The 72089-nt window shown below is 42.3% G+C and overlaps 1 protein-coding gene across 1 annotated transcript; it reads left to right on the top strand.

Moving 5' to 3' along the window:
- Nucleotides 1–26325: 26325 nt before the first annotated feature.
- Nucleotides 26326–55219, top strand: znf618 (zinc finger protein 618; the record flags this gene model as incomplete). Its single annotated transcript, XM_080846917.1, has 14 exons — nt 26326–26480; nt 29483–29580; nt 36494–36761; nt 40568–40645; nt 41327–41371; nt 41961–42050; nt 42634–42705; nt 43082–43171; nt 43382–43471; nt 46463–46540; nt 48049–48093; nt 48975–49052; nt 50666–50776; nt 53550–55219. The coding sequence occupies exons 3-14, from the start codon at nt 36533–36535 to the stop codon at nt 55217–55219; spliced, it is 2676 nt and encodes an 891-aa protein (XP_080703043.1). The 5' UTR covers nt 26326–26480; nt 29483–29580; nt 36494–36532.
- Nucleotides 55220–72089: the final 16870 nt, after the last annotated feature.

Genomic DNA, 72089 nt, shown 5'->3' with positions numbered 1-72089 from the left:
ACGTGTCGCTGGCGCGCTTCGAACGATAAGTCAACGTTAGACGAGTGTGTTGAGCGTGTGCCTAATGTATGAATAACGGAAGAATAGCATTTTGCTGGCGTGTGGGTTTTATGGTCAAACGGGTATAAAACGCTGGAAAATCACAAAGGATTCGGTTGTTCAGAACAGTGAACATCATGCCGCCAAGACGAAAAAAAGGTGTGAGGGGGGCAGGATAAAAAACTCAAACCATCAAGTCTGAAGTCATCAGAGCGAACTAAAGCTCAGATCACTTGGGTGGAGCGAGACTCCAAACTATTCCCAAAGGAGTCGTGAAATTCATTCCTACTTCATTCATACTCCCCATTATTCGTCTTTCCTTATACATTAATACATTCGTTCAAGCCTGTATTTATCGTTGATTATCACTGGTTAATAATTGCAATGAGGCTAACTATAATGCCATTAAAGTAGTCCGCCCCTGCTAATAATGCACACAACATCTGCTAGCAACATTCTATAAACTAAAAAGTTTGGAACCTTTCTACTGTCTTTTTCCACGTCCGAAAAGGTTAATACTAATACAACACAATTTGTAATGATCCATGATCCATTTTGTAATGATCCATGATTTAGTCTAGCACTGTTGTCTTCGTCGGGGTCTTCTATGTTATATGCTTGCTATAGCCCAGAAGTCCCATGAAGTAGATGTACTGAACTTGAAAATAGCTGAGCGCATCGAGGGAACTCGCCCGCAGAGAAGAAGACCCAGACGAAGACGACAGTGCTGGACTAAATCATGGATCATTACGAAATGGATCATGGATCATTACTAAATGTGTTTTTTTGTTTTTGTATTTATGTTTTTGGACGTGGAAAAAGACACTAGAAAGGTTACAAACTGTATATATATAGTAGAATGTTGCTAGCAGATGTTGTGTGCATAGGAGGGTAGCATAAGATATATAATAATATACCCTCCCTTGTCATTCTGGATCCTCCATAGTGGGTGTTCTCTACGGTAGCCCAGAATAAACTGTACCCTGCAAGCATCGGCTTTTAAATACCCGCATGCATGTACGTTCGGGAAACGCTCAAATCACGCTCATTAGGCGCCATTTGTTCGTTTGACGTTAGTTTTTGGACCTGCGTTTTCCGACGATCACCGACGATTACTGACGATTACAGCGTTCACCAGCGTCCACGCAACGCTCTTCTGGCGCTATACCAGCGACCATGGACGTTTACCAATGTTTCCTCTAAAATCATAGAACGTTGACCAGAACGTTATGGTGTGACAGGGGCTTTAAGGGGAAACCTGGCCTCTATTTTTGAGAACACTTAAACTGCAAAACGCCTATAGCCTACAATGGAACCCTATGGAGCAAGCAGGCATGCCAAAGTAAACCACTTGTTTAAGCCACTGACGTAAATGTCGTAAATGTTATTATGAAGGTCTGACAAGAAAAGGGTCAGTACAGCTGTCCCTGTGTCTTCTTCCGGTTTCTGAAGTAGAACCCAGAGTGCCTGCAGTCGATTACGGAAGGAAGGCGCTCTTCTTTGAGTGACCACTCCAGCACCATACGGGAGGCCAATCGGCTACAGGCATTGAATGCGGTGCTGCGTCAGAGACCAGAATAATATACAGGTAAAACACTTTTAACAGTAATTTTCAACAGTTTCTTTACAGTTATTGGGGTACACAGACGTGGGTGTATCTCTGTAGGGATCCTTTACATGTTATCCATGTAAATTCCATGTTATTCTATGTGTTTGTCAATAGTAAAAATGTTGACCCAAAAGATCTAAAAATACGGCCCAGGTGGAGAAATACCAAAGCTTTCCTTTTAGCCTTGGTCTTCTGTTTCCTTTTGAAGCTGTGATATTGGAGACATTGGCAAACAGAGAACATAAATGGTATAAACTTCAAAAAAGTCTTTAGCAATAGTCGCATGAGTACAGACAAAATAAAATAATGCTACCTATCTGTTTTTAAATATCTTTATTGTTGCATTGTATTCCATTCCAAAAGGCCCTAGTTTAGCCTCAATTCAGCCGGGACCAAACTGAGGCCGTTTCTGGGAACAGCCCCAGCCCTGCCTGAGATACGGAAATGAAAAAGTCTGAGGTATTACCCCATAGTGTAAATTATCACTGTCAAACAGTGCATTGTTAAATAGTTACCCAGTCTTACCCCTAGGTCAGGTAATTTGCAGTTTTCCATCTCCACTCAATATGTCACTGTGATTTTGACAGTTTATCAAATATATTATGCACTATATCTTAACATAAAGCTGAAGCCAAAGACAAACTGCTTTGACACGTCATAGAAATTAGGCAAGAAGATGAAGGCGACTGACGTGCATGTGTTGTGTTTTCAACTGAAATGAGATTTCCTGCTTTCCCTGGTCAGGTCACTGTGCCCTTCATCTCTGCCTGGTGTTGTTTCTCGGAGTCCGTCTCACCGTGATGCTGCACCAGTGTGTCTGCCCTGCCGCTCAGCCATTTGTTCTTCAGGTGTGTAGGGATGACACACACACACACAGAGACACAAACACACACACACACATTCACCAACACACACACACACACAGACACACACACACACACATAGACACACATGCACTAACACACAGTCTGACAGCTTTCCTAGAGATGTAGGTCAGACGCTGGAGAAAATGGAGCTCTCGTAGTCAACTATTCGCCTTGGGGCTCCGCAAACACAGAGGGGAAAAGGAGAGGAGGACAAAGGCGGGACGACCTTGAGTGCCATCTCCCAGCAACAGATCTTTTTAAAACTATGTGGAACAGGCAGAAAAGAGGCTGGCTTATTAGCACCATGAGATTGACACTACACTTTTGCGGAAGGGATTACTGTTCAAGCTGAGCCCCGGAGAAATCTTTTGTTTGTAAACAATTCTTCCCATGCTTTTTAAAAACATTTTGGGCCCTATCTTGCCGATCAGAAACGCAAGTAGGACGGCGCCAAGCGCAAGTAGCTGTGTGGGCGGCTCTATGGCGCAGTTGCTATTTTAACGGCGGAAAAAACACACTTGCGTCCAGCGCAAGTGTCAAAAGGGTTGGTCCAAAGGAGGTTACTCAGCCATAGGTGTGGTTTGGGCGTAATATGCAATAAACCAATCGGAGCGTCATTTCATATTCCCTTTAAGAGCGAGAAGCGCATAGTCCAGTGGTCCCCAATTATTTTTCCCCAAGGGCCAAATTATGTAAAGCAAGTGAGGCTGAGGGCCAACAACCCCCCCCCCAAAAAAATAACAGTTTTTATTAGTGCTGTCAAACGATAAAAATATTTAATCACGATTAATCGCAAATTAATTAATCGCAAATTTTATTTTAATGCTCTTATCATGGAAAAGTGGATTGGCTTGCTTTATGCAATGTTTTATTTTATTGAAAAACAACATTGCCAAACAGGGGTGTACAAAATAAAATTATAAAGTGCACATTTCAGACTCTGCTGAAAAGCTGCCCGTTGACATTTTCAGACAACAGTGAAGCTTGCTTCTTTTGCACAACTTTTAAAAGGTAAACTTTCTATTCAGAAGCTTTTTATCAAACATTTTGCCGTATCGCGCTCACCATCACTCAAACCGTAACGTTAGCCTACTACACAGTTTGCGAGGCCAAAAAGAACGTTAATCTTAAAAAAAAAAAAAAAAAAAAAAAAAATCTAAAATCATTTTTTTTTTTTTTTTTTTTTTTACGACGTCGCGGGCCAAAAATGTGCCGTACCCGGGCCGGATCTGGCCCACGGGCCGCCATTTGGGGACCACTGGCATAGTCCATAGCGGCTTGTTATTTTGATGGCGGAATTACCTGGTGGAAGACCGGAGAAGTTCACAGCCGAGGAGACCGACGTGAGATTTACACCAATTTTTTTGGCAAGCCATATATAAGGAAAGGAAAGGAAAATAAAGTATTTACCACTTGAGGAAATCATTGTGAAATCCATATCCAAGATATTTTAAAAATAAGCATACATGTAGCCTACACATTGACCCAAATGATTCAGGTTAATTGAAGCTGCGTGACATTTGATTTATTGTATGGCTTTGTAAAAAGCCGGGAGATAGATATATATGGGGATGCGAGAAACCCTCCAAAAGTAAGCAAAGTCAAGCAAGCATGTCAAGATATTGCCGTGATTGTTTCTGCAACGGGGCACCCGAAAACGTTGCCGAAAACGCTATAATGACGTCCGGAGACGTGGGACATCCAAGCTGGAAGGTAACACACGTTCTCGTGCCTTCACGGGAGGTGGATCTGCCTCGACCCAGGATCTGACGGCAGCAGAGGACATCGCCACGTCTACCCTCACGCCTGAAAGCGTGCAGGGATTTGGGGGCATGGAAATCGGCACCCAAGCCAGTGCACCAGCTGACCAAACCCAAGGTACATAAATAAAGTCCACATACACAGAGATGAGTTTACAAGATTTATAATAATACTGGCATTAAATAAATGCAACAAAGCCATACAATAAATCAAATGTCACGCAGCTTCAATTAACCTGAATCATTTGGGTCAATTGTGTACGCTAGATGTATGCCTAGTTTTTAAATGTCTTGGATACGGATATCAAAATGATTTCCTCATGTGGTAAATACTTTATTTTCCTTGTAATTATATATGGCTTGCCAAACAATTGGTGTAAATCTCTCGTGAAGACGACAGAAGTAAAGTGTAGCCTACAGGTCCTATACTGTACGGGCAAGCACATGCGCCCTTAAATGGCGTTCTGAATACGCGTTACAGACTTTAGACATTGCGCCTCACATTAGACCAGCTTTTTTTTGGTCAATGGCGCACGGCGCACGGCGTTGTTTTGAAACAGCAAAATACCACTTGCGCCAGAGAAACGCCTTCTCTGTTCCGCCCCCGCCCATGTCGACGCAAGTTCATTTCGAAGCGCGCCTCTGGAGGGAAAATCGCGCTGTGCGCCGGGTGCAAGATAGGAATGATACATGCGTCGGTGACAATGTCAATTGCGCTGGGTGCAAGATAGGGCCCTTTGTCTTAATACGTCTGTCACTATTCACTATTCACTATGCAATGCTTATTCAGTACAATACATGTGATCAGCACAAATATGAAAGAAAAAATTATAACAGCAGCTTAATGCAGTTTATGGCACTCCTTCTGCAGTGCTGGCTTGCTCAGGTCCTACCACATCATTCCCTGAGAGTAAAGTAGATCCCCTAGTTCGCTACCTGAATGTTCCAGATGATGGAGACGGGAGAGAGGAGCATCTGCCATAGAGGAGAAATAAGGAGAGAGAAATTAAATGTTGTTTCGCAATGGTGTTGTTGATCCTGCATTTCATCTGAAACTGTCAATACAAAGGCATGAATGAGAAACAGATACGATATGTCATTTCACAAGGCAACGTTGTGAAACAACCGTGAAACTGTAAAACATGTCTGCATATCACAGCCCTTGCAGGTAAGGAAAATGTCCCGATTTTTTTTTTTTAAAACAAAAACTTAAAAAAAAAACATAAAAAAATATGTCATTTACAAAATGTGTTACTGTAAGCAGCATTCAAAATAAATGTGTAATATTATACAAATGGCAATGCTGTAATTGTTGGCTAAATCTGTTTAAGGTGTATGTGTTAGTCATACAGCAAACTGGATGACGGTCCACATTCAGGGTGTACTCTCATCATTTCATTTGCCATCAGAAGAAGAGGACAAGCAGACCATTGCACAGTGTTAGGGCTCCCTCTGCTTGCTGTGTGCAGCATTACAATGCTATCTACTGCATGGAAACAATTACCCAACACTACCTTGGGCCACATGCGCATGTTATTAAATTAGCAAAATGATTTTGCCAAGTTATTAAATTAGATTTTTTTTAATGCACGTGTGGCTCATTGCTCTGCTCATTACCAGTTGCCCATCAGTGAAATTAGGGCCCACTAGGGTTGGATTAAAGGTAATTGTACCTATTTTAAGGTACAATGAGCAAACCACTTGCTAATGATCTATGATAACTTATCATGATGAAATACTATAAAATGTTCAGTAATTACTTCTATTTGTTTATTTGTTTTATTTATTAGATGGCAACTCTGGCGAGATGTCTGAAGGGTCTGAAGATGCAAGACAGTAGTGGCGATGGAGAACAGCAAAACCATCCACATCCCTGGCCCTACCTCAAAGAATTGTTCGAAATCGTCGGGAGATAAAAGGTATCATGGAGAATGCGGTGCAAACTTTTCGAACCCAAGAACCAGGTAGGAATTGCTACTGGCTAACAGCTAGTAGCATGCTAACATTAAATAGGTGGCTCAGACACCGTGCAAATCCTCAGACATATTTTTCAGTTACAATAATGTGGTTTTTACATTATACAGTGTAACTCGGTAGCTTTCTAAAAATCAAAGCAAAACAAATTAAGGGAACAAGTAGAACAAGGCCATTACAGCTGTCTACAGTGCACTAAAAATACCCATGTATGTGTAACAGGTTTAAAGTATAACTAATATGTGTGCAATCTTTCATTTAATATTTTGTGTAATATAAGTTTTATTTCACCAAAATCTTGTTTTCTTTTATGATAGCTATGATTGCATTATTATTTCTTGAGTAAGTGCGCCCTCTACTGGCTGCTTTGGTTGCTATAGGCTGTAGTTACGTGCCAGGCTCAGTCTATGTTTTGCCATGCAACAAAAGGTACGTGTTCATAGTGTGGTCATATTAATATAATGTTAGTTAGTAATATATGTGTTTTAGCGTACATGTTGGTGCACACGGTGGTTCATGAGTATGTATTGTGATAAGAATATAGGGTTGGTAAGTTTGTTTTGGGATTTGGGGATATATTTGCTGGTTTAAGATATATTTTTACATATAGCTAACCTCGTGTGTTACCTATTTAATTGTATGCTAGTTTTCGTTTTTATGTCGTTTTGTAGTGTAGTGTATATGTTTCAGTTGTCCTTTTCTTTTGTCTGTCTATGTTTTGCCATGCAACAAAAGGCATTCTACAAACTGGAAGTTGCAATAAAGCTACTGGAAAGAACTTCAGCGTCCTGTTAGATATTGTGCACCAGAACACAACGCAGTAGTCAGCGAGGTTAGACCACGCCGGCTACATATGTACCTGCCCCTTTTGATTTTTAAAGCTGAACTATATCTATATTCTTTCACTTTGAATTGAAAAGCTATAAACCACTACATACAGTATATTTACTAACCCTCATTACAGATGATTAGCATTACATAATTGGTTTGTTATTGAATTGAAGGTGTTTCATGAAATAAATATGACATTTTGAGTTTTTTATTTGTTTTTCTAACAGGTTAACTCAAGCTTGTATTTCTGGCAGAATATGCAATATTAACCTAGTTGCAAATGCCCTTGATGAGAGACAAATGTGCAAATGGGGTGGAGGTCTACTTGAATTCCAATAAAGTTTGAGAAAAACATGCTCTTCGAGTTGGTTGTCTTTGACAGCATTATTATATTTTTGTATGACATTTTTTACCATGTCTAGGGCTCCATGTAGCACTAAACTCCAGTATCAATACTTCTACTTGAGTAACGAATGTGTTTACTTTTGTAACCACTGTTAAAAGTAATTGTTTCAATAGTGTTGTCAACATAACACTTGTAAGTGGTTAAAACATTTTTTTCTATCATGTATTTTGATATTCACCCACTTTCAGTTAGAAAGTAGCTCATGCATGGAATGTGGATGGATTTTGACAGTTTAACAAGGTTTTGTCAGTTTGGTGAAAAGATCGTTGGTTCAGTTGACTGGTTATAACATCACTACCAACTATACCATCTTCAATCAACTTCCAGTGAATTCCAGGAGTATTAAATGTAAGTACAAAATACTTTTTCTCTTGTGCTTGTGAATTGATGGGGAATAGACAGAGGGAGATTCTAAATCTTCCAAACATTTCCAAGAGGATGTAAGTGACATCAGGTTAAGTTTATGTATGGGTTGGGTTTAAGTTATGTCAAGTAACAAACCTTTTCTTACTTTTTTTTCAACACAATTGCTCATTAAACTGTAATGTTGACATCACCACCCTTGTGATTTTCTTTTTAGTTACTGTGATGGTGGGATACTCTTGCACAATAGAACTGAGTAGAGGAGATTTATATGTCACATGTCAGTCCGGGGTATTATTCTTGTTTATTGATGTGTGTATACATGTGTTGTATTATTATTGTGTCTGGTGATATAAGCACATGTGTTGTATTATTATTGTGTCTGGTGATAACAAATGGACAAGGGGGAACTGTGTTGTGGCTACTCTGGACTAATGAACTGATTGACTAATAGCCACGCAGTTTGTGATTTAATAGCGAGCGCCTGTGTATCGTGGAAGCATGAAATGAACAAACTTTAATGGTGGTGTAGCTTGCTGTGTGTGTGAGCCATCTGTGTAGTGACTTTCTTTAAAGGGTGAATTCACATGTGCATTATAATACCAGTGTTGTGCCTAGCTGGAAATGGTGTTGAGGGCTTTATTTAAAATGTGATCCCCTGTTTGCATGCATTATATTCTTAGTGGCCTCAATGCAAACAAGGTTGTACTCCTCCCCCTTGGTGGTGCCTGTCTGTGGCTGTAGCTACCCTCCTTATCCTGTGTCTGATTGGGGTGGGCTATGTGGCAATTAGGCTGGGTCTAAACCACGTGTTGCTTTTTGCCCAGTGACTGCTGTAACCAAGTGTGTGTGTGGCTGCCGGCCCTCTATAATAAACTTGTTCAAACTTTAGTCATGTCTGGTGTTGTGTGTGTCAGAGGGGTCTGAACCAGAGTAACATCTAGGTCGCAGTGACGACATATATCTGGATTCAGAATGGACAGCCAGTACAAAGAATCTGAAGTGTGTATCATACACCATGAAACATCAAAAGAAGATGATGGAATCTTTGGTCTTAAAGACTATGAATCCTGGAAAACTTTTGCTAAAGACCTTGGAGAAGAAGAAGTCCCAAGAATCCACTATCACAGAAAATGCCGGAGCCTCTTCACAATGAAAAGAGAATTAGAGACTCTGAAAAGTAAAGCCACAGAAAACATTACAGATGAAGCTTGAGAGAATAGCTTACCAAAAAGACCAAGTAGGACATCTTCAGATGGAGCAAGAGTATATCATCCAATCTGCATTTTGTGTAATAAAGAGAAGTTTGTAAAGGGCTCCAAGTCAAGGGAAAAACTCACACAAGCTGTAACATTAAATGCTGACCAAACACTAAGAGAATGTGCCACCCAAAAAAAGAGATGAAAAGATTCTAGCAGTAACAAACAGAGATGTAGTTGCTGCAGAGGCCCACTAGTATCGTTCATGCTATAAGGAATACACAAGAATCAAGAAAAGGAGCCCAAGAACCAAGATAACGATGCAGCAACAGATGGTGATGAAGAGTCAGTGGCGGATCTTCCATTAGGCAAACCTAGGCAACTGCCTAGGGCCCCAACCAAATCTGTCTTTATTAGAGGCCCCCAAATATGACCCCCCCAGCCATTACTTATGTAAAGTAAAAAAAAAACACACATTTCTAGTAGAAAAAAATAACAAAAATATCAACATAACGCCGAAGTAATGCCTAAATAATAATTTTCCAGCACACATGCCCCCCTCCATTGTGCATTGGACTAGTCCAGAATATGATGACGTAGTAACGCGCGCAGCGCGAAATAACGTTACTTCAAACCAAAGCAGAGGGATCTGTATGCGACTCGGTGAAAATGACCCTGCACATTGGCCAGAAAAGTTTACAGACTCCGAGTGTTGTTCAATTGTACAGAAAGGACCAGTGCAATTACGAGGAGATTTCCCCCAGAACAAACAGGGCAGACGCTTTACAAGCACGCACTACTATTTGAACATGAAAAATGGCGAAAAAATCCAGAGGTCCTGGCTTGTGTACAGTAAGACGAAAGACCGCGCTGTTTGTTTCTGTTGTCGGCTGTTTGGCGATTGCAATAAGCAGCGGTTCTGCACTGACGGCACGAACGACTGGAAAACTGTATCAGCCTTCCTAAAAGAACACGGCAGAGAATGGAAATTCTAATCTCTCTCTCTCTCTCTCTCTCACTTTCTCTCTCTCTCTCTCTCTCTCGTTTGATCTGAGTAATAAACATGTAATTTTGGCAAAGGCTGGAGAAATCTGAAACTGATTTTACTGTGGAGAGTTGAGTGGCAGTACACTATGGGTTTATTGTGATTCTAAGAGTATTGGGATGGTTATTTGTTTTGTGTACGTGTTTCAAAAATGAGGGCCCCATGTCTATATTTTGCCTAGGGCCCCAAAATGGCTAGATCCGCCCCTGTGAAGAGTATAAAAGGATTGAAAGGGAAGCCTATAAAGACCTTTTTGTGTATATCAGAACTGATATCATACCCAACAAAACAGTTGTACAGGTCACTTCTTTTGTTCACAAAGCTCACATCATTGATGCTATCTGGTGGAGTTACAAGCCTGCGGGATTCAACAAAGAACATTCGAAGGACGCTTAAAAATGAGCTGGGAAATTCTGTCGATATATTTCCAGATGACAAAGCCAAATTGCTGATGGTTCCTCAAACTGTTTCTAGAAGGGATGTTGTCTTGGAAAATCAGAATCTGCTGAGGGAACTCAACGTTTGGAGGGCCAAGTCAACCAATGTCAACAAGATCATAGATCAGACATCTTCACATATCAGATCAATCATTAAACAGGAGATGACAGTGACCCCCTGGCCATTCCATCCATCTGATGTGAAAGATAGTGGTTATATCACCTTACCAGATCAACTAGAGCGGCTTCTCTTTGGACTGCTAACTGGAAATCCTGACACCAAATCTCAAACACAGACGATCACTGCTTTGGTTCAATCATCTAGTCAGGACATAATATACGCTGTCACAGGTGGTCAACATAAAACACCAAAGCACATTCTACTCACGTATGCTGTAAAAACACTGAGCTCATACAAACACTGAACAAGATGGGAACAGATGGACGACTACTTCTCCATGCCGCCCATGCCGCAAGAGAGGGATACAAATCTATAGTTATCTGTTCAGAAGACACAGATGTCTTTATCATGTCTTTAGCATTCTGTGACAAGATTGAGGCCCCATTGTTCCTGAAGTGTGGCACAAGAATACGTACAAGGCTGGTAGCTATCAGGAAGGTTGCAGCCGCTGTTGGCATGAACACTTGTAGGGCTCTCATTGGGTTGCACGCTTACACAGGATGTGACACTGTAAGGGATTTTGCAGGCAAAGGAAAGACAAGGGCACTTACACGCCTGATGAACAACAAAGAAACACAAGACACATTCTTGAAGTTGGGCCAGGAATGGGACCTCTCACCAGAACTGAGCAACAAACTGGAAGCATTTACATGTGTCCTCTATGCCCCAAAAGTATCAACCACCATGATCAACAAGCTCAGGTACCACATTTTCTGTGCAAAGAAAGGTGAAATCGAGAGTCATCGCTTGAGTCAAGGATAGCTTGAGGCAACACACACTGCGAGCTAACTATCAGGCTGGTATTTGGAGAAGATGTTTAGAAAAGGACCCACAAGTGCCAAGCCCTGTTGGCAGAAGATGGAAGATGGAGACAGAGGAGGAAGGTGAACAGTTGGTGCTGCACTGGATGGAAGGCCAGCCAGCACCTGAAGCTGTGCTGGATCTACTCGCCTGCAACTGCACAAAAAAGTGTTCACTCCCACGATGTATGTGTCTTGCAAATGGCCTCAGGTGCACAGACATGTGTAAACTGACAGACTGTGAAAACCAGGCGACCTGTGTAGAAAGTTCAGATGAAGACAAGGACAACATGGAAAATGGTGATGATTAGATAATTAAAAAAATGGATATCAACATACAAACCAGTCTTTGATTAAATATATTCACTTCACAACCTGTTTCTTTATTGACTTTTACAACGAATAGGGCCCCATCCTATTTGTCCATTCTATTGGCTCCATTCTATTTTGAAGACTTGTGCTGGCTGCACAAGTGTAATTTAAGGCTCTCACAAATGATAGTATGGGTATATTATACATTTTCTGAATCATCAGAGTGCCTTGAGTATTGAAGTTGTTGAGTTTTGTGTCCCTGATGTTCCTTCATGCCCCAGAGATAAAAGAAAGCATACAGTTTAGGCGGAAATTGTGATAAAATGTGTGTTATTTCTGGTTTAAAGACGTCATGTGACCTCTGTGTTTGTCGGACAGATTCAGTCCTGGGCTTAAATGAAAGCCTAAAAGGTCCCCTTTCCAATGATACAAAGCACCATATTATAGAATATTGACAATATCCCTATCATGAGCCTAGACCAGATATACACCAGATCTCAAAAACGGAATTTATCTTAGGGGGTTAGTAACTTCATGAGCTGAAAAAAAGTGATTTTGCTACCACCCCTGCACAGCTATCGTGATTTTTCTAGTTCTAGCGGTGTATAACTTGCCAAAAAACACTATGAGACTTTGTCACCTGTAGCCAGGCTGGCCTTGCGGCGGTGGAAAAACAAGGAGGCAGTGTCTCACGGATGTAGGAAAAATAATATTATATTTTAATGACCACTGGCAGCAGGCCAACAAGCCAGAATGGAGAAAAATGTAAGAAAAACAAAACAAAGAAAAAAACAAACTCCAAGCAATAATGCTCAACAGTTAACTGAATTTCACTAAAAAGGCAATGAAACTTCAAATAACCAATAATTAACAAAACTGTTTTTCTATCGTTCTTCAATCTGGGTTCAATCACTTGGATGTGTTCTCAGTTACCCTCCTCTACCGCATCTGAGGCAATCCTGCTCTGCCACGGTATTTGACTCTCCTGGCCTAACCCATTACCTTACTCTTAAATCAATTATCTATCAAACAATACCTATTACAAACAACTTCAACTAAGCACACTCACCATATTAATTAACAGGTTTACACACTAACAATAATCGTATACAATCCCCTGGCACGTTATATAAATCATCTTCAAACATACACCACAAACACCCCTCTCATCCCACCAACTTGGCATATCCATCTTTGACGCCCCACACTCCCAAAGTTCAAAAGTCCCTCCTGACTTGCCGTCGGGTCTTTCCTTAGTCCGGAAGCAGGAAGTCACCAGTCAGGCCACGGTACGTGCTTCGCAAGTGTTTCGCTCTACTTGCAACCTGTTGCATGGATGGCTCTAAAGTTATGGTATGTTTCAGTGTTTGTGTGTTAGGTGCAGTCCGGTGATGTATGATTGTTATGTACTGTTCGTGTGCAAATAAAAGTTGTGTCTGTACTCCGTGCTGTTGACTCCGTTTGTAATGTCATGCATCTTGCTAGCGGTAACGGGCAGCCGCACCGTTACACTTCCCCCCTCCCCTACAGACGATGGTTGTCGTCCCAGAGAAGAACAGGGTTCCTTGTGCCTTCACACTCCTTCCCCCTCCTCCTCCGGGATGCGGGAAAGAAAATCTGCCACCCTGTTTGAAGCCCCAGGGCGGTATGTAACCGTGAAGCTGTATGGCTGGAGGGACAGGTACCATCTGGTGATACGGGAGTTGGTGTCCCGCATCTTCTCCAGCCACTGTAGAGCTCGGTGGTCGGTCTCCAACTGGAACGATCTCCCCAGGAGGTAGTAGCGCAGAGAGTCGAGGGCCCACTTGATCGCTAGACACTCTAGCTCCACAGCCGAATACCTCCTCTCTCTCGGGAACAGCTTCCGGCTGCGAGTTCCTCACAGGCACCCAAAGCCAATTGGCTGCCTGAGAGTTACCCTTATTCCAAAGCAGCCTGGAAGTCAACCTGTCTCAACATCGAGTGCCTCACAGGCACCCAAAGCCAATTGGCTGCCTGAGAGTTACCCAGTGTTAATAAGCAGCCTGGAATTCAACCAGTCTCAATGTCATTTGAAAGATAACCACTAACCATTAACAATCACTAAAATACATATCTACAGTAATTAATTACTTAAATACATATCTACAGTAATTAATCTTACTTTATAGGCTTACTGTTACCTAATGTTTTAACCAGATTTAGCTAGCTAGCAGGTTGAAATAACATTACCCCAGCTAAAATTAGATTTAGCTAGCTAGCAGGTTGAAATTTAATTACCACAGCTAAGATTAGCATAATCTATCTTTATGTTAACATATTGCATGGTAAAGATAAAATTAGCCGGCCAATTTTATACAGTGATTAATCTACATTATTATACGGCTCTTCAGAATGTTCCAAAAAGTACCGTTGATTTGAATGGGCCATCCCTACGTCATAGGTCACATTAATTCCTGCTAACAGACCGCTGCGAAAGATAATCACCGCTGTCATTGGCAACGGGTTTTGTACTTCTAATTCACATCTTTCATATCATTCCGCCAGAAGTCCAGTCCTTTTAACGCAACAGTAGACAGTAATTTGAAGTCAGCAAGTAATGGGTTGCTATGCAACACCTGAAACTTCAAAGTTCTATTTACTTGAAGAACTATTTATTTCTAAACGGGACTCATGAAACGGCAACTAAATCATTAAAAAGAGGTATGTTGGAGGAATGTCTTCTATCGTTTTTGGCAAGTAACGCTGCGCGTCGGGGTGTTGTTCGCCCCGTCGGGAATTATTTTTGTAGAATGACCTCCGGACAATACATTATCCCTTACGTAATAAATCTTACTTTGTAGGCTTACTGTTACTGTTTTAACCAGATTTAGCTAGCTAGCAGGTTGAAATGACATTACCACAGCTAAGATTAGCACAATCTATCTTTAAATATGGTTAACATATTGCATGCTAAACATAACATTAGCTGGCCCATCTTACATGTACAGCCCTAAAGCAAACACAATTAGCCATTTCATGTTTAAAATAGAAATATATTAGCTACATACCTTTGTAAAGTTGGAGCTTTCACTTGTTGCTGAGAGGTGGAATGAAGTTGGAGCTGGAATGATGAGAGCACTATACAGAAAGTTTGAATTTGGGCTCCAAGTGTTTGGATTGGACCAGAGGTTTGGGGGCGGAACCAGAGGTTTGGAGGTGGAAGCACATTGATTGGATAAGAGTTTTGGGGGCGGAACCACCTTCCAGGCAGCCGCTGCCTGGCAGTCGAAGTTGAGGGCTCAAAACACCATTAATTCCCTGGATTCTGAGCCATGTGCAATGAGCACTGAAGTATGAAACCTCTACAGGCATTTGGGTTTCCATCAAACCTCTCAGGTTTCACCAGGGAACAATCTCGCTGAGGTGCAGGCTGAGGTGGAGGTGGTGGGCGAGCAGACAACTCCTGGATGGTAGTAGTCATCTGGTTTAGTTGGTCACTTTGTTGGCCTAGTAACTGACCCTGAGCGGTGATGGCTTCACGAAATCCTTCTGCCTCGGTTGCATCCATGCTTTGGTGTGTAATTCTGTCACAAACTGGAGACTTGAAACAAGAATTAGGATGCAAACGCTCAAGGCGTGTTTTACTTAAATAAATCAAAGTGCCAATATGGGCAAACAAGGCAAAGTTCACAGGACTGGAGAACACAGCATGTCTTACTGTTCACAAACAATTACACACAAAGACAAAGGAAAAGTCCAAGGCTTACATAGGAGCTTAATTAATACATTGGCTACAGGTGAGAACTAAACTAATTAACACAATGGCTAAAGGGGAGAACTAAACCTAATGAACACATTGCCTACAGGTGAACCAAACATCGAGGAAAGGAAACATCGAGGAAACCAAACATCGAGGAAAATCTAAGTAGTGAGGGAAATATTAAACACAGGAGAGGATGAACGGGCTGGAGTAGCATATGGAACAAGAGCAGGAACAGAAACAGAGGAGCGTGCAGCTAAGGTTGTGACAAGTGTTGGCGCTTACAGATTGCTCATCAAATAAGAGACCTCTAGTTGTGAAAACTGGAAACACAGACTATCCGCAACTTAATAGGAATTGCCATGCACTGTCCCTGTGCAGTAATCACATTAATGGTAGAGCTTCCCTTCTTGCATTATTTTAACAAAATATGAAAACCTTTCTGTCAGTATGCATACTTATGGGAAGAAACATGTGGTGAAAATTACTTATTTTCTTCAAGTGAAAAATAAGCTCTTAGTTTTCTACTTATTTTTCAGTTCATATTTTACATTGTTGACAGTCAAAGTTTGCTGCTATTTTGGTGACAGCAGAAATATTTCTAACAAAAACCAAACCAAAAACAAACAAATGAACAAATAAAAATGTGGTGTTCTATGAATTTATGACTGTTTTGTGAAATGCATCAACACATTAAAATGACACTGTGCTGTTATCTTGATTTAACTGTGTAGGCATTTCGACTGACAGTTCACAGTGACGTGATGAGGCTGGCACAGGGATCTGAAGTGATTATTACTGCTGTGTGTGTGTGTGTGTGTGTGTGTGTGTGTGTGTGTGTGTGTGTGTGTGTGTGTGTGTGTGTGTGTGTGTATGTGTGACTCTGGTCCTCTCAGTCCATTTGCCTAGACGTGGGGAGGCATTCGTGGACTGCCCGACATAACAGACATACCTGAGCGTGTGTGGGTTTTTTCCCTTTTCATTTGAATGGATGTGAGATATGCATCTACAGAATTAGCACATTGGCAGGAGAGCTACATATGCATCAGCGGCTGCTGTAGCTGCTTTCGCTCAGATATTCTATATTACTGTAAACATTTGTGCCTGCCTTAATGAAATGTCTGGCTTTTTCTCATTTTGTCATCTGACAGCCACTTTCTCTCTCTCTCTCTCTTTCTCTCTGTGTTTGCATGTATGTGTGTGTGTGTGTGTGTGTGTGTGTGTGTGTGTGTGTGTGTGTGTGTGTGTGAGAGTGTGTGTGTGTGTGTGTGTGTTTGTGTTTGTGTGCGTTTGTTTGTGTGTGTTTGTGTGTATGTGTGCGTGTGTTTCTGTGTATTGTGTGTACATAGTTAAGGATTAATATTCTCTGTAAAACAAAACATTTTCCCAGAATTCTCTCTCTCCTTCATATTTAAATGAAACCACCACACACTTTTGTCCCCATGAAAAGCCTCTACCACAATGCTTACAGTCTCCTGGATAGATATTTCTCTGAATTCAATAGTAATCACACGTATCTATATGGGCTTTGGCAAGCTATACAGCCCAGCAATTCTGAAATGCCTTACAGAAACATTTGCATAAGCATGAAAAGACACTATAGAGTTTAATTAAAATTACTTAATTCATTATTATAAAGTACAATAAAGTAAGAAAAACATACTTTTAAGATGAAAAGTATAAAAGAATTGACTGGGTGTGTAGAAAAGGTCAACAGATTTTCCTCATTGCCATTTGGCTGTCAGTTAAATTAGGGCCCACTACTGTGTTTGGATTTAATTCAAGGCATACGGAGCAAACCACTTGCTAATGATCTATGAGAACTCATCTATAAGGCTGCCATATCATGATGAAATACTATAAAACTTTCAATATTTACTTTTTATTTTCATTTTCATCAATTAGTTTTTTTGCTCATAGAGAAATATATCCAGAAAACAATGTAGTTCATTATCAAATTCATTATGAGTTTGAAATCATGACTACTATAAAGTTTCTGGCCTAGTTCTCATGGAAACTGTAATTCTGTAACAATGATTCACAGACATGCTGCCTGTTCCAACCCAAAAGCACTGTCATGAACTGTCAACAGTTCTTGGATTGCCAATCATCTTTATCATCATGAGTACTAGATAAATAATATAATAATGTGAAGATTAGAAGATGACTTCTTCTTTCCACTCACACCAACGCAAGTTCTGAGCCTAAAAAATGCCTATTTGTATATGTAAGTCTATTATATTATGTACAGACTGTATAAACTACATCCCTACTCACTATGAGGCTAACTGCACTAGCATTGAAGGGGTCAAACTGGGGTCATACTGTTCACAAGCCTTCATCCCAACAATAGCACCATTTCATCAGTGAGGAAAAGCCGTAAGTGAGTCATAATCTCTGCTACTTATGATGTAGGAAGAATAAGATGGGTGTTTTAGATGTAAAATGGGTTCCTCAGTGTATATCCGAAGAGGAACCTTTAATGTTACGGAACCTGATGTAAGGACCTCTTCAGCTTTCTTGCTGTCTCCTTCATGTTCTCCAGTTTTAGAGATCTCACTTAGCCTTAGGTACAGTCAACAATTCTGGCGAAGGTTGTTTTATTCATTTATTTATTTATATTTGAGCTCAATAGCCAATTAAAAGATGCCTCTCCCTTCTGTGCTCCTGAAGCAATGTGTTGATTGGCTGGAATAGTGTATGGCTCAGTCCAATCAGTTCAATCAACTTTGTTTTGTGCCTCTGTGTACAACAAGTTTTTTTAAGCACACACACAGAATCCTAAAGATTTCCAGAGTCATATTCTATATCTTTGTAGCTAAAGGGCTTACTATTCTTTTTCAAAAAGAGAAATTCAAGTTCACCTTTGAGGTAATACTGATGGATTTTTCAAATAAGGTGAGCCCTCTTGGCCAACCATCACAAACTCTGCGACACAGACTTGATGTACACTACGATGTGTGGGTTATTGGAGTTGTACAGGCACAGCCACCCGCCATGATTCCTCCTCTCAGTCTGGCTGACAGTCGACTGACTATTCAGTCTCAGAAGTCCTTGGGCAGCAAAGGAGATAAGGACAAAGGGGTTGAAAACCCAAGCCTGACTGTCAAGCAAAAGCACCCACCACAGGGATAGGAAGCTAAGCAGCTAGGTAGAATGGGTATGGGCTGAGGGGTTTTGCCCACTCTCCCTTATACAGATGGTTGTGCACTCTTCTACATACTTCTGCCCATCAATAATAACAAATAAATCCTTAAGCACACACAGAATGGACATCTAGAGGGCAATTTGCCGAATGTGATAAGAAGTGTATTGGACTAGAATATTGGAATGCGCATTTAAAAGTGCATCACTGTGCCTCGACTGAAGCCTTGTGTGTCACTAGACAAGACTGTGAACGTCTGTAAATGTTTTCCCTGCTTACAAAACTCAAAAGAGAGGAATAGATGTGGTGTACAGGGAAAACTCAGTAAGAGGAGAAGGTTTTTTTGTTTTTACCTCTATGTTTTTACCCATAACAAAGAGTCAAGCCAGGCACAGGGCTAGGCATAAGCAGAGGTCTAATAATAGCAATGGCCATAATCTGCAAGGTCAGACTGTCCTAGCTGAATTTTAAAGACCAAATTATAGTATAGCAATACCACTTAGTCAGGTATAATATATGAATGGTATGTAATTAAACACTACAGACAGAATGCAGGATGAAACATAAGCTCTAAGAAAGGCAACTGCAAATTACAGATGAATAATTTTCCTTTTTGATGGCAATGTCTGAACAGTGACGGATCTGATGAACAATCTGATGACAATAGCGTGCATCTGTACACTACGTGCACTATTATCAATATATTGCACTACAACACCACCCCCCAGCATCTGTCCCTCCAGCAGTCAAACAGCTTAGTTTGGCCATAACTGACCGTACTGAGCAGTAATTTTCCTTCTGTGAGGTCCGTTTTGTTACATCCTTGTATGAAATGTGCTGTACAAATAAAGTTTGAGTTGATTTGATGTAGTGCACTACGACTAATCACATGTAATGCACCACTACTAATCACATGTATTACACAGCTCTTCTGAATGCTGTAGAATGCTCCATTCACTTGAATGGGGCTTCCCAACGTTCTGTAGTCAATTATTTTTCCACATTTGACCGTTGCTATGCATAATTGACCGCTGTCAAGGGAAGTGGCCTTTTTGCCTCGGATTCACGTCTTTCGTAGCACTCCACAAGTAGTCCTGTAACTTATCAACCCAGCTCAATGGAGTTTCAGCTGACAGTTGAGCAGCTGTTTTTGAAGATCAACGTCTTTGGCGAACTATTTGTCTGCTTTTAACACTACGAATGGTAACAAATAAATTGTAAAAAGACATACTGTGTTAAGTTATTTTTTCGTTTTGGCAAGTAGCCGTGTAATACCATAATAATAATGTATTGAACGCCGGTCAATATCAGGAAAATAAGCCCCTTCAGGGTGAAGCACCCTGTCGGGGCTTATTTTCCCGATAATGTCCGGCGTTCTATTCATTATCCCTAATGCACCACTACAAATCACATGTTGTGCACCACTACAAATCGCATGTAATGCACCATTATCACATTTAATGTACCACTACAAATCACATGTACTGCACCACTACAAATCACATGTACTGCACCACTACAAATCACATGTACTGCACCACTACTAATCACATGTAGGCCTACTGCACTACTACAATACTAATCACATGTATTACACTACGAAACCACTACTAATCACATGTAGGCCTACTGCACTACTACAATACTAATCACATGTATTACACTACGAAACCACTACTAATCACATGTAGTACACCACTACTTATCACATGTAGTGCACCACTACTAATCACATGTACTGCACCACTACTAATCACATGAAGTGCACTACAACACCACTACTAATCACATGTACTGCACCACTACTAATCACTTGTATTACACTACGAAACCACTACTAATCACATGTAGTGCACCACTACTAATTACATGAAGTGCACTACAACACCACTTCTACCACATGTAATGCACCACTACTAATCACATGTAGTGCACAACTACATTAGTATGAATGGATTATTTTCATTGTCACACGATTTCACCGTACATGTGATTTACAACCCTTTCATGAAAAATAAAGCATTTTGTTTGCTAGTGGTATTAGTGATGCCAAACTAACCCTTCATGCCTTTACTGAGCATGACAGTTCTGCCTCTCAAAGGAAGCAAGGGACAGCTTTTCAGCTTTCAGCAGCAGAGGAAGACCCCAAGGCTATCATTCTTTTAAAAAAAGAAATAAAGTTATAAGGGGTCACAACGTGCAAATGCTTGTGGGTGTGCAATATACAAGGGCCAGATGTTTTTTATAATATGGGCCAACTAATAGTGGTCCTTCCTCTGTATCTTTCAACCACTGGTCAAAATAATCATTTCCCAGAAGAAATTAATTTCAGCACATGGAGCTTCAATCCAAGAAGGAGCATCTTCCTGACATTCATGGTTGTTCGAATGCAACTATGATGTGTGGATACATCACTGCAATCACAAATGGTAGCTCCTCAAGCCCTGTTTTGGTCCTGTTAAGTTATAAAAAGAGTCAGGATGCTGGATGTGTAGATCTGAAGTGTGTGCTGAGAAATATGTTTTAAAGGCCCCTACTCCTCCTATAATTTTGGGTATGTGTGGCAATGGCTGCCCTGGCCAATCAGAATTAGTTTCACTTTTGGCTTTTGGTCTAACATCAGTTAGTCTAGGTGTCACCGCTCCTGCTTCACACACTGAACTGCTCCATGTTTACAAATTTAAAACACTACATAACACCCCTTGGTGACTAATAGATAGACGAAACAGTTTCTTTATTTTATTTGTAAGATGCACACTATCAATACACTATACAGCGATGAGCACAATGTATTTACTATGCAGCAAAGCTAACAATTATACTTATTTTAACCATCATGTGCATTCCACCCTATGCTAAGAAATACCCATTACATAGCTTATTGCCTCACTAGGGCACTCCTAGATGAGCTCACAGACAATGATTACATAGCCACTGGGGCGCTCCCAGCTGGTCAAATTTTCATAAATCAGGGATACGAAAGCACAAATTGTGTGATTGATAAAACACTTGGTGAGGTATACAATCAGACAGTGAAACTAAAGTAGCAGTGGTATAATCAGAACAGTGTGGACTGTAGGTACACTTAAACAAGGCACCCTAAGTCTAGGGCGGACCTCAGGCTCCCAGAGATATGATTTGATTCTTTTGGCCAGAGGCTTAAAACCTTCCCTATGGTGCACTTGCATGTGAGGGCTAATCCTCTATTTCCCCTAAGTTATCTACTATTGGATTGCATTGATCAACATACAATGTAGTTCAAAATCAAACAATGCAAATAGGTTTAGTCAATGTAATGCTAAATTAAACAGTGCAAATATAGGTTTAATACAAAAATCACAGTGTTCAAAGGCAGTGTTTTAGTAATAAAGTTGGAAAGGACCCCATATATCTTCTCTACCCGTGATGAATCACACCATCAGAATGATACATCATTGTCAACACACAACGGTGTAAGGCACGCATATGTGGGTAGGCAGCAAGTATGTAGCAAACAGTAGGTGACACATAACAATCTTCTGATGTTGCCTATGTCTTCAACATTTTCCACCACCGACCAAGGGAACTGCTTCCTCCTCATGGCTATGGGTTACTTCACCAAGTGGCCAGAGGCATACGCGTTCCCCGATCAGAGTGCTGCCGCTATACTGCTGACTGCTTTGTCAGCGAGATCTTCTGCTGTATCGGTGTACCTGAGGAGCTGCACAGCGACCAGGGGTGGAACTTCAAAGCTGCTGGGTTTGGTGAGGTCTGTTGGCGGTTGGATATCAAAAAGACTCTGAGTATTCCATTGCACCCCCTTAGTGACAGTTTGGTGCAGCGGTTTCACCGCGCTCTGGCAACCTATAGCTCGCCATTCTCACCAGCTGCTGGCAAAGTGGCTGGAATCTATATCTGTCCCTGTTCATATGGGAATACTGGACAGCAGGTCATGTGTCAACAAAGTGCAGCTGGCAGCCCTTTTGTTTGAATGTTAACTCCAGACCCTGGTGGACTTAGTGCTCAGCCCTCCTCCACAACCGAGGTACAGGACGAGCCCAGGATGGATAACTATGGTAACCTGCAAGAGCTGCAGCAGGAGGTGCAGGAGCTGGCCAGTCGCACTGACAGAGGCGCGGGCTCACCAGAATTCAGCCTGTGACACCTATCGCCAGCCGGGGAGAGGAATTCACGCCAAGTCTTTGAGACACTGTACGGGTGTTTTGTTTTGAATGTAAAAAGGGGATTTCTCCTTAATTGACAAGCCAGCGGGTCAGGCCAGGTACTGTGTTACTCAGACCGTCTGATGTGATGTATTGACACGTCACATCAGACGGAGAAGACCGGTGGTGCTCCACAGAAACCAGCTGGCACCCAACCCGGAGACCCTAAAGGAGCAGTGAGACTGTGGCTACTCCGCCAAACCCTGTTTCCCCACAGCAAACAGCAGCGATCGCCTGTGGGGTGTCCGACACGTCAGAGACAACTCCTAAAGCACCTCAAAGACTTTGTGTAGAATGTCATTTTGACAGCATGATGGGGGCTGTGTAGTGTGTGATTGGGAATGTACAGTGCCACTTGAAAGTATGTGAACCCCTTGAGCACTTAAGAGTTTTCTGTTGTTTTACCATGATTTCATTTCACTGCTTGACTTTACCAATGCAGCTGGGGGTTCACTTACTTTTGAAAATACACTAATTCCATGTTTCATGTAGTTTTTTGGCTACTTAAACAATTCCCTCTAAACAAGTACATGAAAATGATAAACATAAACCTGACATTTCATCTATGGAAAATTGGTGATCAAAAAAATGAAAAATCATGGTAAAACAACAGAAAACTCTGAAGTGCTCAAGGGGTTCACATACTTTCAAGTGGCACTGTATGTTCCGGGTAATTACCTGATTGTGATTTTTCTGATTTCTGATTTGCTGATTGTTCCATAATTCTTTGTGTTTTCTGTCAATGTTCATTTTGTGATTAATGTTTGAATTTGTTCACCCTTTTTTGGTTCATGTCTGTTAGCGCTTATTCAATGCAATGTGTGCAGTTTCCTTTCTGTGTTAATGGCTTTGCCTACCCTAACACTTTAAGTTGTGTTTGCATATAAGACACCTGCCATCCAGTCCTTTTTGTTTGAATATGCCTAATAAATGATCATACCAAACATACCCCTTACTCTTGAGTCTTGACATCATCGCTGCTATGTTGTGGCCTATAGAGGGTGGCAGTTATAATGATCGCTCACTTTTTGACACGAAAATCGTATCCATCACTGCCCTGCTAATCATGCAAGGGCAGGTTCACAGTCAAGCATTAGCTGGTGTTATGGTGTTCGCAGGACCATGCAGAGTTATGCTGGAAGAGAAACAATTCTTGATGTTTAGGCATAAAGGCACAGTCCATGATTCTAAACCCAAACACTTTTTGGCAGAGTCTTTGAATTTCTCCTCACAATCCTCTAGATGTCTGGTGAACCTATGCATTTAAGTCATAAAAATCCCAGCCAGATAACACGGTATTTCAGGGGCACTGGAGAGAGGACTGTGAAGAAGTAGGCTGGTTCTGTTATCCTTAATCCAAGGTTCGGTTGCAGAGAGTCAGGAAACTCAGGAAAGATGTATAGCTTATAATACTTTATTCCAACGCATCACACAATCAACTCGCAAGTCGCGGTAAACGAGAGAATTCTTTCGATGTCATTACGGAGGGTTGTGACCCTTATAGTGCAAAATTAACATGTAAACAATACCTTTTAATGAAAGGTGTGTCCATAAATGAAAGTAGGAAGTTACCTTATTTGGTCTTACTCAATTAAGTCTAAGTTAATTAAGTGTCTGTCTGGGGTCCTGGCAACCATTGATCTCCTGCTGTCTTTCCTTCCTGACCCTGGACAATAGCTATTTGATGTCTCAGGGTCCAAATGGTTGGGGAACAGGCCTGACGCCCGTCTGTGAGGCCTTAGATGCATATTGACAGAATGGACCTTGCTGTGATTGCATATGACTAAAATCCATGTATTTAACTGAATCTAACAACCGTTAATTAAATTGGCTGTTGAAGTCGAATACCTTTAGCAAAACCGAAACTGAAACATTGACACCATTTTTAATTTCAGGTTTAGGATTTTGGCAAACATCTTCTGTCCAAAGAAATGTACAAAATCCAAAATCACATTCAGAATTCAGAATCGTATGTTTGAACACTCAGAATGCAATATAGAACGCTACAATACAGCATACCGAATAGAGTAGGCTGTAGTAGGCTATGCTGCTCTATCCACCTCACAGCCAACTGTTGAGTGAGCTGTGCTGGGCTTCCACCAGCTTTGACTAGCACCGCCCAGAAAAGGCTGTGTAACACATGGGCCTGCGATATACTTTCATCTAACAGAGACAAGTGTTTTGAACATGTAAGTGGTGGTTTGGCCTATCTTAGAAAAAGTGCATGGCCTTACTAGTCTCCCTGCATAACTGAACATAAAAAAGCCACAAACAAATCAACAAACCACACCACATTTTCTTTTAGATACAAGGATATATGTGTTTGTTAACATGTTTCGATAACAGGTGGGTTTGAACCACATTTCATTAGTTTTTACCTACACCTTCTTCTGCCCATAGAGTGAATTTTAATGTAATTAAATCTCAAATCCAAATGTGATCCAAGTCTTTCATAACTAATCCATTCAGCAAGGGAGTTCTGTGTGCCTGCAGTTACAATTAGTTTATTACTTTGGTTGAGTGTTGTTTTTTCTTTGCACTTTTACAAACTCAGGTCATGGCAGTATGCCTATAAGCTACTGTATCTTTATGTTGTAGAAGGAATTTTAATGTACAAAACATTGCATGAACTTCTAAATTTGTATTTCTATTCTGGAGAATATTAATAAATAAATAAATCGGAATTTGTTGGCCAACTGTCTCCACTAGAGAGTTCCACTGGATATAATTTGAGTAATGACTGAAACAGAAGGAGAAGGTTTTGGAAAATGAATATTCTTTAACAAAGAGCACTGATAATATCCCAAATGCATATCCTACTGTAACCCAAATCACAGATATATGTCTGTGTCACAGACCTAGGCCTACCTATGCTTAAGTTGGGGCCTCTACCATCCCATGAATTCGCGAAAAGCTGGAATTTATGTCAAAACTGTAAGTTGAAAAGTGTCGTTCAACTAATAAATCAACAGCTTTACATACTGTTATGATGGTCAGCCAACTTATTTCCACAAATGTGGTTATTTCTTTTCGTGACTCAATTACAGTCTAACCTATATGGATGGAAACAAGACAGGGTGAAGTCTATTCTGGCTTGCATGTTTTTTTTCCCTGACAGAATTGCTAAATATGTTTTTTTTTTTTTTTGCCTGGAGCCAACCAATGACCAGAGCACCAAATGAACACTATTTCCTGGGAAACTTTCCGGTCGTGCCTGTGTGCCTCCGCGGAGCAGATTCCGTGTATTATTTGATGCATTGTAGCTAGCTAGTCAGGCGCTGCGAACTGGGAACCTGCCCTTGCATGATGGCGGATGAGCATTTTTTACAGGACACACCGCCACATACACCCTGCGAGAAGGGAAACGGTGCCCGGAGAGGCGTGTTTTGTGTATCCTGCTTGAAGTGAAGCACCCGGAGACGTTCCGGAAGAACACAAGGTTGCAGGCAAATTCATTGAGAGAATTTTGAAATCCAAATGCTCCTTCACTGCCGACAGCGCCGTCACCCCGAGGTTTGAGGAGGAGGTTTCGAGGGATCCAGCGACACAACCCGAATGAGCCGCATCATTTTGGGAGGGAACGACACACGGTACTTACTTGGGATTGACTGATTTTTAGAAATCTCCAATTTAGAAATTTCCTCTGGCCACTCACTCACGTAATCAGTCGAAAGGGTTGTTTCTGTTCGGTAAGCTTGCACCAAGCTAACATTAATTCAGCCTGTTTCGTTGGTAACGAGGGAAATGTTTAAACCTGTGTTGAAAGCTAATCTGTTGAATTTTTATAAGAGTATTGTAGTTAAAGTTTCAATAGGCATTTGCAGTTTGTTTGGCACGTCACCGAGTGCTCTGTGTATTCCCAGATGCTGTCTTGTACTGCCTTTGAAATGAAGTTGAATGTTCAGAGAAATGTTCGGGACGGAAAAAAAACATGAAGGGTAGGGACGAATCTGAAAACGCAAAACCCACACGCAGCCATGTTTGAAGAATTTTTACAGAATTTCTGACTAATTCGGCATTTGAGGCAGCAAGGTGTTCGTCCGTGGTATTTTAGCCCTGATATATTTGTTTACTTGTTAAGAGTGCTGGTACAGTTTGAACATTTCTGCTCGACACGTCTATATTTTTTTGGACAAATTGTGTACAGAATGTCTCCTAGTTTGTTTTAGTTTAGAGCTTGGCGCCACCTGTCGGCGGATTTTTTTCGAAATTAAGAAATTACAATTAATTTGATTGTCGAATTGAAATGAAATGTAGAATCTCGTCTGTAATGATTTTGAAATAAGCCAGTTTGCTTTAGGGTCTCAATGTTGAAGATTCCATCATCAGTTGAAATCTTCACCAAGCTATATGGGTGTTTTTTCTTTTCTTTTTTTTTTTTTGCTGAAGGAGGTAAAACAAATAACTGCATTAAGAATGTGCTTTGTTTGTTTTTAAATTAATTTAGTTTTATTCATGTCAGGCTTTAAAGTACACAATGCATTTAATGACCATATTTCTGATGTGATGTGCATGTCATCCTGATGATTTGAATATGATGTGTTTAATATCCTGTTCTCTTTGGAGCTATTGATTTTTTCCCCCCACCCTCTCATCTACCCGATGAAATGATCATAGCTTGCTGCATTCTACACACCAGTCATCATGTTTCTGAAAAGCTGGTGGAATCTGTTTGGTTACCTCATTCTAGATTTCATTTAGGCTCCTCATTATTGGGAAATTTACAAAAAGAAGGACACTCCTATACAGTTTAGGCTCATGCACAGGATGTGGGCTTGTTACCAAACTCTTCTAAATGTCCTTAGAAAAACAGTACAATGAGTGTCTGCTTTATTTTCTTCCCCTTGTGTTTTATGTGTGTTTTGAGAAAAAGAAGACAATGTGCAGATGCAGTCCTACGTTTTATAAAATGACATGCTGGCAAACCTCTTTTGTGCTGAATCTCAAAACAAAAAATTAACTGACCAAACTCAATATGCCTACCAACAACAGCCCTACCAATATGCGGTGAAGGGCCTTTTTGTCGGCATCAGCAGTTTTTATGATGGGGGCGGGGGGGGGGGGGGGGGGGCGTGTAACAATCCTAGGCGATTTCACCGTTGTTTACATTAGTCTTTCAGTCACACAAAACAATTTCCCGTTGGGGGAGGCTGCATTTTTATTTTCAGTCAGCAATCCAATCTGGCAAAGCCTGTTGTCATTTCTGTGGTGACCTTTTCCATCTGCTCGAATTTCAAAGGTTGGCTTCAAATTTTCTCTGCCGCAGTCGAATATGAATTTGAACTTTGACCTCCCCTGGTTCAGATTTCTGCTGGCAAACTTGCTGCAGATATTGGGAAATTAAATCAAAGCTGGAATGATTTTTATATAGGCAGAGATGTAGAGGCAAGAGATTGTGAAAAACGTAGAAATACTGGGTGTAGACATAATATGTGGTGAAGATTGTGCTGTGTGATGTATTTTTCTTTTTTTTTAAGGACATATTTATATTGCCTGCAAGTGTTTATTTCTGCAGCTTGGCATTTTGAAAGTTGTCATGAAAGATGAAGGTGTATTGCCAGATATCGTTTATAGACGTGTGCAACCTTTTCGTGCAAGAAGAAAGAAGAGAAGTTTATGCTGTTCCTTTTATGCTGTTCCTTTTAGCATTAAGTTGCCATCATTTTGTTTTCCTTCCTAGTAAATGATTCACTGGAATTGCCTGCTATCGGAGAGAAACCATTTAGGTTAAAATCGTTTCTGTTGAAACGAGGAAGGCAGGAAGACTCCTGTTTTAATAAACACTGCGCTGAATTTAGACGACTCCTGATGTTTTATTTTTGCCCACAGTAACATACAAAATTGCCTGTGTGCCTGTTTTTTTTTTTTTTTAAAAATTACACATTAATGTAAATTTATGACCTGCTGTGGAAAATGTTTCCGCCTTAAAGGAGAAAACACAAAATGGTTGAGTCTGTGAAAAAGTGTGGAATTCAGTATGCTCCGCTTTGGAAATAGATGCCTGACTGTGTGTGGCATTCTCGGCTGTTCCAGAAGAATAGTCATTGTTTGTAACATGGTTGCAAAATTAGGCCCCAGTTGTGAATTACCCCATACTGGGGAAGAAATAGAGTTGTGTAATTTGTATAGTTTATTTGAGTGGCGATCAGTTCCTTTTGTGTAATCGCCACAGTAGAAAAGGATACTGTGAAATTGGCACCAATTTGAATCATTATGTTAAAGGCTTGACATTGACTGAATGGTGTAGGCCCAAGCTAAAAGAAACAGATTCTGAAGTTGTAGGACTGTTCCCTAGGGAAACATGTTGAAGTAAGAGAGTAGCTAAAAATACTGCCTTCATGTTCTTCAGCAGCTTTTTTTTACTTTTGATATTGACCATGGATATTTGTTTTTAAGCCCAAGGACACCATTTACATAGAATACACCATGTTTAGGCATACCCCGCCCCCCCTTACACCTTCTCCGTAAATTCTTGAAACTTTCCACGAGTGTACATTTCAGCTGTAATCTTCCAACGCTCCCAGCCGTGTTTTAGTGTAGCATGAGGTTAAATGGCTAATTTTATCCCCATCAAACTGTCTCCCTCTCTTAGATCTTGCTCTCCGACTCCAGATCCACGGGAAAGGCGGTGGAGGCAGACTGAGCGTAGCTCTGACCAGACTCTTTCCCTCAGGCTCGGACAACGGAGAGGTAGGCCTCCTCGCCTCCCACTCACGCAACACTGAAAAGGAAGCCTCCAGTCAGGCCTAAATTTCATTTCCTGTTTTATTAACCGGGAAAGAGAAGGAGGAGGAGGGAAAGAGGGGGGCAAGACAGCATGACGTCATTCCAGCTACCTAATGTCTGTTGTGTTTTAATAAGAAACCATAACACTCTTATCTCAGGCCTCTTTAAAATGTGCTTCTTCTTGAGACACCTCCTCTCGCTGTGTGTGTGTGTGTGTGTGTGTTTGTGTTTGTGTGCAACCTTTTTACCAACTTTTTGCCAACTTTCCTCCCTTCTGCCACAGTCTCTTTCACAGAAGATTTCTTTCTTTTTTTTTCTTTTTAGTTTCCCCCCCTTTCTTTTTTTTCTTTCTTGACCCCCCTCCACCACCACTAGTCCTCCTGCGTATCTTATTCCCTTCTCTCTTTCTCTGAGACTCTCTGTCCGTGGTGGATGGTTGATTTTTTTTGCTCATAATTTTCAGATCTGATGATATGGCGTCAATCCTGTATTATGAAGGATATGAGTATGCTGGCCCTGAGCATGTTTTCGCTGCTGTGTGTGTGTTTGTGTTTGTGTGTTTGTGTGTGTGTGTGTGTGTGTGTGTGTGTGTGTGTGTGTGTGTGTGTGTGTGTGTGTGTGTGTGTGTGTGTGTAATGTGTTGGACTGACTGTAGAAATATGCCTTTGTGGTCTGTCTTTTTTCTTTCTTTCTCTTTCTTTCTTTCTCTGGTGATATAAAATTACACCTTTGTTGGTTTCATGAATTTATTTATGAACCGAAAGAATTGCTGCTGAAAACAGATGCTGAAACCCCCCGCCCAGTCTCTAAAAGTTAAGGCTTTCTAAAAATGAAAACGTGCAGGTTAAGGTATTATTTATGAATAGTGTGTGTATGTGTGTTTGCATGCACATGTGTGGCTATGCACATGTGTGTATGTGCATGCATAAATGTGTGTGTGTGTGTGTGTTTGTGGAGGCATTGTTAGGCAGAGAAGTCGCCCTTTAGTTTAATGGATCTATGCATCACAATAGGGCAGGTCTAGCCTGCTTCCACTGCATAGCAATTTTGATTTTCATCAAAAATTTAATCTGGCAGTGTTCGAGGGCTTAGCGGTCGACCGGATGCTGCCCTGAATTTCTAATTTTAGGCTGCTCTTTCAGGATTTATTTTTGTATAATTCAAGTCTGCGTTTCGTTTCAATATCTCTACCCCCCCCCCCCCCACTTTATTAAAATTTAATTCACATTTGCATATAAATTGAAAAAGGTTTTATGGAGATTGCAGTGCCTTTGGATTGGAATTTTTAAGACATGATATTTTTTTTCTGTTTTCAAACCACTCCGGATAATGGAAGAAAAAAAAGAGAAAAATAGGATTTTTTTTTCTGGGATGTATATTTATTTGTATTATTGCCACCGACAATTTTCTAAAGCAATCATTGGGATGTAGAAAAAAAAATTATGTTGAGGCTATTATTGAAAATGAGATGCTGTAATCACCTTAAGCCTTGTGGTATGTTATAATGATGGTGCCCCATTTAGTATAGAAATGTTTGCAAGTCATTACCCGTACTTGCATTTTATGTACACTGTATAGAATATGCAGATTTAGCACGTACACACATTCACGTCATGTCATGTTTCCAGCTACAATGCCTTTGCATTAGGAATATAAAGAAGTATGTGTTTGCTATATAAATCAAGCTAGAAAGTATTTAAAGGCTTTAGCCTTTGTGTTTTATTTTAGATGCAAGAAATACAGCACCTTAAGAGCAGAAAGAATTTTAGCTATGAGAAAACTCTGTTCAACAAAGAAAAATTGAGCTATTCTCGTCTTTGATGTGAAGAGCTAAACAGTGATGAGGTGGACCCTTTTTGGAGGGTTCTCTCAAGGAAGGGATCAAATATCTTCGCCTAATTGGGAGTCAGTAGGAAACATTTGCCTCCAAACAACCTACCAAAAATGTACCGTGTCTGCACGTGCAAAGTTCAGTGTGATTTACCTCTCCAAGGACAATTAGCCGTATTATTTAGTCTCTTGAGACTCCAAAAAGAAGCCCATTATCAGTATTTCACTCAGGGTAGCAACAATGCCCTGCTCTTCTTATGGCCGTCTGAGTAAATGTGTTCCTCCCCCTTCTCATTATTGGAAAAGGTGTTGGGTCCTTGATTTAACGTTTTTATATTGGACCAGAATGAAGCGTAAGCGGTGGGTTCAGTATACCGTTTGGCCGTTGATTGATTTCTTTCATCTCTTTTGAAATTGTAGACGGAGAGAGGAGGCAGAGATCAATAGCCCTTGGCAATTCTGTTTTTTTTTTTTTTTTTAATATAAATATATTTATAATCATCCAACCTGTGCAGTCAGTCAAAATTGTTATAAAACGGATATGTCCAGTTCTGAAATATGATTGGTTGAGCCATATTTATTTTATTATGTCTGTTAAATTCATATGTGATAAACTCACACATAAATTGGATTTAATGCAGCAAGAACTGCTGGCTTTTGCAGTTGTGTTGCTAGGCAACTGAAAGCTACACCACATGAGTTTGTTTGTTGGTTACCTTTATTGATAAGTATGAATGAATATATTGTTTGAACATCGGCCTATTTTGTCAGATTGCTTTGATAATATTTATATTTTTATATATAAAAAATCGATGCCATGCCCTTCGGTAAGATTATCATAGGAAGGGTTTTGAAAACATTTTACTTGTAAAACTTCCAGGAACGTCCAGTAAATCTAGTTTAGTGCTTACTCAGCACTGCATACCGAATGTTGTATTACCATAATATGGTGTTGCCTGGCATGTTCAAACCTTAGCCTCAATGCAGTTGAATGGACATTTTGATGCCACAGTCAGTACTATTAGAGTACAGAGGCCATCTTGTTTTAATGTCATGAGTAAGTGTGGCTTTTCACCTAAATATTGGTCACATATTTTTCCGAAACCAGCAAGATCCCTGTGAAAGCAGATGGGCATCTCTAAATATCCTGTAGAAATCTGTGATGAAATATACAGCAAAGTACAGTGAATTTGGTTATAATGTCAATTGGACTTTTAAAAAAAAATGCACATTTCTTTAGATGTCAAAAGTACGTATTTAAGTCCTAACCTTAGACTTATAACAGTAACCTTAACCCCTTAAAGGACGTAGAGGCCTACTGCAGTTGTTAGTCAGATAGCCGAATTAGACGGCTAAAAAAGTGCAGCACTATTATATGCATCAAATTACAAACATAAATATCCAGTATGTGACTTCTGTCAGGATCCATTTCTGCTTTGTGGTCAGAAGTTTGTTGTTGCTCGCTGTGACGTTGCCTTATATTCATCAACCGAATGCAATGCTTGTAGCTAAGGCTGCCTCATACACTACGGCCTAAATAAAACAAGCCCGCAGCTTAGTGGTCGCTTCATTGCCCTTGTTTGGAAAGGGAGCCTTTTTGTGTGTAGATCTTGAAAAAAAAAAACGTTTTTTTAAATAATTAGTCCGTAGAAGCTGGAATAAATGCCTGTGCTGGATGATCCACAAATACATTCAACACTTTACGTACAAAATGTACGAATGACATTGCACGACAAGTTTAAAGTATATGTTTACAAATCAACATCTATTTCTACAAATCCTAGTACGGTTAGTCTCATGAGAACTTAATAAGTCAAAAGTAAGGAGTTCTGTCTGTCTGTTGTGGATCATGGTAGGTGCATTTACAGATAACTGAGAAATGTTTCTTTCCATAAAAAAAAAACATTCACATGTGCACACACCCAAACATAGCCTTACTGTTTTTCAATGGAAAGAAAAATGTTAAAGGATTTATGTGAGCTACAGGTTTGACATTGTGAAGTTCTACATTGGTAATGTAAATAATGAGTTGTAGTTTGTTTGGTTTGCCCAGACTTCACAAGATTACAACATGTTGCATTGCTGAGAAACTTAAGTGGTCTGTTTTGTGCAAGTAAACGTTAATGAACACACACACACACACTCTCACACACTTGCACTCAATCTTTATTTGTTGTGTAATTTGCAGCACTATGAAAATGCATTTGACCTTGTGTCCTTCTCATATTGAGTTAATTTGAGAGGGCTGTAATCAATGTTCCCTCTAAGCTGCGCGCGCGCGCGACAGCGCAGGCCAGCCGAAGAGGTCGCGCAATAGATTTTTCAGACAGTGCACATTTTTCAGACGGCACAAACGATTTTTTTTTTTAAGGATTAAAAATCTGAGCATCAAAGCGGATGTAGGCTAGGTAATAAACATTTAACATACTGACATATCTGACAACCAAGCCGGATGTGCGTTAGAATGTTTACATACAACATTTCCTTTAGCTCTCTTGCCGGGCTCTGCTCCAGCAGTTATAGGCTACCATGGCGAAAAGAAAGGCAGAGCAGGTGCCCCAGAAAAAGGTCTGCCTAACGTTTAAAACATGAGCGGCTAGATGAAATAGTCCAAACTGACTCAGGTAGGATAAAACTTTCAGACATATTTACATATGCTCGGAGGCAAACGCGAAAAGAGTTTGCTCGTGGGAAAACATGCAGTGAACAAAAGTGACATTATTCTGTTTGTCCTTAAAGTTTGTGAGCACTTGGATGCCCGCTTCCCTGAGCTGAGTTAAAAAGTTTGTTAAGCGAGAAGGCAGCAATCAGTTGAGCGAGTACAAAACGGATGGCACCCAGGCTAGAGCTGAGTGGGCTTCCTTTGAGCCGGACACGTTGGATCGTGCAGTTAGTAAATTTGATCATGGGCTGAATGACGTGACCAATCTTGCGAAAAGGTTCGACGCAGTCCCGGGACGCATTTGTCGAATTCAAGTTCACGGTTATTGAAAAAAGGTGGTCGCTGAAAGGTGAGCATTTTCCAGATCTGGTACAACTTCTTGACATTTGTGGCACATTCCAAGCATCTAGCGCCGACTGTGAACGCGGTTTCAGTCTAATGAATGCCACGAAGACAAAATCGTGAGCCGAGAAGATTTGAGGTAGAAATTTCCAATATTTTCAATAAGACCTATTAGGCCCTATTCAAAGTGATCTGGATAACTGCAACAACATTTTGACATATGTTTAGTCAGAAAGGTGTGTCTTCCATAGGCCTGCAGACAAGATGAGCCACACAGCCAGATAGGCCTAGCTCCCTCAATGTAATTCAAATGACATGTTTTGTAGCTTAGTTTGTTGCAAACCACTCCAGTTATTAAATTATTTATAAAGGCTACCTTTAGGAAAAAATACACCATAATCACTATATTTATTGTAAAGCACTGCATTAGCATTTTTCTTTCAATGAAGTTCTACTTAAATGTTGTACCTGCTGAGAAATTACTAAACACCCTGGATACTTTTATTTTGTGTGTGTGTGTATATATATATATATATACATATATATATATATATATATATATATCATTATCATTCATAACCAGTGAACCAGTCATAACCTCCCTAAACCTTATTTATTTTCAACCAAAGATCCTTTAAGTTCAACTAAACTGAGAGCTGAGAGCAAAACCAAATTAAGCTGATTTAAACCAAACTGATTCTGAGTGACCCTGTGCCCAAACCTTTCTGTCTGGTGTCCTACGTGGGCCTCGTACTCTCCCATACCATACCTGTTCAACATGGGCCTCATACTCTTCCATACCATACCTGTTCAACATGGGCCTCATACTCTCCCATACCATACCTGTTCAACATGGGCCTCATACTCTTCCATACCATACCTGTTCAACATGGGCCTCATACTCTCCCATACCATACCTGTTCAACATGGGCCTCATACTCTCCCATACCATACCTGTTCAACATGGGCCTCATACTCTCCCATGCCATGACTGTTCAACATGGGCACAAAGCTATATGTTTCTGTAACTTTATTGTAGATGTATTTGAAACCCTGCAGTTTTTGTGCAAATTGTTATTTTGCCTTTTTTTGTACAAATTGTTATTGCATTTCAACCACTGTGATGCAGATTTCTTTTTTTCACTAAACACTCTACGCTCACATTCACACCTCTCTCTCTCTCACACACACACACACACACACACACACACACACACACACACACTGCCAGAGACATGCATATTTTTTTTTTTTAAACCACACAACTCCCCAGCCCTCCCAGTGTTCCCCGTACCCATGATATCAACATCCTCAGATTCATTAGGCGAAACCCTTAGTGTAGCATCAAGAGGATAAATGTGTGATAAAGGATTTTATCGATCACTATTTACCAGGGATCTTTGCCAAAGCTCAAAAGTCCTACCCTTGATAGTCTTTTTCCATGCCAAAGAGGGAATTTGTCCCTTTGCTTAATTCAACTCAATCGTGTTTTTTTTTTTTTTTTTTTAGGGCTATGTCGTACTTTGGCTCCTCATAAAAAAGCACTAACACTAGACTACACTAAAAGCACTACCTTTAGTGTGCTTTCCCAAATTTAAAAGATTTGAATTCAGAGAATCATTTGTGGCAATGTGAGATCTTGTCTGAATTTGCTTTATGTCCAGCCAAGTCGCTCTATTTATACCAAACTTTATTTCTTACTAATGAACAAGCCATCTCTCGCTCTGCCTCTCTGCCCCTTTAGGAATAGGAATGTTCATTACATGTAGGAATGTATTTGCAAGGTCAAAGAAGAGGGCGTGCTGGGTTAATTGATCCTTAATTGGTTAATCCAATTATTTATTTTTCTATGTGGGTGGGGTTGTTTTTTAATTTTTTCTTTCTGTTTTGGTTATTAGTATGTCTGGTTTTTATTATTTGAGTGTTTTTTTTTCTTTTTTACTGTTAATAAAGTCAAGTCTCTCTCTTTCTCCCTTCCTCCATCTCTATCTTTCTGTCTCTCTCTTTCTACCTCCCTTTTTCGTGCTCACACTCTCTCTGTAGCTGGACCAGTAGCAGCTCTGGCTGAACGTGTCCAGGGCCATGAGTGCTCAGGAGGTTCCCAACCCTGGGCTGGACCAGGGGGAGGCCATAAGCACCCAGGACACCCCCATCCCTTCCCCCTCCCCGTCTGCCGTCAAGACCGAGCCTGGCACCACCGAGCCTGGCACCACCTCAGTAGCGCCTGCCAGCAACGGCAAAGTCAGCGAGGGCAACACACCGGCCGAGATATGTGTGGTCATCGGAGGGTCGCGGAGCTCTCAGGCTCAGGGTATGGCCGTGGACTCTGTGCTATGTGCTGTGTCACCTGGGCTATCTGCTCATTATAGACTGCACACATTAAAGGTGCAATCCTTGATTATTATCCATTACATTTTTTGTCGAATTCTCCTCAAGTTCCTCTTGCCGTCTGTCCAGTGTGTACGAGTATGTATTCTTACATTTGTCTAAGATTCTATACAGAGCACAGATACAGATACTTAATAATTCGACTTTCGTCAGCGTTCTATCAGTTTCTTCTACCCAACTGTTTCTGGTATGCGATTTAGATAGGACAGCAAAAAATGATAGAACACCACCCCACTGCAGCCTTAAAGTTTACGTAATGCTGCCATGAGGTTGTATCAGTTTGTGGAGAATTTCTATGAGTGCGAGTATACAAGCACAGTAGCCGTGATTCCACTATCGCGTGAGCCAGGGCTAGGCTAGCTAGGCTAATGGCCTGGGGCCTTAAACCACGACAACAAAAAACATTTTGTTGTACTACTTTTGGGCCTCTATCCCTGCAGAATTGGCCCATAACATGATGCCTTGGTGTAAACATCACCCATTTCAGTCAAGTGGGAAGTTAAAGTTGAGGTTTTTCATGCAATAAAGTCTGGATGCCAGGCACCAACGACCTACAGCAGGATAAGTTAGAAGAAGGTATATAATCGAAACTGGAGTGCCCATTTCGCTTTGTGGAATGTACAGTTAACACTCAAATAAAGCATATTTCATCATGTGTAAACAGACCAATCAGATTTCTTTATTCATTAAAACTGTCACATACCTGAATAGTTTAGCAATCCACATCCAAGATGTGGCTCTACTATAAGCCAGCTATTCGCATAGTTCACATTAGGCAGTAAGGTAGTCTCAATTGATTCAATGATTGCATAAGTGAAGTTAACGTTAGCCTGTGTTAAAAGTACACAATCGTTCATTGCAATGAATAAGCTTCAACAAACATGTAGTAATTTGATGTTATTGAGACATCCATACATAATGTGTTGAGTTGAGTCATCTGAGTTGTGTACTTAAATATGTTGAGATTAGATTCATAAATCATTACACACTCTCGCACTATTTCTATAGCGTATAGCTGTTTTATGTTTGGAACACGGGGCGAGTGTACTTTTAATTTGTTCATTTCTAACCATAAGTTATAAATGGTAGTAGTCTGGTAGTTGTGCAATTCGAAATTTGTCTGCATTTATGTTAATGCATGTTCAACGAGATTAACAATTAATTGATCATTAGAAAATAGAAATAGGAAACACAAACACAAGGTTATTCATAACATGGCTTGGACACAAGTGACTTGTGTAGGCTAACAAATAATTGTTCTTTGCAATAAATTAGTATAATATATGCGTACCCTGTGTTAGATTTTGGTGAATGTTTTCATTCCAAGTCATATCAGAAAACCCCCACTCTGTTTGAATAACACCAGGGGTCTGGAGCCAGAGCCTTCAGACTTAGTTCTTGGCTTTTGTATGTTTTGGAGCCAGATCCATTAAACTTGACTTGTTGGCTTTAAGGTTCAGCCACGACAAGATGGTTGGAGCCAGACATATTAGCATATGACCCCAGAAACACCCACCCACCTTCTTATATGTTTGCCATTGTTATTACCTTAAATAACCTACGTATTTCTGTAAGATTATTGAAGGAGTCAAAAAATTCAAACCAGTTATTCCCGTGACCCGTTATTGGAAAGCCCGAGTTAATATCAAACATATAAAACTGAATCTTTTGCTAAGCTGCCTTCCCAAGTGCCTTAATGCTTCCAAGCGAACTTGAACCAACGTTGGCGTTTCATCAAGGATTCGCCAAGAACAGCAGACTCTTAGGCCTAGTAGTCATGCAACTCGAAATGTCTTAACTTTTATGCCCATCAACCGAGTCAGAAAGGACACATCAAAATCACATCTTGGTTGTTCAGCCTCATCATATTGGGAAGTTTTGACTGTCGTGATGATCTAAATTACGAGTAAATGGCATTCCTCAAGAGAAACACAAAGCCGTGTTAACAATTCCACTTTGGTCTATATTAATGAGATTGCTCAAGCCAGACCTCTTAATGAGCAAAAACTCTTCAAAATCTTATACAATTTCCTCATCATGACACTTAAACAGAGACCTGGAACCCTGTCTTTGGGTGTCTTGTGTATCTGTGTGTGTGTTTTTCAATACTGGTGAATTCTGTGGTATCCAGGGTAGATGGCAGAAGTTAAAATGAACCGCTAGCCTTAAGATGGTTGCTCATAACAAATGTAATGTAACACATAACAATTCTTGGAAACGGCAGTTTGCTCCTACACATGAATTTATAAAAGATGCATATTTTGCTTTTCCTGGAAACTAAAGTGCATACAGTGTCATATAATGAGTGTGTGGTAGCTCAGTGCAGAATATACTCGTTGAGAGTGTTATAGTTTGGTTTGTTTTTTGGTACACGTTTTTCTGGGAGAGGAGAGATGCAAACAGATGTGTTGTAAAATGCCTGAAATAAAAGATTTTTGAATTCACAGGAATGTAAAAAAAAACCTTTGCACAGGTGATTAATCTCTAGGACTCTGGAGGGGCATTGGTTCCTACCCTCTGGACTGTGTGCAGTGTGCTGCCAGAGTTTCAGGACTGCAGAAAGATGAACTACTGACGTTGAAATGCAGGCAGATAAAACCACCATATGTTCAATCTTTTGGCTGATTTCTATGACCTGAGTATCTACCCGTGAAGCCCAGAATTCGCTCACTAGCTGTACTGAAGGGACATGTAAAGAAAGTAGTAGAAAGTTTTTGTTTTTGTTTTCTTTTTCTTTCTCTTCTCCTTCGGTTGTTGGATCACTTCACTGGACATGGCAGTCTGAACCCTGGCTACCCGGCCACAGATTCACGACTCCCAGTATGAGAGCTGGCAGCCTGTCTCTGAAACAGCATGTTAGCTCATGCAGGGGAAATGCTAAATGCTAAACTCCAGCAGCTCTTTGGCATGTCTGCTGTGGTTGCCTGGGTAAATCACTAGACCAGTTGACCTCAGTGAGCTCCCCCTAAAGGGACTATCTGCAGAATTTGCTTTTAAAATGACGTCATCATAGCAATATAAAAGAAGCACCCTTTAGGCACCCTAACAGTAAAGACAAAATACCCTCACAGACTTCCCCTTTTGTTTTGTTTTACACAGAATTGTATAAAGTTACAAGCACAACAGTGGCTAATGGCATTCTCAGCAGATCTGAATCCTGTAATTGCTGATCGTGATGACTGTTTCCCCATTCAGGGAATTTAGCATTCCTCACAAGTCAGCGATTAGTGGGTGATGTAGTGGCTGCAGTGCACATTGCAGCACAAAAAAACTGCAATACTTTGATAAATTTGCTGTGCTAGTCAATGAGTTTACTTTGAGTCCATTCATTTAACATTTAACCACACTTTCTTCAATATCACAGCTGAAAAAGTAGTGGAATATTATTGAGGAAAATTGTATTTTAATTTAAAAATGGTAAATCGATTAGTTAGTCATCAAGAAATGATGGCAGTCTATTCGGAGGTGATGGGGAGAAAAACGGAAAAAACTGTCAACCAGCAGGCTTGTTTCACAGTCGGTTACCATGGTAACTGAACCAAAGTTTGAGTTTCCTTTCTGTGGAATGAAAAATCCAGTTTCCCAAAGATCCCAGAGTTTTAAGTAAACCGGCTTTTTGGAATACCCCCCCTCTCCCCCCCCCCCCCCCTCCGCTCTATTAGATAAACTGGACTTTGAATAGGTGAGCTGTACAATTATTTTACTGTACATATGTGTTATTCTCTGCAGGTTCTTATGTGTGTGGGATCTGTGGGAAGAAGTACAAGTACTACAACTGCTTTCAGACTCATGTTCGTGCGCACAGAGGTGAGAAGCATACACTGCCACACAGTACCACAGCTGTCACACAGCATCCATCACAGGCATGTTCACCTTTCACAGGGAAGAACAGATGTGCACGTTCAACGCAAGATGGGCCCTGTAACATGGTATGATGTGAACTAGCTCTGTTAAACCAGACAGCAACGACGATGTTATTCTTCAGCAGCACACGTAACTTTTTTAACTATATTCAGCCTCGTACATCAGTCAGTTCTCAATGGTCAAGCGCACCCTAGTGGCCTGACATTCCACTCCAGGCCCAGGTGCTGAACACAGGTAAAGGTGAGCTAGAAGAAAAAAACGGAACCATTCTGATCAAGGATGCATCATCAACTGAGAGCATTGTAGAAAACACAACGGCAGTGAACCGTAGCAGCAGGATGCCGGATTGCATTCATTGCCTACAAGCGTACAGTGTTGTTATGGTTCGCACTGGTGAAAAAACTACTTTCTTTGTCTTTTTTTTTTTTTTAACAATTTATTTTTGGTCGAAATGCTCCGAATGTCTCCAAAATTGGTGGGCAAACCAGAACTCAACCCATTTACTGTCGGTAGAAAAGAGGTAACAGTGATCAAGTGCCTGTTATAAGCCAGTATACTGTAATGTTGTTGTTGTTGCCATCCATCATGCAGGTTATGAAGTAAAATACATTTCTCTCCCTGCAGAGTCTGAAGGTGCCTCTGGAGAAGCCGCATCCCCACCTGCAAACAGTAAGTATGTGAGCGCTGAGGATCTGTGGTCCATATTTCACCATCTAATTACAGACAGTATACTCTAGTTAGTCAGCGAGACGCAGTGTGAGGATTGAGCATCTCTGGATATTATCACTGAAACACCATGAAGGACAGAATCAGGCCTTCATATTTACCTACTTCATTCCTTTGTTTAGGGTTGGTCCTTCACCTAATATAGGCATACATTTATTATTTGTCTGTAGTGTAGCGTCACTAGGAAAACAACTTCAAACGTGTCATTAAAATTGCTCATTTAGGTCCATTTAAAAAAAAAAAATGTAAAGAGGTAAAATCTTCAGCAGTTTTAGCTAGGAATTTAAAAAACGTCAAAACGGTTTTGTAATATCTGCCTATGCCAGCAGCTCCATTTTGTTTCACAGATCTGGGCTCACGGTGTGAGAGGCAGATTTTTGTATATTTCAAAAAATTTCAAAATACACCTGTGAGTGATGGATACTGTAATAGCTGACACCGGTTTTACATTTTCCCTGGAAATTGGTCCTGTGTGTGTTTCTGGTGGTTTAATATGTTGTCGATACGTAATTACCTTGTTCTTTGAACGCAGACTCCTTCCGCTACACGTGTGACGTCTGTGGGAAAAAATACAAGTACTACAGCTGCTTTCAGGAACACCGTGACCTGCATGCCGTAGATGGTATGGACCACTTCCCCCTGCGCTTGGAAAACACACACCAATTTGTGTCCTGAGATGTCATGGTGAACCTGACCTGAGCCCCCTGCTTCTCCTAGCTCTCTTGTCTCTAATGGAGGGGAAATCAGTCTACCAGTCAATTACAAAACTATTTGAAATATGGTTGTGTTGTTTTCAGTAATAACTCATGCTTTCATGTTTTCCTTTAAAGCCAATGACATTTATATTTGGAAAAGAATCACTCAAAATTAGATTTCAAATAAGGTTGTTGGCTTTAGTTTTTTTGGGGGGTGGGGTTGATGTGTTTATTTTGAACAGTAGTAGTTACACTAGACACAATTACACACATCTCTGACATCCGTCTCTTTGCTTTAGAGGACAACACTGTTATTCCAAAATCCAACAATCTTCAGTGCCTTTGACTAATAATACACCTTGTGCTTTATATGATGAAAACTTGTGTAATGCAGTGTTAATGCTGAATTCTTTGTCTCGCGTTTGGCTGTCTGAACAGAATAATTGCAGGAGTCTTGCAGCATGTCTTTTGTGACTTCTTCTTTTGTTGTGCCTTTGTGAATTTCATCAGACCCGTATGACCACGTCATACCAGTGGAAGAGCCAAAGGAAGAAGTGGAGGGCTACCAGAAGATCGGACCGAGTAAGAGAAGACTTTAGAGACATAAACTCTTGGGCTGTTGCAGTATTGAGAGCAGGGCTTGCAGTACAGACCAGACATGGTAGCCAGGAAAGGGACATTAGAATTGTGAACTTTTTACATCCTCTGTCGTCAGAGATTTGGAAAGCTAGATTCGCACACCGAGCGGATCAGGACTTTTTCGTTCACTTTCTCGTGGACAGACATTGCCGTTATGACACCTCACATAATTTGAGCATGGTGACCACCACTCAGTTCTCTGTGCTGGACACTCAATCATAATGATATAGTCTTTAAAGAATCAACTGAGCCAGAATAGGTGCAATGGTTTCTCATCAGCTTTATACTCTAAAGTCATCTTCTTCACTCTCTCCTGCAGAAACTGGGAGCTACACCTGTGAGTTTTGTGGAAAACAGTACAAGTACTTCAACCCCTACCAGGAACATGTCGCCCTGCACACTCCCCTAAGTAGGTTGTCCACTCCAGTGCCGATGAGAAAATTGCCTCTTCTGATTGGTGGATGTGAATCTCTGTTCTCTCTGATTGGTCGATGTGAATCTCTGATTGGTTGATATGAATCTCTATTCTCTCTTTGATTGATTGGTGTGAATGCTCCATCTCTCTGATTGGTTTGTGTGAATCCCTTTGGCAAATGTGCTTTGTTTCTCTTTTACACAGGTCATTCATTTGACCTGCAGTCGACTCGTGCCCAACAGAAGAAGAATGTCAACAAATACACCTCAAACAAGTCTGATCGTGGACCTTTAGGTAAGACATAGGTATATACATAAGTGAATACTCTAAAGGTGTATACATAAGTCTATACTCTACAGATGTATACTCTCAAGGTGTATGACGTTTGTACTCTGAATGTGTATATATGGGAGTATATTCTACAGGTGTATACGTAGGTGTGTACTCTAGAGGTGTGTACGTAGGAGTGTACTCTACAGGTATACGGTATACATACAGTCATAGACGAAAATGTTGTCACCCCTGCACTTCTGTCAGATAATGCACCACTACTCCCAGAAAAGTGTTGCAATTACAAATGTTTTTGTATTCACATGTTTATTTACTTAGTTTGCATCGGAATAACACAAAAAATCTGACAAATAATGCCAAATCTGACTTTATTACACATAAAACTCAAAAATGGGCCGGACAAAATTATTGGCACCCTTAAGAAATAATTGTATTTGAAGCATGTAATGCTCCTTTAATCTTTATTTAAACTCACCTGTGGCGAGCCACAGATGCTGGTAATATAGAAATCACATTTGCAACCAGTTAAAATGGAGCAAAGTTGACTCAACCTTTGTGTTGTGTGTCTGTGTATACCGCGCTGAGCATGGGGAAAAGAAAGAAGAGCAAAGAATTGTCTGAGGACTTGAGAACCAAAATTGTAGAAAAGCATGGACAATCTCAAGGCTACAAGTCCATCTCCAGAGATCTTAATGTTCCTGTGTCCACTGTGCGCCATGTCATCAACAAGTTTACAGCCCATGGCATTGTCGATAACCTCCCTGGATGTGGAAGGAAGAGAAAAATTGATGACAGAATGCAACAAAAGATTGTTTGAATGGTGGATAAATAACCTAGAACAACTTCCAAATAAATTCAAGCTACCCTGCAGACAAAGGGTACAACGGTGTCAGCTTGCACTATCCGTCGCCATTTGAATGAAATGGGATGCTATGGTAGGAGACCCAGATGTCCCCACTGCTGACACAGAGACGTAAAAAAGCTTTTTTGGGGAAGCCAAAATCATTCTGGGAGAATGTCCTGTAGATAGATGAGACCAAAGTAGAGCTTTTTTGGTAAAGCAGTTTACAGACAACAGATGAGGCCTTCAAAGAAAAGAACACGGTCCCTACAGGCTAATATGGTGGAGCTGGTATATTGGGGTTGCTTTGCTGGAACCCAATGCCTTGACTGTGTGCATAGCATCAGGAAATCTGAGGACTACCAAATCATTTTTGGGCGCAATGTAGGGCCCAGTGTCAGAAAGCTGGGTCTCCGTCAGAGGACATGGGTCTTCCAGCAGGACAATGACCCATAGCACACTTCAAAAAGTACCCAGAAATGGTTAAGAAAAAGCACTGGAGAGTTCTGAAGTGTCCGAGATGAGTCCAGATCTTAATCCCATAGCACAACTGGGGCATGATCTCAAATCAGTAGTTGGGAGAGGGCACCCTTCAAATGTGAGAGACCTGGAGCAGTTGGCAAAAGAAGAGTGGTCCGAAATTCCAGTAGAGAGGTGTAAGACACCTCATTAATGGTTACAGGAAGCAATTGATTTCAGATATTTGTATTTCTTTATTTTTAAGGGTGTTCTACTTATTATAAAGTTGAGGGTGCCAATAATTTTGTCCGGCCCTTTTTTGAGTTTTAGGTGGAATAAAGTCAGATTTGGCATTATTTCTCAGATTTTTTGTGTTTTTCCAATGCAAACTAAGTAAATAAACATGTGAATACAAAAACATTTGTGCAGGGGTGCCAACATTTTCGTCCATGACTGTAGGTGTGTAAGCTACAGGTGTATAGTGCAAATAGGTGTATACATAAGTGAATACTCTACAGATGTATACTCCTAAAGGTGTATGACATAGGTGTGTACTCTGTAGGTGTATATATGGGAGTATATTCTACAGGTGTGAACGTAGTTGTGTCCTTTACAGGTGTACAATATACAGGTGTGTACGCTACAGGTGTATAGTGCAAATAGTTTCAGAAGTTTTCTGGGCCTATTGAGGAAATGTACATGCGGGCAATGCATTGGATTTGTTCTATACATTTTTAATAGAACATTTAGCCCAAAAAAACACATTGCCGATATGGTCCATAATGCCCAACAGACACACAGACTGCCCAACAGACACACAGACTGCCCATCAGACACACAGACACATACGTACCCTGGTACTCTGACCTTAGGTAGAATCCATATGTTTATTTTATGTGAATATTCTGGTCTCAGCTGACCATACACTAATTAACTTCACCTTCTCAGTTTCTAAGAGAGAAGCCTCAGTCTTATCAGTGAGCTCCTGAAATAATGAAAATGATGTGAAGTTTTTAGATGTGGCTAGGACTGGACTTTTGCATCAGCCTCCATTGTTCACATCTGGTTGGTAGATGAATGACATGATGACAATCCCATTAATTATCAAGCTTGTTAACAAAGAATGGCAAGCATAAATAGACGTCTTCACATTACTGGGTGCATTATTATAAAAAAACGGCATCTATCTTCTCTTAAAATGTTGAAATTAGTTTTTTTGAGGGAGGTGATTTAGACCCAGAGTCCCCTACTTTTGTAATGTGCAATGGTGACTCATTAGCCCCCTAACAGATAGGAAATATAACTGAAACCAAAGACTTCTATCCATGTGTTTTGCATTTGCAAAAGAAAAATTGCAAGAAAATTCATTGAATTGATGTTCCACTTGTTGGGTGTGTGTGTGCGTGCGTGTGTGCATGCACGTGTGCACGCGCTGAAATGCCTGATTTTGTGATCTATTTTCGAAAGTGGCACAGACTTTAAGTAGGTCAAGGCGGCTGCTTGTCTGTGTCATGGCCAACTCTCATCAAAAGACCACCTCACATTCCGCAGTCATGTTGGTAACCCTTCAGTGATGCTAATATGGTTTCCTACCCAGTAATGTATGCTGTTCTAAGTGTCTGCTCTCCCTGCCTCTTCCTTGGCAAGGAGAGTCCAATCACCTCACCTCATTTCTTGCTCAATCTCTGTTCCAGAAAGTTCCTTCGTTCTGAAAATGGAGGGAAAAATGAACCCGTCCGCAGTGGATGGCAATAACTCCCACAACTCAAGCGGTGAGTTTTTATTTTTGCTGTATGGTTTGCACAGTGATGCTTGACGATTTATATGAAAGGTCACTCTCTCCATTTTTGTCATATAGTTTAAATATGGAGTGTGTTTTACTCGTCCTCTTTTGATAGCATTTCCAGCCCTCTCCTGATTTCATGAAGTCCTCTCAAATTAGTTTGAAGCTGCTAATGATACTTTATGAATCCCGAGGGAAATGTAGGTCATCCAGTAGCTTATACACTTACACAACTCACAGACATACATACATCACTCACATACACATAGGGAGAACATGTTCACAAGGAGTTAATGAACATTTCTCCATGTGATAGATGATCTGTGGTCGATGATGTTTCACATTCTAAAATTGTTCTTGAAAGTGAGCATTACACTTCAGCTTTCAGTGGATATTCTGAATAATGTAATTAACGTAAGTGTGTCAGAAAAGTTATTTGTGTCTATTTCTCACCCTGTTGTCTCAGTTGAATGACCCACAATTACCCAACCCTCAGAAATGCGCCAACTTTTTTTAACTTTACCATTGGTGCTCGCTTTTTTCCTTTCCAACCAAGGTTGACCAAATTATTCAGGTTATTTATTTCTGCATAGGTTTCAAAACCCACTTTGTGTCCTTTTTACACTCCTATGTCTCCTTGGGTGGAACATGTAAGGTCTTGGGTCAAGCACTTATTCCTCCAGATGTTTCTAAAGAAAAGAACAGCTCTGTGGACAGTCAGTGCAAACAAATTGGGAGCTAAGAATAGGCCCTGGTGCCTCTTATTTTCATAATGTGATTACATAGGAGAATTATCAGAGTTAGACCTCACCAAGGCCTCTTGGTCTTTCCGGCAGATCGCCAGCTATTCTCAGACAACTTCTGAAGACAAACCAGAGGCTGTTCCGTGTAGGAGATGACGTCACTGATTTTGGTCATATCAGGGCCAAGTGTGTCCTAGAATCAGCGGTCACCAGAGGTGATCTTCTGCCTGTGCTGGTAAATGAAAGGCCTCGGGTTGGGCTGTAAAATCCTCCCTGCGTAGTGATTCAGAAGCGGCCGCACTGGCACAGTTAGGTCCCTCCGATGTGCGAATTGCAGTGCTGTGAGCATGGACGGATTATGAAACCATGAGCCCCTGGGCCTGGACATGTAAAAGGCCCCCTTCCCATCGTGCGCAGGGCCGGAACAATTGTGCGCTCGCAAGACATTACTTAAATGTAATTACTTTTTTTTTCAACAGCACAATAACTAAATTCACCTGTACCTCAACAGGATTTACAGCGCACATACACATTTTCTAACACAGCGCAGGTACACTCAATGAAAGCCAACAGCAAATTAACAAAATATACCTCTTTCAACCACAAATAAGAGATACCGGTAGGCCCGTTCGGTTATCCAGCCCTGGCAGAGAGGTGCTGTGGATCAAGTTTCCTGCTGAATAAATCAAGCTTACATGTCGGTCTGTTAGAGTAAGAGGGCACTCTGAAGCAGAATGATGCTCTCCCCTCACAGGTCCCGGCAGTCCACTGATGACCGGGCCCTTCAGCGGCACTCAGAGTGAGTAGGAGCCTTCCTCCTCCACACACACACACACACCCACACACACCAACCACACACACAACACACACACACACACACACACACACACACACACACACACACACACACACACACCAACCACACACACACCAACCACACTAACACACCAACCACACACACACCAACCACACACAACAAACACACAACAAACACACACACACACACACACATACACGCACAATTTTTTCATTCCCTTACTTTTGATTTTTTTTTGCTCTTTTTTTTGCTGTTTTATTTCATTTGATAATTTATGTTGTTTTTTTTGTATTATTATTTCTGAACACGTCTTCATTTGTCCTTCCTGTCTCGATAGCCTGATACACTGCATCGTGACGTAAATAAAAGGTGTGTGTGTGTGTGGTTGGGGGTGTTAAGTCAGGAAGAGTGGGGGGGTGGTTTGGGAGTAATATGTGGAGAGTCACAAGAACAGACAAAGCTATTAAGACGACCTCAGAGACTCCTTAACGCGTACAAAAGCCGGACAGTCGGCCGTAGCAATCCGTGTTCTCGATTAGGCATTGGCAATGGGCAAGAGGAAGCCAGCCGTAAAGCGACTACATGGCTCTGTGAGCGATTGCATTTCCCTTTTGTTTCCTCTGAGAGGCCTGAGCCTTTTTTCTTAAAGCTTGGGTGGATGGGAAACGAGTAGCCCGTCCACAGTTAGTCAACGCAGTAAGTCAGAGGCACAGACCTACATTTATAAATTGTTTCACGGCGCAGAGCAAGAGGAAGCAGACCAGCCTCTTAGACTGCTGCTTCTACTGCGTAGGAGTTTGTGTGTGTGTGTGTGTTTGTCGCTGTGTTCTGAGCGAGAACGTGGCCCTTTTGTTCTTGTTTAGAGCCGTACACATGCGGAGCCTGTGGCATCCAGTTCCAGTTCTACAACAACCTGATGGAACACATGCAGTCCCACGCCGGTGAGTGAGCTGTGCAAAGATGATTATACAGAGCTAATACAGAACACGTACACACACACACACACACACACACACACACACACACACACACACACACACACTTACATACTGATAGACTAATACAGTGCACACATACCCATACATGCATGCACACACACATGTCTCACAGACACACACACACTAACTCGCTCACACACAGCAGTCCCACGCCGGTGAGTGAGCTGTGCAAAGATGATCATACAGAGCTAATACAGAACACGTACACATACACACACAGAGACACTTACATGCTGATGGACTAATACAGTGCACACATACCCATACATGCATGCACACACACATGTCTCACAGACACACACACACTCACTCACTCACACACAGCAGTCCCACGCCGGTGAGTGAATGGTGCAGAGACGCTGAGACAAAAGTTGTCCTAAGTCAGCCATACTAAGGTAGCCTGGATACCAGACCGAACTTAGCCCTGCCCACAACATTTGAGGTCTGGAAGTTCGGTCTGGCACTGCTCCGTTGGGGTAAAATTATCACAAGGTAGGATTCTGCCGGAACAATCAAATTTTCAGGGCGGGCTTTATACGATGATGGACAGATGATAACCGTAACATAATCAACTACGCCACCAACGCTTGGGTTGAATTAGTTTTCAACAAACATGGCTGCCACTGGAGAGCTAAAATGTGGGGATTCAAGTCTGTTTTATGAGACATTGACAGCACATTAATTTTGAAAAAATAAATAGAGAAACGCGATCAAGGCATTTGTCGATCGATAATGTGTTTTTGCCGTCCTTCACCGGGATCCGGTAAAAGTTTAATGTATCAGCTGGCCCGTCGTGATACTACGTTGCTCTGATTGGTTCGAGGTATATCCAATTGAGCGAAGGGGCATTTTTACCCTGGTCCAGTTGAAAAAACGCCCCATAATCACAGCCCCATGGAGCAGTATCAGACTCATATTCTGACTAGAATTATGAGTATGACATCGTCAGGCTAATACTAAGGCATAACTCTGCTAGTGTTCAGGTAGGTGTGAGGAGTCCTTCTGTAGAGGCTAGATACTAAGACATGTTCGTGTTAATTGCCACAGGCAGTGTTAGGTGAAACGATGAAGGGTGAAGTAAAGGTGTGTGGGTGTGTGAGAAGTCAGAGAACATGCTTTGTTGTAACCTGAGAGCTATACTCTGTAGCTTGCTTAAAGGCACACTCTTGACTCATTACACAAAGTCACCTTCGGTTAAACCCTGTAAGGATGACTCTGCAAACTGAATAATCCACAAGCATCTAGGAGAACTCTTTTCCTAGATCATTCCCTGAATTGGTATTTTCCAGGGCTCTCTGGAATTATGTAACAATGAGCACCAGATATTTTAATCACTGCCCTTCACCTTGATTGGTGGTCATCATGTACATTTTCTGCATCTTATAAGTTATACTAACAGCTTTATGTTTTCATAAGATTTGTCTTTTTTTTTAATCATTTCTGTTAAGTTTAAGTTTTTTGCATTTTGTTAGTTCTTGTCATTCATTTACACATGTGCTGTGTATGTGTCTGTTTATTTCTCATGTATGTGTGTACATTCTCTTGTCTCTACGCAGCGGACAATGAGAACAACACTAAAGCTGAATCTCCCAAGAGCTCTGCCCCAGTGGCTCAGGACCAGCTGTGGAAGCCTCCTCAGCCCGCACAAAGGAACCACACAGCCCATCGTGAGTGTACCCCCCCACGCGCGCGCACACACACACACACACACACACACACACACACACACACACACACACACACACACACACACACACACACACACACACACACACACACACACACACACACACACACACACACACACACACACACACACACACACACACACACATCACTCTTCAGTGCTCTGTATTTATAGTGGTTATTCGTCAGCTATCATGAGCGTACAGTCATGGCTGGCTATTAGCGAAACACTCAGACACTTTTTAGATTCTTGTGTTTCTGCTGATTGTCAGCGCTAGCTAGCATTGTTGTTCAGATTGTGCTGCCCGTCAGCTGAACGCACACAATCCGTTTTTAGAGCTGCATTTCTGTTGGTGATTAGTCAGCACTAGCCATAGGGGCCATTTGAGCAGCCCATCACCCGAAGGCACACAACCAGTTAGTAGATATCTGAACACTCACAATAAAACACATGAAGCACAATCACTGTGTAATGATAGGTTAGGTCATATGGTGGCATTGACTGAAAAGGTTGAGCTTCAGTGATACCTGTTACCTGATTGGTTGAAAAGACAGGAGCACTGACCAAAGGATGGCTTGCGGTCGGCTTATAGTGACTGTCCAGTAAGAGCAGGCCATCTGAAAACGGGTCACCTTAGTCCTGTGTTACTGGCCACTCGCAAAAGCTAAAGGTGGCTGATAACGAAATGAAAAAGTCAGTTTTAGTCAACAAAGCAAACATTTTAGGGTTTCTGTATTTCACTTTACTTTCAGTCATTCTGGCAGCCTTTTTAATGGTCTGCGCTTAAATGTATTATTAATGCTGGGACTGTGTCTGATGGAAAGTAGATTAACTGGTCATAGTGTGACTCAGTGGTTAGACGGAGGCATGGCGTGTTCTTACATGGCCATTATTGAACATGGAAACAAAGCTTTTTTGTTCAGTTGAATGCTGTAGGACAGGGGTCGGCAATAGGCGGACCGCGGTCCGGGTCCGGACCCAACTGACGTCGTCTCCGGACCGAGACACAATTGCAAAAAAAAAAATAATAATTTGACCAAGCGGTTTTAACAGCTGATGTGTGACTTTTGCAAACACGTTAAATACATTAAATTAACCATAACTTTATGGTAGGCTATGCTTTTGTTTAAACTTTATAATGCCAGTAGCCAATCAGATGATAGCATACTCTACGCAGCACGGGCTCGCTTTTACAGTAAAGCTAGCTGCGAGCTGTGGGACTGGTGCACGCACGAACTGCAGACAAATTGACTGAAGAAAATAGTGCGTGACAGTTGAGAGGGAAATATTCATTGCAGTTCGCGTTGAAGAGAAAGATGGCATGCTCTAAGAAGAGAAAGGTAGACAGCGAGAACCGAGCTTTAAAAGAGGAGTGGACAGACGTGTACATGTTCATTCTGCCTGCGCGCAGCTGTAAGCCTGTGTGCCTGATATGCTCTGAGACGGTGGCACTCGTCAACGTGAAACGCCACTACGATATGAAGCACAAAATAATCCTCTCAAATCCGAAATGCGAGCACAGAAAATACATGATCTTAAAGCCCAGTATGCCCGATCTACCATCATCCTGACTAATTCATTCACTGCCCAACAACGAGTGCATGAGTGCTGTAGCTGAAACTTTGCTAGGGAATATGCTGGACACTATGTTTAATGTTAATAATATGGAAAAACACAATAAACACTGTTGAAATATTATTGAAATGTAGACCTTCATTTGATCTGATAGTCAATTGTTGATCAAACAGATAGGCTACTACATAGCGCCTATACAGTACTTATATTGGCTAAATATGCCCCTGAATCATAATGCACGCCTTGACTGTTGGTACATAATACACATGCAGTCCTATATCAGTGAAATCAACGGTCATAAAAAATGTGTGATAGACCTCCGGACCCAAGCTTGAGGAACATTTTTAAAACTGGACCCCTTAGAATTTTAATTGGATACCCCTGCTGTAGGAGAAATCCTTACTTTTTTTATAGAATAGTAATGCCCCCAACCTCTGAATAGTAATGCCCCTGACCTCTGAATAGAAATGCCCCGACCTCTGAATAGACGTTCCCCCAACCTCTGAATAGTAATGCCCCCAACCTCTGAATAGAAATGCCCCCAACCTCTGAATAGACGTTCCCCCAACCTCTGAATAGTAATGCCCCCAACCTCTGGATAGAAATGCCCCCAACCTCTGAATAGAAATACCCCCAACCTCTGTATAGAAATGCCCCCAACCTCTGAATAGAAATGCCCCCAACCTCTGAATAGAAATGCCCCGACCTCTGAATAGAAATTCCCCCGACCTCTGAATAGAAATGCCCCCAACCTCTGAATAGAGATGTCCCTGTTCTGTCAGTCATTCTGTATATGGTCTTTATTCCTCCATGTTTGTCTGGTTTTGTTGCAGCAGATTTTGATGTTTGTGTCTTCCTCTCTATCTCTTCTGCATTGATTCCTTTCTGATCATCTCTCTATCCTTCCTTCCCTCTCTGTCTCTTTTTGCCTCTTCTCTCCCTCTTTCTCTTTCCCTCATTCTTTCCTCCTTTGTCATCTTGAACTCATCCATCCTTCCCACCCATCCTCTCTCTCTCTCTCCTCCCTCACTCTCTCCATCATCTCTCTCTTTCTTCTTTTATCCTTTTGAACTCATCCATCCTTCCCACCCCCCCTCTCTACCTCTCTCTCTCTCTCTCTCTCTTTCTCTCTCCCTCTTCTCTCTCTCCATCCTCTTTCTCTTGCTCTCTCACTTTAGCAGAGAACAGACTGTTACCAGAGAAGGAGCGGCAGCAGGTGTCTGAGCGCCTGCTGAGACTGATAGGTGCCGACCTGGGCCTACTGAGCGCACTCAACAGCAAGGACTTCCTGAAGTTGGCCCAGACGTTGGTGGACACGGGCGCGCGGCACGGCGCCTACAACCTGCGCGACGCCCTGGGCCCCGACCTCAGCCTCCTGGCCCTCCGGCAGCTGCCACGCATGTACAACCAGGTGAAGGTGAAGGTGACGTGCGCTCTGGGCTCCTGCGCCTCCCAAGGCATCGCCGTCACCTGCCACTCACAGACGACGGGGCCGGACGCCTGCTACGTCCTCACCGCCTACCAGGTGGAGGGGGGCCGCCCCCGGCGCTACGTGCTGGGCGTGAAGGAGGCGGGCCTGAGGGAGGGGCCCGAGCAGGTGCACCACTGGGTACAGAACGTGCTGTCGGAGTTCGTCATGTCCGAGATGCGCACGGTCTACGTAACGGAGGGCCGGGTGTGGGCGTCCGCACAGGCCTTCAGTGGGCGCGGCGGCGGGGGCGTGAGTCTGCGCTGCGCCGGGTGCTCTCTGGGAGCCGTGGTGCAGGCAGTGCTGGGCCGACGCAGCCTGCAGGCCCGAGGCCTCCACGAACTGGGCGAGCTCCTGGCCACTTGCCGGGACATCGCCAGCACAACCAACTTCCAGCACGGGGGAGGAGGGGGTGCGGGCGGAGGAAGCGGGGCGGATGGGGTTGGGAAACCCTCCGAGGAGCCCCCGCCGAGCCCGCCATGCTGGGACACGACCGCCGAGGCTCTGCTCAAGGTCCACGAGAACTTTGAGGCGATCTGCGAGGCGTACGGGCGCTCGAAGAGCACGGCGCCGCTGCTGCAGGGCCTCAACAAGCACCTGCTGGGCACGCTGGCATGCCTGCTGGCACCATTGCGGCAGGCCGCGCTGGAGCTGGGCAGCGAACGCCGGCCCACCCTGCAGCAGGTGCTGCCCGTCTACCTGCGCCTGGAGAAGCTCTTCACGGCCAAGGCGGGCGAGGCGGGCACCGGCAGCAAGCTGTGCCACTACTTCCTGGAGGCGCTGAAGGAGCACTTCAAGGTGGAGCGCGCCCACCAAGTTGCCATGGTGCTGGACCCGCAGCTCAAGCTGCGCCCAGCACTCGCCTACCAGCACGATGACATCATGATCCATGTGTGCGAGATGGCCGCCGTCATTAAGGAGCCCGGGGAACGAGCTGGTGGGGGCGGAGGAGGAGGAGGGTCCAGGGGAGGTGTTGCAGCGGGCGCTGGAGGAGGTAGGGCAGGCGGGGGGGGTGGAGGAGGTGCGGGCGCCGAGGACGGGGACTGCGAAGGGTCTCCGGTGGCGAAGCGTTGCCGCCTGGGAGTGGACGGGGCGGGGGCAGACGGGGCGGAGGAGGCGCGGGTCAAGAAGGAGCTGTTCCAGTACCTGGCAGAACCGCTGTTCCACGCCACGCCAGACCTGTTCCAGTACTGGAGCACCGCCGTGGACAAGTTCCCCAGGCTGGCACGTCTGGCACTGTGGCTGCTGGCCGTGCCCGCCGTGGGGGTGCGCAGCGAGTGCGTCAGCATGTGCCAGCAGAGCCTGGCACTGAAGAGGAAGATGCAGGTGACCGCAGAGGAGATGAACAAGCTGGTGTTCCTCAAGGCCAACACCCCCTGACCATGCAACCAGACACAGCGGCATCTCCCCGCCCTCCAACTCTCTCCATCTCTCTATTTCATCATGACTGTTCCAATGTTACACAGACTGCCACTGAGGGGCCAGGCTCAGGAAAGCAGCAGACAGGTCTTAGATCTGCCTAGGGCCCCTCTGACCACAAACTCTATTTGACTAAAAGACTGACCGTCTACAGTGGGGGCCCTCCACAAGACATGCAAAATCGTGGTACATGACCTAATTTTAGGTCACTAAGTCACACATTTGAAAACGTTCGTTTCCTTACGGTATCATAATCTCTTATTGTTTACCAGCCTTTGAATCCTATGTTTGGGTTTAAAGTATGTATACGAAGAGAACCTGTGCTGGGTGTGTTTCTGGCATTTCTCGAGACGTTCACCAGCCCCTCCCTAGGGGCTGCCCTAACAGAAGTACTGCACTGAGCTTAACTAGGCCTCGTCCTGGCCCAGGGCACTTACTGTAGATACAGGAGGATGGCTAACCTATACCTCACAGCTTCTCGTGGGTCTCTGACCCAGGAGTCCACTGTCTCTCAGTTCCAAACCTCTCTGAGTTTGTAATCTTGTAAATACACTTATGGCTGTGGATGAGTCGTGTTTTTGTTTTAACACGAAAAACAAGCCAAGTTTGTAAAGTTTGAGTCGACAGGACACTATGAGGGTTTTAGTTATTAGTTAGCACCAACTGAAACAATGAAGCAAAACAGGACATTGGCAAGAAATCAGGACCTATACATAAATGTCGCATGATATTTATTTACATAAATATATCTTTATCCGAGTGTAGGCTATGAATCGTATTTCTTATATCTCTGCCCACGTAAGAGAGATGCACCTGTTTTAATACACCAGTGATAACCAAACACTGAAGCCCCTGGTTTAAATAGGTGCACAAGTTTTAACTGAAATGCCCAGCAATTATTTAATTGAATTTTTCCTTTGTTTGGTGCTAGCAGTCTTTTTTTGATGTTGTCCACGGCCTTGATTTGAAGGAATGACATCCTCTTCTGAATTGTCACCCCGCTAAACTAGTCTAACATAACCAGATGTACATTAACACATACCTGTGTTCACAAATCGGGTGAAGTGTGGTCTAAATGTGTTTGGGAACAGATATAGCATTAAAGGTGCAGTCCTCGATCCTGATCGAACTTGTTGCTATTTGAATACACCAGTCAAATAGACCCCCTTCAGTGCTCCTGAACAGAGACGTTACATGGAGGAGACAAATCACTGACCGGGAAATGAGTAGAGAATCAGGGAATTGGTAACGCTGAACATGTAACACATTGTTTGAAACGGCTCAACTGACTTTTCAACTCACCTGAGCGTTATATTTGTTTCCACCGTTACCATAGAAATAGGCACGCTGTGTGCAGTGAGCAAGTCAAAATGAAAAGTTTTTTGTAGCCTTATTTTAGCGTTTGGGAGAGAAAAAAATCACACTTTATGTCAGATTCATTAATAATAATAATATTAATAATAATAATAAATCACATTTATATAGCGCTTTTCAATGTTAAACACGGATTATCATGTTCTTTCTTTCTTTCTTCTTTTTAGTGTCTGTTTTACCATCCTATACGGAATTACTGATCTGAGACTTGCCCAAAAGGACTTTGTCCTGTAGCAGCAGTGTTTCCCATGTACAGGATGAGCACCATAGTTTTTTTGGTGCACACAGAACAGACAGTCAGAGGATCATGAGGATTCAAAACGAGGACTGTACCTTTAATGGCATTTCAAGTTTCTAATCCCATCCAAACACCTCCAAAGTGGAGAGACTTGAAGAATGTGGAATTTAGGGGTGAATTTTGAATGAAGAGGAAGTCTCCCCATACACTCTAATTCCACAGTTCATTGTGTGAGCTCTCGTCACAAAGTGCTGAATCCCACACTGGCCCAGTGAGACTGCCGTTAACCCTGCCTGGCTGTCGGTCATGCCTTTACGTTGTTCTCTTCATTTCGGCTCACCAGGATGGTGCTGTCAATGCAGTATAGAAACATATATATACTCATTCTTTTTTTTGTTGGTAGCAAGTGAGAGGAGTCTTATAAGGCAAATACAGAGTCCTGCTGAGGTCACAAATGTCTGTTATGTCAACTCAGAGTGTTGTTTGTTTTGTTTTTTAAATGTTTTTAAAACCTACAAGCTTTGCCATTTCACCATGCTGTTTATAGCTACTTAGAAACTTGATGGTTTCAGATGGGATGGGGTGTATCCACTGTAGTTCAGCTTGTTTTAATTCTTGCTCTCACCTCAAATTTTTGTTGTTAAGTTTGTGTGTGTGTGTGTGTGTGTGTGTGTGTGTGTGTGTCTGTGTGTGTGTGTGTGGTTGTGTGCCATTTGTGAGCAGAAATCAGTCTTCCTTGTCCAACAAGTTTTGATCTGCCTTGTTCATATGTGAGAGACAGCATTTCACTGATTTAAATGCCTTGCAATTGCAGTCCTTAAGTCCTATTTATTTGTATTGTTTCCATGTCCACATTGTCATGTATTGTCTACTAAAGGATCATTACTTGGTGATGAATAATGCTGTTGAGAGATCATTATTGCCTTATAGGTTATTTTTGTTTTAAAATAAATGTCAGCAATGCGTTACCGATTAATTGGCTTGTAAGCATGTGGATACCTAAAATTATATTACCAAAACTCTCTCATCCCATGTACTCGAGAAAAACTTGATTTTTGTGAAATTTTTCACAAACAAGTAGCCCAAAGAAGAAAGTTGAGAATGGCTGGCTTTTTGTCCCCAAGTTCATGCACTGGATTGCGCTAATGTTGCCTCTAGGCCTCCTCGCTCCTTTTGTTATGGACAGGATGGTAACTTGGATTTTGGTATACCTGTCTGGTTATATAAAGTGCTCAGCCTCAAACATGTAACAGTCACATGATGCACTGTGCACTAATTCTGCTCTCATCTCTTTCTGCACCTGAACGCTTACTAGCATCCCTGGTTCCCCCTGAACTGAACATTGTATGCACCTGAACACTTACTAGCATCCCTGGTTCCCCCTGAACTGAACCTTTCTGCACCTGAACGCTTACTAGCATCCCTGGTTCCCCCTGAACTGAACCTTTCTGCATTGGAATCTCCTCAGCTTAACCTTATTCTCCTTTCTAACTTTCAGTCGAGCCCCTTCTTTGTCAAGAGTTATTGTAGTACAGCTTTCATATAGTGCACTTGTTCATGGTAAACAGAAAATGTGTGAGCTTGAATAAGGGTTCGAGTTATTTAGCATGGTATGACCTACTTACAGCATAAAGGGACTGCCAGTCTCCCGGCGCCGTTAGCTTGACGCAGTTTTTTTTCTTAAGTTTTGGCAGTGTCACCGTGTCAACAATGCTTTTGATATTTCAGTGGATGAAAAATCTCCAAAGGTTCCCTTGAATTCAAGAGTAAGAGCCTAGTAATGGTGGTAGTACAAATCCAAACTGCATCAACATCCATCACAAAAAAAATACTTTGGTATTTGTGGACCTGTGATGGGTGTTATTTGATAAATGGATGTCAACAAGCATCACAACTCTCTTTCTATACCTTCTCCATTGTTCCAGGGTACTTCCCTCTCATAGATGTGATTATCTATGTCCTTGCAGTATCTCCATATTACATAGCATTGCTATGGACGTGACCACAAACCCAAGGCATGAAGACATGGAGGAGAAAACCATCCTGGGGGATGTGCCTGGCTCCTTGGCTATAGTGTATATGCTAAGGGAACATATCCTTGTTCTGCACAACATTTATTTTACATAGACTGGGTATTCTGACAGTCAGGACTAAATATTTAAAGGTCTTCTCAGTCTCCTACTCTTTTTAGTAGATAGAAAATCGTTCGTGCTTCAGCAGTTATTTTGCTCTGTCAACAGAATTGGGTTTTATTACATTTTTCAAACACTTGAGGTTACAGCAGAGAGATGCATGTCGTTGGTATATGGCCATCTATAATAATTGGAAAGGGGTTTTCACTTCTTCAGACTGGATGAGTAGTGGGGAGGTTCAAGGGAGAGATGTTTTTGTCTTTGGCCGCCAGAGGGCGCTATGGTGTAGCGATGGTGAGCATACGACAACACAGGGAGTGTCTGGATACCATACCTCTTTTTATACATGAGTATTTGAAATGTTGTGATATGTGCAAATTGAGATAACTTATGAGGTACAGAGATGTGTTCTGAATTCATTCTTGGCTAGGTCTCCTCTCCTGGCATTGGAGTATTACATAAACATGGCTGATTTTTATATCCAGAGTTCTTGATTTTGGGAAGTTGAACTGTGGATGCCCGTTCTGTTTCACCAGGTTGACTTTTGTCAGTATATGACTTCCATTAGTACTGTGCTGTAGATGAACATGCATAATGTTCATCAGTTTATTTATGCATATGGCCACTACAATTATTCATTTAATTAATTATGTAAGTTTTTTTCTTTCCACCAATTCTTAACCAGCTTTGCAGGTGTTTTCATGCTTCTGTGTGTTTGATTTGTCTGAGCAGTAGACCCTAATTTATACTTTTTTAGCAACACTATTTTTATATATTTGCCGATAGGATTTGAGAGGATCACAGCGCTGTTCAGCATCCTCAGAATCGATGTACTCTCTGTAGTATGTGCTGTGTGACAATAATAAAACAAAAACATGCTGAAATGGAGACTTGCTGAATGGTGTGCTTCATTCATTGGCTCCACTTCTCTGTTATGCCATTGCCGTTTACAGCACTTTAAGACTCTGCTTGTTAATTAAGCCTGGTATTAAACTGCTTATTCCAATGTGTGCCTTGTTTTTAAGCAGTAGGCCGGGTAGGTCCTGTTCCAGTTTGAAGGCCTACAGCAATGTTTAACTGTGCTTGTTTAATTCAAGTAGGTGCTTTTACAGTTGCAAGCCCACAGCAATGTTGAACTGTGCTTGTTTTAATGTGTGCCTTGTTTTTAAGCAGTAAGCCAGGTTGGTCCTGTTACAGTTGAAGGCCTAGAGCAATGTTTAACTGTGCTTGTTATAATTAGGGAACAACCAGTGTATTGGTTTTGCCTATGTATCAGCCAATATCGACCCCTTTTGTCTCTTATTGGTCCATATGAATATCGGCCTCTTGGCATCAGTGTTGCTAAAAATTGTCTAGGATTTACATTTAAGAGGGAGCAATTTCTAGTCAATTTTATTATTGTATATTTTTATATTCTATTATTTTAATTAAGCAATAAGCCCCAAGAGGCCGTGCTTTGCGCTGATTTTAGAACAGGTAAGGGAGTTGTTAGGCACGACGCGATACATTTTTATCCAAAGTGATTTTCAGTACAGATTTCTGGGTGTGCGCTCCCTGGGAATAATTTTGGATATACACAGAAAAAGATGTTACTTTTCTTTGGTATGGGATTGGAACAACGTCGCTTAAATATTGTAACAACAGAGGGCACTATGATGACCATCATAACGATACTTAACAAAACTTCACTTCTACCATCCAAAGGCTTCCTCAATCACATATTCAAAGGGAATCGTTGAAGGACCAATAAAATGGATTTACTGTAATGTTAAATATTAGAGATATGCATTTGAAAGATGAGGAATATTTTAAGAGTGATGCAGAGTTGGCTCATTTTCTCCTGAACAGGTAAGCATTGTGCTTCAGCTAAGCTAACTAATTAATGTATCACTGCTACTAGTGGACATGAGCATTATCCATAACCATAGGCTATACCATACCATAACCATGTACCCGTTTGAATAGACTTGATTGACCACTATGTCTGCAGTTTTAGGCTACCATAGTCAACAAAGTTTCAACAGTCAGCATTACTGAACAAATTCTAATCTCGAGGCAGACCAGAGGCGAAATGTTTCGCAAATGTGAAAGTCATGGGTGATTGGGAGGGCAGAGTTTCACGGATTTCAATCACTATGTGACGGTATAAAAATACTCTTCCACTAGTTTTCCTTTACAGATAGATACACACACTTCTACATTTGCTAGTTCCACTTTCATCCTTGCTGATAGGTGAACATTCACCCTAGTTACCTCAGGACTCCAGAGCTGCATGTAAGTATATTTATTAGACAAACAAACAACAACAATTGCAATCGGGCTCCCCTCCCAGCACAAGGCTGAAAGTGAAGGCAATGATAAACCCATCGCACAAGGTTTATATAGTCTATATATATATATACTCCCTGTCTTGCAAGGATGGCAGTTTTGCACAAGGACGGAAGAAGCACAGTTCCCTTCTTATCTCTGGTCTAAGTGGCACCTAATATTCTAGCTACACACACAGAGAGAAAAGTTATGCATGCTCCTGCTTTCATAATCGCCTGATTCATACAAGGAATATATTAATATAAGGCACTTGATTATTATATTCTTAAGTCATTAACAGTGTTTGGAAAAAATCTCTATCACTTGCCCATTTCAGAATGTCATTCAACTTCCAGGTGCCTCTGATTGTCAGTATGTGTCCTTTGAAGATACTCCTCCAGGTACTTACTTTCAATTCAGAAACTTCCTGTTTACTGAACTCAGCCCTAACGTGCTCTTTTAATTTCTTCTTCGTCTGAGGCGCTCTATCCTCCTTAGTTATAGCCATTGTACTCTTCACCTGTCTGCAGTACACTAATACCTTCTCTCTGTTCACCATCTGACTGCAGTACACTAGAACTTTCTCTCTGTTCATCATCTGCTGGTTTCCATTGCTTCTTCAGCTGCTTCCTCTCTTGGATCAGCCTTTCTGTTTCAACCTGTTGTCTTTACTTGGCTTGACCTTGCTTTTCTGCATAGCTTTCTGACAAACTCCATATATTTCCATTTCATAATTACTAGACCCATGCAGTTCAATGTGCTCTTTGCTGTACCCTATAATTCTTCCAAAAGTCCTTTTAAAAAGTCCATCATTGACTCAACTCCATTCCTTGACTTCAGACGCCCCTTGCCATTTGACCTTTCGGTTTGTCCAGCGCATGTTTCTCCCCTAGTCTGCCTAATTTTTCCCTGCTGTTCACCAGCTGCCTGATGTTCACTATTCTGTGCAAGTGTGTCAGGTCCTAATTACTAATAATTCAGCTGTAACAGGGGTGCTCATATCCTGTGGTCTTTGGTGCTCAACCTACCAACTGGACTTCAACCAACTGACTTGAGCTACTTCTTAACAAGGTGTGCTCAATGTGGGGCCCCTGTACTCCTTCATCCAGGCATTTTCTCCTTATCTGGTGGATCCTCAAGCCTTTTGGTGAAGTGTCTCCTCCATCCAGATAAACCAACCCGAAAACGTTCCCCTTATTCTCTGTATCACGTCCATCCCATTTCACGTATTCAAAGCCATGCTGAAGTCCAAAGCCATGTGGTCTGTCTGTGAGTCATCTTCCTTCCCGGCTCTCATTGGCTGTAGAGTTATTCTGTCAGTTTAGTTCTTCTGTAGCTTAGTTGGGTGCGTCTACCTGGCTGTATTTGCAATATGCTGCTGATACGGGTTGCAGGTCCAAAAGCAGCTCTAAAAGTGGGCTCTGATCCGTCGTGCCAGCTGCCCTAATAACACTACTGGAGACTTGGTAATATAACGATACTCATTTATTTCACACTTCAGCAAATCTAAGCTGAAATACATTACCAGCAATTTAATTTAACGTGGATAGCTAGTGCCTTTGGTCATGAAGAGTAGAGGAAGCTATAGGCCTATTATAAAAATAATCAACACCAGTCATTGCTGTAGATTGACAAAATGTAGAGATATTTTCTGATTTCAAACAGATTGAGCAATAATAGCTTGTGCAGTGAGGCACAACAGCAGATAAACCTATAAACGCACATCTATATCCGTGTTGTGCGAACTGGGGACGGCTTGTCCATAAGGGCGATTGGGGCGACACACTGCCTACGGGAAAAGGAGGGTTTTTTTCTGTCGGATTCTACCACTAGACCGTCTGATCTGCCTCTGAATGTCATTGTCAAATCAGGCAACAGTCAGGTAAAAGTCGTGCTTCAAATGGCCCCGCCCCTTGTTGGGGCGATTTGGAGCAAATTGAGATCGCCCCAGACCTCTCTCATTGACTCTAATGTTAAATCCTATTTTTTTCATCAAAACAGGGCTCTCAATGCATTCTCTATGGCTTCCGGGAGGGTTCGCCCCTCCATGTCATACATCCATCTCATTGTTTCTACAAAGGGGGAGAAATCCTACATCCAAGAATTGGAACGAAAGAAAATCGTGGCTAGCAGGCTATGAAGTGGCTACCGCGGTCTGTATTCCTATGTACCTCTGTCACTTTTCATAGGTTTCACAGTGTGAATGTTCACGTTTTGCACTAACACAGAGTTATTTTCTATGTGATGACTTATTTTGCAACTTTCTTCCATAGATTGCCGCCTGTAACTAGCTTCTCTAGCTATGTAGGTAGAGGGGAAATATCCTGTTGTGGGCTGCCATCTAGTGGACAAAAAGGTATTCCTGTATGAGTTAATCAGCTAACAACAAATTGATATAATTGTCTTTCTTAACGTACCTACTGAATGGGTCTCCTTAATCATTATCAAATAAATGTCCACCCCTAAGAATCTTTTCAGGAGCCGCCACTGGCGAAGGCACACCTTATGGAAGTATAAACCTTTAGGGATGGCCTATAGACCCTTTTCATAGACCCATCACAGTGGAGATCACAGATTACGCACACTTTGTACTACAGCTACGTAACAACTAGACTCTGCAGTCTGGGTAACGAGTACGTGATTAACCGTTTCAACTTCCTTCTGATGTGTCTGTGAGAATAAAGTTGACTAAAGTATTAAATTAATTATTTAAATTCAACTGTAATATTACTGTCCTATCCATACAAATGTAAGTTGTTTTGTTAGAACAGTATTGTTTAGTCTTTTGTGAACACTTGTGAACAATTTGGAACTTTGTGGTTTATTTTAGTTTTAAGTTTGTAAAAGAATGATAATTTTCTGGCGATCAGAGATCTTTAGAATGCCTGTTTCTCATGGAAAGTATTCCTAAATAAACTCATAATTCCCTTCATGTATTTTCTTTTTGCAAACAGCTAAATATGATAAATTAATATCGACCCAAATATCAGTTATCGGCCATCCTAAGCCATTCAATATTGATATCGGCATTGGCCCCTAAAAAATGAATATGGGATGATCCCTAGTGTGTGCCTTGTTTTGAAGCAGTGCTGTAATGTTGCTGTGCCCTGTGAAACGCAGTGCGATAGCTTCTGGGCTCTAATTTGAATGTGCTCTGCGTGTGTTTGTGTGGGTAATTTCATGCCTGCATGCTGTAGGGGTTTGTGATTGACGTCACACGTGTGAGTGTGCATATGCTTTAGTCCCTCACATCCTGTTGGCGTACGCACACAGAGTAGTGGAGAGAAATGCCCGCCAACCCAACAGCTCTAATGGTCACATTATTGTGTGTGTGTGTGTGTGTGTGTGTGTGTGTGTGTGTTTGTGTGTGTGTGGGCAGGAACACGTCGGTTTCCCTTGTCTTTCTGCCAGCCCTGATCTTTCGGAGGGTGCGTGCGTGTGTGTGTGTGTGTGTGTGTGTGTGTGTGTGTGTGTGTGTGTGTGTCTAACTGCAGCGTTGGCCTGGCAGATCTGACTTGGAGAGAAAGACTCCAAGGAGAGGTGCGTGCAGAGACTCTCCAGGGAGTCACTGGAGAGCTAGAGAGCTGCAGTCATCACTCTCTCTCTCTCTCTGTCTCTCTGTCTCTTTCTCTCTCTCTCTCTTTCTTTCTCTCTGTCTCTCTCTCTCTCTGTCTCTCTGTCTCTCTCTCTCTCTCTTTCTTTCTTTCTTTCTTTCTTTCTTTCTTTCTTTCTCTCTCTCTCTCTCTCGTGCGCGCACGCACACATACACACACTCTCTCTCCCTCTGTCCCTTTCTCTCCCCCAATTCAATGTGCATTTTTGGCATGACTGCAGTGTACAATATTGCCAAGCACAAAAACATACATTTGTATCAAAAACAAATAATAAAATAAAGATAGACAAAAGAATAAATAAAACAAAAGGATGAAATCAAACTAATAGACTAACAAAAAAATCTCTTCTGTTGTGGTTTGATTTCTCTTCAACTTCCCATACGCTCTCTCTCTGTCACACATTCACACACACACACACACACACACACCCTTTCTCTTGTCTGCCTCTCTCTCGCTTGTGTGTGTGTGTGTGTGTGTGTTGAACACACAAACACACACACACACACACACACACACACACTTAAAGGGCCACACAGTCATGAAACTATGCTTAAATGCATAAATAATAATAATAATGACAGTGTAGTGAAAGTGTGGGTTTACTACCACAGCCACAAGTTTTCGCAGGAGTGTCTCCGCGCCCCTGCCCCTATGGAGGCCTCCTCCCCTCTCTCCCTCGCGAAATGCTGAAGGTGAGCTTTTCCACACCATTAAACCACATGTCTGGGTGTAAACCGTTTGTTTTTGTTTACAGTCTAAATGTTGGGGCAGCCCTCATTACAAGTCGTTAAGGAAAAATGTGAGTGTGTGTGTGTTTTGACAAGGGCAGGGCCATGAAGTGCGCACATTTAGAAAGGCCTTATTTGTACTTATGTTACTTGCACAGGGTTGAAGCATCAAAGACCGTTTTAGCATATTAATACTGTGTAGAAATGTTATTTCTGTTTAAAATGCCACGATGTTTCAAACTTTTAAAGTACACAAGCCTCATTTTAATGACCCAGCACTTTCAGTAACCCACTGTGGTGGTGAAGTTTCAGTACTTCCCACTAGGTGGCAGTGAAGGGCTTGCTCATCACCTTGCTGAGTGATACTCTGGCGTAGACTGGTGAATCGTCATACGTGTGGTAACCCCTCTCACTGCTGAGGTGTGCCCTGTGAGAGGAGTGCCCCCTGTCTCGCTTCCACTTCTCTGTGAGCCTCCGCGCCGACTGCTGCCGCCAGTCACACACTCCCCATTATTTTTAGCAGCCATCATTTTGCAGTAATTCGTATGGACATTCTACAGGTTTTGTGTCCTCACACACAAAAGACAAAAGCGAAACTGGAACGGCACTGGGATGTCAGCTGTGATTACTGATTCATGACATTTGAGACTCAGTGTGTGTTCTTTTTGTTTCGTGTGAGAGTGTGTGTTTATTGAAAATTGAAAAACAGATGCCTTTACATTCCTCACTGAGGAAAATGCCTCCCAGTCTCTGTGTGTGTTTGTGTGTGTGTCCTGGTGTCTCTGTGTGTGTGTGTGTGTGTCCAGGTGTCTGTCTGTGTGTGTGTGTGTGTGTCTGTGTGTGTGTTTTGAGTCTGGTTATGCTGATGGCTCTCCATATTTAGTTCTATTTCAATGATGAAGGTCCCATTGAAATGCCCAAGTGATGATAGGCTCCGCCTCTTTTCCCATCACACAGGTCACATGACCCCAGCGTGTCCTGGCCGGTGTGCTCGTGTGGAGGAGGGCCTCCCTGATCCCACACTTATCCGCTCTGACAAGCTGGGACTGACCTGCCAGCATGTATCGGAACCGACCCGCTCAGGTGTCAGGCCTGGTCACTCGTCACCCCGCCCTTAACTCACCTCATCAAATCACAGTGTGCTAGGCGCAATGCCCGCTGTGCCACCCTCTGGGCTGGCTTTGGTGTCTCCGTGCCAGGTTTCTCCAGGGTCTCCACACCCCCTTTGTGTCCCCCAGTGTACCTCAGTGTCCCTGTAGAGCCCTTGTCTGTATCTGTTATGTGATGGACGTGATGGAGACAAACTCACAGTGGGGAGATCGGAGCACATCACATATTCACACTTACCTATCACTGCACTACCTCTGAACATGTAATCTGCACCACATCTATATTCAAATATATTATATTAGCTACTCTATCGCTGCACTATATGTACATACCTACTCGTACTGTAAAACGTATTTACTAATATTAATGTAATCACTCCTGCACTTTATCTGTCAGTAATGCTACTTCTTGCACTGCTGGTTAGAAGTGTATATCTTCACATTGACCGTAAAGTTGAATATACTCTAATCACTGAGTTTCTCAGTGTATGCGTTATATTTCATACTTCTGTGAGAGTCTGTGGTCCGTGTGAAGTGGGGTGGGGGGGGTGGGGTTATCTGATTCGTTTTTAATGGTTGAAGGACCTGGCAGACTGAAGCTGCAAAAGCCATGCAATACACAGGATATGTGTGCCTTCAAAAGTGTGTTTGACCCAGGCGTGTGCTGGAACTGTAGAAAACAGTTTCTCAGTAATGAAAGAGCTGTGTTGGATCATTTTGCTATTTATGCAATTCAGCAACTGAAACTATTTGTTTTTCTACATCTGAGTTTTTTTTTTTCATTGTTTCCTCGTTCCACTGTCTTGGTTGTGTCAGGCCTGTTTTGCCAGCCAGCAGGACGTGTGATGTCTTTAGCACATTGGAAATGGCATCAGGATGCCATGTGGTCTAGACTATCTGTGGCGGTCGAAGCGGCTGAAATCATTCCACCGTAACTTCAACAACTATTTCTCTTCAAGCCCCCACGCCCCCCCTCTCTCCCCACTCTCTGCTCCCCCTACATTTCATGTCTTTGGAAAAAGGAAATGCCTTCATGATGGATTGAAAGATTTATTGCAGAGAAGATTTATGGCATAGACTGTTATCCTTGCAACCATTCTATTCGATTTTCAGACTTTCGAAAATGAAGAGAAACTAACGTCGAAAAAAATCAACAATGTTTTTTACAACTTGGAATTGTTCTTGTTTGCTGAGTGGTCCTGCATTGCTCTATTTTTTCTGCTCTTTAAATGCCAAATTTCCAGTCCATGCCTTGGTGAAAAAAAGGAAAGCGGTTCAACGGCAGTGAAAATAGAGAGATGATTTCAGTCCCTCTGAACAGTGGATGCCTGCCGCAGTTTTGAAGTCAGTTTAGTTCAAAAAGAGTGGTGTGTGAAGTGTGAAGAGTGTGTGTTGTGTATTTGTGTGAGTATAAGAAATTAAGAGTCTGTCTGCGCATAAGTGTTTGTGTGTGTGTGTTGTGTATATGGTATATGTGTGAGTGAGAGAGATGAAAAGTCTGTGTGTGTGTGTGTGTGTGTGTGTGTGTGTGTGTTGTGTATAAGCTGAACTGAGAGAGATAAATGTGAATACGAGTGTGTGTGTGTGTGTGTGTGTAGCTGCGTGTGTTGTGTATATGCTTGAGTGAGAGATGTAAAGTGTGTGTATGTGTGTGATGTGTATCTGCGTGAGTGAGAGATGAAGAGTGTAAATATGATTCTGTGTTTGTGTGTGTGTGGGAACGTGTATTGTGTATGTGTGTGAGTGAGTGAGATGAAAAGTCTCTGTGTGTGTGTGAGTTGTGTATCTGTGTGAGTGAGATTGATGAAGAGTGTGTGTTGTGTATCTGTGTGAGTAAAAGAGATGAGTCTGTGTGCGTAAGTGTTTGTATGTGTATGTGTGTCTTGTGAATATGTGTGTGTGAGAGAGATGAAAAGTCTGTGTGTGTGTTGTGTATTAGCGTGAGTGAGAGAGATAAGTGTGAATGCGAGGCTGTGTGTCTGGGCGTGTGTGTTGTGTATAGGTGTGAGATGAAAAGTCTGTGTCTGTCTGTGTGTGTTGTGTATCTGTGTGAGTGAGAGATGAAGAGTGTGAATACAAGTCTGTGTGTGTATGTTTGTGTGTTTGTATGGGTTTTGTGTTTATGCGTGAGTGAGAGAGATGAAGAGTGTGAATGTGAGTGTGTATGTGTGTGTTGTGTATCTGTGTGAGTGAGAGATGAACAGTGTTAATGCAAGTGTGTGCGTGTGTGTGTGAGTGTGTGTGTATGTGTGAGTAAGCGAGATGAAGAGTGTGAGTGCAAGGTTGTGTGTTGTGTGTGTGTGTGTGTGTGTGTGTGTGTGTGTGTGTGTGTGTGTGTGTGTGTGTGTGTGTGTGTGTGTGTGTGTGTGTGTGTGTGCACGCTTTTTAGCTACAGCCAACTCTGGTCTGGCTCCCCTCCCACTGATGTCATCTCCGTGGCCACTGTGGACTCAAGGTAACACAAGAACGTTTCTCTGGGCTTCAGCTCTGAGCGGCGCACTCATTTTGTCATCCCCTCCTAATGATTTGTAACTATAGCACAGACCCACAGGAATTAATCAGTTGGAAGGCGAATTTATTCCTGAATTGAGCAGCTCTTCCAAATACAAACCTGGGCCGTTTCTATTGGCAAGGACATTTAGAACAGCACCTACCCCACCACCTACTCCCAACAACACCACACACACACACACACACACACACAGTCATTTTTCTTATTAGGAACTGCTAACGGGAGACATCTGCTAACCAAACTTTAAAAACCTCTTCAAAAACCCCTCCATGTCCAGAAGTGTCATCCTCCCTGTTTTCTGGATGCTGCATATCCTTGTCTGCAGTGAATTCCATGAGAGAATGAGAGTGTGACTCTTGTCTGGCCGTCGCCTGTTTTGGATAGCCACTGACTCCTAAAGTAGTTGGAGCCAGACATGGATTCAGTAGGAACCTGGAGTCTGGTATTCCCATTGGGATTGGGCCTCATTGTTCTGTGTGTGTGTGTGTGTGTGTGTGTGTGTGTGTGTGTGTGTGTGTGTGTGTGTGTGTGTGTGTTGCTCTTTTGTTCTGTATAGATGGATGGAGATGTTGTCGTTTAGATAGGGTTGGGTTTCAGCAGAGCTTCCTTAACCCTTGGGCCTTTGGAGTCTTGTACATGTACGACAATGCATGTATTTCCTTACATACCTATAGCGAATACATCTTTAGTCTAACAGGGGCTCTGGAGGGTTCCACCAATCTCTCTTATCTCAAGCAGCAAACTCCTCCAAGTTCACCCCCACACTCTAGACACACTCCTCCAAGTTCACCCCCACACTCCAGACACACTCCTCTAGGTTTACCCACACACTCCAGACACACTCCTCCAAGTTCACCCCCACACACCAGACACACTCCTCCAAGTTCACCCCCACACTCTAGACACACTCCTCCAAGTTCACCCCCACACTCTAGACACACTCCTCCAAGTTCACCCCCACACACCAGACACACTCCTCCAAGTTCACCCCCACACTCTAGACACACTCCTCCAAGTTCACCCCCACACTCTAGACACACTCCTCCAAGTTCACCCCCACACTCTAGACACACTCCTCCAAGTTCACCTGGGACACACAGCAACTTCAACCACAGTAGTTTAGTTGAGTCTGTATCCTTGGGCCCTTTGGAGTGCTCCAGAAGTTGGAGTGCATCAAACACGGGTCTGGGCCAGATGAGGGCCAGGACCGTGCCAGAGGCAGATGTTACCTGTGCTTCTCTCACCAAAGTGAGGTAATGTGATTTAAGGTTCAATCCGTGATTCTAATGCAACACACTTTTAGGATTGGGAAACGACCATAGTGGCTCAGACTTGGCTTTAAACATTCTATCCAACCAACACGTTGCTTCAGGACCATGGAAGGGAGGGGTGTCATTTGTTTGTCTGTTGTACTCAAACGTCAACACCCTTTAACTGACTTGCTGACTGGCTGGTGGTTCCACCGACCCACAAGCCAGCACCTCCCTGTGGTCTTAAAACATTACGGTAATTAAGCACTATATCATAGCTATACCTGTCCACCCACCTGTCTGCCTGTGCGTCTGTCTGTCTGTCTGTCTATTATCCTGCTTGTCTACCTGCCTAGTTCACTCTCTCTCTCTCTGCCTGTTCTCTCTCTCTCTCTCTCTCTCTCTCTCTCCCTCTTTCCCCTCACTGAGGGCCTGTGGAACCTGATGAATTCTCCAACAAAGATGTTGTGCATCACAGAGGATAACTCCCTGTGAGAGAAGTTATAATTGCTGCCCCAGTGTGGGCCTGTTGTGTGGATCCCATCTCTGTGCTGAAGACAGGCTGTCTCTCTCACACTCCTCAAAGCCAGACAGTCACACCAGTCATCACCGTGCCATGCTAGTCATCTCCCCAACACCATCCCCTTTAGTAGTGTGACTTGTTCAAACACAGCAATACACACACACATACACACACACACACAAACACACACACAAACACACACACACACACACACACACACACACACACACACACACACACACACACACAGATACCACATACCTCAAGGCCACTTAGACTGAATAAGACGCTTTGATAATTGTTGCCAAACAATTGATCTTTCATATTATAAAAGCCCATGCAAATATGAACTCCCACTCATGCTCTTGATCACCACAAAAGTCTTGTGCAATCGTGTGTGTGCGTTTTTTTCCCCTACGAAATTAAAAGGAACAAAATGATCAGAGTTTATGTTGGAGTGGTGTGCAGACAATGGACGCCCCCCCCCCCCCCCCCCCCCAGCTGTGTTGAGTGTTTGACATGGCTATGCGGTACACCCTACTTCACATTTGACTGGGGTTTGTTGGTCTTACACTTCCCTGTTTTCCTGCGACACCCAGACCTGTTAAATAGTGTGTTCACACTCTCCCTGAGAAGATCCTTCACTTGCCATATACACACCACAAGGATCTCTCCTGGGCGAAATAAGAGCTCCATCAGCCATCTCGGAGCATGGCTCTGTGGTCGCGTGTGCTGGCTGGTGAAACAGTGTTAGTGCTGTAGCTCGACCAGTAGTGGATGGTCAGGATAGTTTATGGAGCCTGTTATTAATTGAAATGGCTCCTGTGTGCGACGCTAATTGAAAAGGACACATAATGCTGTGTCATGACACATTCCTGACCCTGGGAGGGGAGCTTGTTTTAGTGCTTGGGGGTTTCTTTACTCCACTCAGAAGCAGCAAAGCATGTAGCTGTTGTGAGGTCTTATTGGAACCTTTTTTTTGTTTGTTTTTTATTTTTATTATTGCTCTGAACCTGTGTTGAGAGCTTCCCGTAACACACTCAC

The sequence above is a fragment of the Sprattus sprattus genome (assembly GCF_963457725.1).
Source record: "Sprattus sprattus genome assembly, chromosome: 11".
NCBI lineage: Eukaryota > Metazoa > Chordata > Actinopteri > Clupeiformes > Clupeidae > Sprattus > Sprattus sprattus.
This window is presented reverse-complemented; position numbering and strand designations above follow the sequence as displayed.